The 70,218-nt window shown below is 46.6% G+C and overlaps 4 protein-coding genes and 1 pseudogene across 10 annotated transcripts; 3 read left to right on the forward strand and 2 right to left on the reverse strand.

Annotated features, from left to right (window-relative positions):
• Positions 1–6,807: 6,807 nt before the first annotated feature.
• LOC120692388 lies at positions 6,808–34,689 on the forward strand. Of its 6 annotated transcripts, none has more exons than XM_039975664.1 (9): positions 6,808–7,372; positions 8,742–8,930; positions 9,129–9,221; positions 9,401–9,583; positions 9,654–9,756; positions 9,830–10,015; positions 10,157–11,400; positions 12,750–13,363; positions 14,134–14,738. In XM_039975664.1, exons 1-9 carry the CDS (start codon positions 7,172–7,174, stop codon positions 14,135–14,137), a joined length of 2,817 nt encoding a protein of 938 aa, XP_039831598.1. In that variant the 5' UTR covers positions 6,808–7,171; the 3' UTR covers positions 14,138–14,738. The 6 variants fall into 6 exon arrangements, with proteins under 6 accessions (XP_039831598.1, XP_039831597.1, XP_039831595.1 ...); XM_039975663.1 differs by having other exon boundaries at positions 6,810–7,372; positions 12,747–13,363; XM_039975661.1 differs by lacking the exons at positions 9,654–9,756; positions 9,830–10,015; positions 10,157–11,400; positions 12,750–13,363; positions 14,134–14,738 and adding exons at positions 22,968–23,070; positions 23,144–23,329; positions 23,993–26,391; positions 32,907–33,520; positions 34,274–34,614 and having other exon boundaries at positions 6,815–7,372.
• LOC120692391 lies at positions 34,562–35,861 on the reverse strand. The gene is made up of 4 exons (XM_039975665.1): positions 35,491–35,861; positions 35,298–35,387; positions 35,053–35,149; positions 34,562–34,961 (listed from the first exon to the last, which is right to left on the reverse strand). The coding sequence occupies exons 1-4, from the start codon at positions 35,774–35,776 to the stop codon at positions 34,823–34,825; spliced, it is 612 nt and encodes a 203-aa protein (XP_039831599.1). The 5' UTR covers positions 35,777–35,861; the 3' UTR covers positions 34,562–34,822.
• Positions 35,862–37,451: 1,590 nt separating this feature from the next.
• LOC120687963 lies at positions 37,452–39,075 on the forward strand (annotated as a pseudogene). The gene has a single exon (XR_005680932.1). The product of XR_005680932.1 is annotated as an uncharacterized protein At5g39570-like (transcript).
• Positions 39,076–40,398: 1,323 nt separating this feature from the next.
• On the reverse strand, positions 40,399–43,189 carry LOC120687964 (uncharacterized protein At5g01610-like). Its single transcript, XM_039970078.1, has 3 exons — positions 42,909–43,189; positions 42,366–42,420; positions 40,399–41,098 (listed from the first exon to the last, which is right to left on the reverse strand). Exons 1-3 carry the CDS (start codon positions 42,993–42,995, stop codon positions 40,722–40,724), a joined length of 519 nt encoding a protein of 172 aa, XP_039826012.1. The 5' UTR covers positions 42,996–43,189; the 3' UTR covers positions 40,399–40,721.
• Positions 43,190–50,837: 7,648 nt separating this feature from the next.
• On the forward strand, positions 50,838–59,366 carry LOC120693309 (pre-mRNA-processing factor 39-like). The gene is made up of 14 exons (XM_039976733.1): positions 50,838–51,005; positions 51,104–51,463; positions 51,574–51,680; positions 52,160–52,389; positions 53,050–53,217; positions 53,579–53,921; positions 54,418–54,561; positions 55,488–55,640; positions 55,723–55,839; positions 56,214–56,294; positions 56,385–56,534; positions 57,267–57,527; positions 57,973–58,074; positions 58,842–59,366. Exons 2-14 carry the CDS (start codon positions 51,151–51,153, stop codon positions 58,980–58,982), a joined length of 2,310 nt encoding a protein of 769 aa, XP_039832667.1. The 5' UTR covers positions 50,838–51,005; positions 51,104–51,150; the 3' UTR covers positions 58,983–59,366.
• Positions 59,367–70,218: the final 10,852 nt, after the last annotated feature.

The following is a 70,218-nucleotide window of genomic DNA, read 5'->3' on the forward strand; positions in this document are numbered from 1 at the left end:
GGCTAAGTCCAAAATGTATATCACACACTAAAAAAGTATACATTACAAAAGTCTTTAGAGCAAGACTGCAAGGGAGGGTGGAGACGCTTCCGCACAACATTGCAGCCTTCCTCCAAAGACTATGCCTCGCAAAGAAAACAAAATCCCGACTCCGGGGTAAGTTTGCAAAGAATATGGGGAGCCGCTCTCGAAAGTATTCGCAAACAACCTCCGAAGGACCAATCCTTGGAGAAACAAGAGCTTGGGAGGGGGGAGACGCTTTTTAGAACCGAAAGCTCTCATCCCTCCGAAGGCTCGCGAAGCCACCTTGAAGGATGGAACAAATCAAAAACAAGGCCACCTCGAAGGATGGAACAGGATAAAACCCAAACCATCTCGAAGGATGGGATAAGTTGTTTCAAAGCATCACCAAGTCAGTCAACAACTGGTTAATTTCAAGTTTCGGCTATACGACTGCAAAAATTCTGCAACACTGGCACCAGGATTAGCAAAACTAAACCATTCCCAGTCGAAACCGCTTGCAACAACGCCACCGCCATGAATCCGCAATGGACAAATAACCAAAGCTGGTCCGACAGGCACGATCGCCTAAACAAAGTAGCAAGCAGTTTATCACTTCCAAAAAGCTTTACATACAAATTCTCTTCACCCAGGGACTAAATCTCCACCTGGGTTCCTCCGTCAGCGGGATCCTTCGGCGGGCTGGCGCCAGAGCTCCCACCGACATCCTCAGAACGTGCTCCCTCCTCCACAATACTTTTGGCCGCCTCCCGAGCCCGCTTCACCTACAAAGAAAAAACAAAACATGTGTTAGCATATCCCTTCCATAGGAGATCAGTCCCGCAAAAGGGCAAAAAGAAAAGAGAGAACACCGACCGCCTCTAGCCTCTACTGTGCGGCCTCCCGGACCATCTCGCGACCAGAAACCTTCCAAAACTTGCGAAGAAAAAGCTTCTTCACAGTCTGAACCTTCGCAGTGCCCTCCTTAAGTTCAGAAGGTCCCAGGAAGACGTAGTCCCGGTCCCCAATCCTTTCAAGCTCCGGACAACCTTCGTGGGCAAGAACGGCCATAACACTCTCACAGGCAACGACTGCAGTATTGTCTGACACACTGGACAATATCTAGCTTAAATCTTCGAACTCGTTCAGCAGTCAATCAAGAAGCCCTGATGCACCACCTTCGACGTCCTCCGGGAAAGGCGAAGGCTCTGCACCAAATGATGCCAAAGCCTTGCGGTATTCCTCGCGAATGGCCGCACTCTTGTTTAAGATGTCCTGTGAGGCGGACTCCCACATCGCACGGTCCTCCTCAACCTCCTTCTCAAGCTCCGAGATCATGCCATTTTTTCTTTCGACATCAGCTTTGAGCTGATGAACCTCAGTTTGAAGGTTGACAACCTTCGCAGCATCTTTCTCCACAACACTCCGAAGATTCTCGAGGACACCCTCGTCCAGGTTCATCTTCTCCTGCATCTTCGCGATGGTCTCCTCTTGCTCCGAAACCTTCCTCTTCAGAAGCTCATTCTCAAACTTCAAAGATCCCCGAAGGTTCTCCAAGGCTTCTTTTTCCCTCTTCAGAGCGCTGATCTCCTCCATCAGGCGAGCCTTCTCAGTAGAGCGAGCCAGAAAATCGTGCTCATCTTTCCTTGTGCTGCCTACAACTGCACGGCTAGCAAGCAGAGCCTGAAGCAAAAACTAGGCTCAAGACCAAGATAACAAAATCAAAAACAACTCAACGCCGCACAGCACAAACCTTCACGCACAGCGATGCCGTGATCCGGCCAAGACTCCCGGTCCTGTAGACTCCCAAACTCTTCATGAAACCTATACACACCAAGGCACATGACAAAACCACATACAACAGCAGAAAGAAAAATTGGGACCAGAGCACCTTACCCTCGGCATCAAAACTCTCCACGTCCTCGGGGAGAGTGTAACGAACATGGCACCATTTATGCCATTTCGAGTGATTTTGGTGATCGAATGACAACACAACACTTGGACTAATATGATTGTTAAGATGATCATTCTCAGGCTTTTAGGTTCAAGTGATGACAAAGAGAAAGAGAAAATAGGCGTAGCAAGGCCCGAAGGGCAGCCCCTAAGATGATTGTTAAGATGATCATTCTCAGGCTCTTCGGATCAGGAGCACCGGAAGAACCGACGCCAGGGGCACCGGTGCATCCGACGCTTGTCGGAAGAACCGACGCTACGATGTTTGGTGCAGGAGGAAATCGAAGCCAAGTCAGCCTACAGGCACCGGTTGAACCGACGGTCCAAGAAAGGGCATCGGTGCATTGGCCGTTCTTTGTACCAGAGACGATGTCAAGTGCCCAGGAGAAGTTTCTTCAGCACCGGTTCAACCGACGGGGCATCGGTGCATACCACCGGTGTAATGACATCAGCGTCCAGGAGAAGATTCCTTCAGCACCGGTTGAACTGGTGAGGCATCGGTGCAAAGCATCGGTTCAACCGGTGGTCTCTGCGTCAGCCGACAGGAGTCCAACGGCTACTTCGTGTTATGAGTGACCGGATGAACCGACTGCTACCCCGCCAAGAGGCATCGGTTCTTCCGGTGGTACGCAGATTTTCAGCTAACCGTTGGAGCAACTGGCTACAAGACTTGGTGGCCTATATATACGCCTCACCCTGGCCATTTGAAGCTTGCTGGAGTCCCAAGACACCTCATACACATCTAAGAACATCTCCAAGCCATACAAGAGCTCATAGATCATATCCTTAGCTTATAGCACTAGCTTTGTAAAGTGTGAGTGCTAGATTAGCTCTTAGTGAGTGTGATTGCAAGGCCTTGAGCCTTTGTGCTGTGGTTCTCTAGTGAACCAAAACAAGAGCTTGGTGTGCCGGCACCTTGGAGCGTGAAGCTCGCCGGCAACGTCATCGACCCTCCGACTTGGTGTGGAGCGGCGACGACACTTTGTGCGGGGGACGTGGAGATCCCCATCCTTTGTGGAGAACCTCCTTAGTGGAACCCAGGGCCAAGGTGACCGTGATTGTGTTCACGGAAGAGACTTGGTGGCCGAGTAGCAATACTCTTAGTGAGTGCTACAACAACGTGGATGTAGGTGTGCCTTTGTGGCTAACCGAACCACGGGATAAACACCCGCGTCAAGAGTTTGCTATCTCCTGTCCCTCTCTTTAAGCTTCCGCATTTCATACTAGCAATTTATGTGCCTTTACTTTCATAGAATAGTTTCTTGATAGGAAAGGCTATAGGTTGCTAAACTCTTTTGGGATAGGGGTTTCACACTAGAACAACCTAGTTGCACATCTAGATAGCGTGTTTTAGTTTAAGCTTTGTGCAAACTAGTTGGAGCCATAGGTCTAAGTTTTTATTAGTGCCTAATTCACCCCCTCCCCCTCTTAGGCTAGAGCACCCGATCACTTTCAGAGAGCAGGTTGACTCCTCGACGCGGACTAAGAAACCCCGACCTCCGAAGATTCCAGCCCCAGCAACTCCCCGAGCTCCTTCATCACGTTCGCAACATCTACTTGAAGGGCATACCGAAGATAGGGGGTCAATGCCAGGCCCTTGGAAAGCAAGGCGTCTAGAGATCAAGGGAATACCTAGTTCAGAAAACCTATCTTTTGCGCCAATTAAATGGCTATCCACGGCCCCTGGAGCCGTTTCATCGTCGCCAATCAGCAAAACAGTTGAATCCTTCGGAGCACCCAAAGAGGCGCCCCTCCCACCTGTACCCTCGGTTTCACCTGCAGGAACCCTCTCCCCCCTCCTCCTTTTCATCATCACGCTCCGAAGGTAGTACCTCCTCGAGCTCATCTTGGGGGGGGGGTGCTCCACTTCTTTCACGGGCGAAACCTTCGCCAGCGACAAAGGCGAATCTTCATCACTCTCCTCGTCGAGGAGATCCACAACTCGAAAGGAAGCCTTCGCCCTTCTCTGAACCGCCAATAGAACGGCGCCCGTTGTATCTGGCTTTGCACGAAACGAGCCAAATTGATCAAGATATAAGTGAACCCTTTCACCGGTTCGCGAGCACCAGGGAACGCTACTCTCCGTAGCCCGAAGCTCCTGCATAAAGGCATCGCTACCCAAATCTTCCTTGGCAATACGAAATGAATAACCATAAGGAAAGATACCTTTCCCCCTGGGTTCCTTCACCCCCCCCCCCGACGCAGGCTTGATCGTAGAAATCCGCGGAGCTTTCTCAGCAGCAACTTTCGGAATCTTCGCAGATTGAGCTCCAACGGCTTCAGCCTTTTTGGCCTTCTTGGCGGCCGGACCCTCGGTAACCTTCGCGGAGGGCACAGAAACGCTTGCCCCCTCTTCCTCTCTCGAGGAGCTTCGCGAGGGCCATACACAACTCCCATCTTCAAGAAGATCCGGTTAACCCTGATTTTCTCAAGGCAAACAGCTTCGAAAGAGTCACGCTCCTTCGTCAGATAAGGACTGGCGATAGCAATCGCTTCCTGCTCGATCTCTTCGACGATCATGTCATCAGAAACATCCTCAGGCTTCTTCAAGCCGAAAACAGGGAAGGGAAGCCTATCTTTCAAGCCGGCAACCCGAACCTTCGAAAGGCTACCTGGCAACCAACCTCTTGTCAACGGCTAGACCTTCGCGGCCAGATATTCCTCAATTAAATCGCGACCGCTCACAACACGAGCCGCGGAAGCAAACACAGAGTAGCACTCCTTGTAGCCGGGTGCGGTTCTGCGAAAATCCGCCTTTGTAACATGCTTGGATTCTTCAATCTTCGCAGCAAGAGGATAAGAAACCTCTCCCGAAGATTCAGCACTCGGAAAACCAATCTTAGCATAAAACCAGTACTGCTCCCAATCATCTTCCCACTTGTTTTTCCGACAGTAGGACAGCTCCATCCTTTTGATCCCCTGAGTCTTATTAGTTCTCCTTGGGTGAAACGAGCAGCACCCACTCTGAGCAGAAAAAACTTCCGGATCTTCGTCAAAGGAAACCTTCCGCGTCTGTGGATGCATCTCATAGAGCCTGCAAAAAGTATCCACGTTAACTGGCCCCTCGAAGGTTCTGACCCCCCAAAAAAACTTCGACAGCTGCACAATGGCATTGGGGGTAAGGTGGTGCATCCGAAGTCCGAATCGGGCCAGAATCTTCGGGAAAGCAGGGTCCAACGAAAATCTCAATCCAGCAGCGAAGAAGTCCCAAAACACCACGCACTCACCCTCGCGAGGGTCTGGCGTGATCTCATCCTCAGGGGCACGGCAAACCCCGGGCCCAAAATACCCTCTCTGCTCATAACTCTCAATCAACTCTGGAGTCGCCCGCGACTGACCGAAAATGAGAGTAGGAGGAGGCTTCTCGCGGGAACCCATCAATTCCGAAGGATCTGCCTCCACGTTAGACAAATCCTCCTCCCCCTCAGATAACTGCCTCCTCTCCTCCTCCGAAGGTTCGACGCCTTCGGATCCAACGGGTCTAGCAGTAAGCTTCAACCGGGCCATCCCTAAATAAGCCAAATGATTAGAGTCACAACAAACCATGCGCGAAGAATGGGGCGAAGAAGGGAGAAATAACTTACAAAGACTCAGTAGGGCACTCCTTTCTCAAGCACTCCCTAAGCGCCGCGAAGGGTGAGATGGAACGAGTCGCTTTCACGCCTCGAATGATGGAGCGAATCAAAAGGCGCCGCGTGTCAAATGAGACAAGCGGGCGAAGTTTCGTAAAAAATGGGAACGTGAAAGCGACTCTTCCCCCACCCCCTTTTATAGGGGGGTAATTTCGCACTGTTCACCCAACGGTAAAATCGAGGAGAAGTCAGAACGACGGCGAATCAGGCCGCGACACGTGTAAGCAAAACACCTTCGGTTCGCGCCCACCTCCGACCTTCGGGGGAGACGCTTGTCAACAATTGTCTTGATTGATCTATGTTCTTCGAGGGTTCGGTCGGTCGGAGTCGGACCGCGCCCATGAGGGGCTACTGTTGGGGATCGCCCCCTCGCGAAGGTGGCCGAACCCGAAGGTTCGTCGAAGGTCGTAACCTTCGCTAACCACAAAGGATCATTCCTTCTCTCTTGATTGGTGAGAGTAGGGACGGTAAATCACTCCCGGTTGCCGAAGGTTGGAGGAACTCGTCAAGGTCTTGCACCCGAAGATGACGTCCAGAACCTTCAGGACACAACGGTCGACAAGGACGTGACGAATGACAGGGGCGGAGCATCATGAAGCTCGCCGAAGGTTCCTGCCGAAGGTTGCCGAACATCATGCAACATGCGATTCGAGCAGGAGTGTCCAATTTGGACTGTCCAACCTAGTTAAATTACCAAATACCCCTGATATAATCTCATGATCTTCGTAAGAACCGGAGGGACATTCTTGGAATGTTGTAATAAGGTTGGGGGTATAAATACCCCACCCAACATTGTACGGGGTCGGACATTTGACGAATTATAGTGCAATCTCGATTGTGCAATTTATTCCCAAGCGTTCACTTTACTATCCGAAGCTTACCTTTTCTATTCCCTGTGCGGTGATCGTGCCAAGGATCCCCACAATATGAATTTCAAGTGTTTCCAATTCAAATTATTCTTTACAATAGAAATTTTTCTAAACGTTTCGAATAATAATTGTGTTTCAATATATCGAGTATTCAAGTTGTCATCAGATATGTATGCCCTACTAAATAATTAAGAATTAGGTTTTACATATGAATTCGATCCAATCGCAAAGCAAAACTTCTTATAAAGTCCAAAATCACCATTCAACACGCTCCAGTCTCGACCGCGTAGCACGGCAGCTGCTCCTGCTCGAGGCCTCGAGCTCAAAGCACACTTGCCCACGCGGGCACGCTTCCTCGAAGTCTTCCTCGGCACATCCCCACGAGGCCCAAACCAACACCGCACCGCACCGCACGTCTCCTCCCCTCCCAAATCAAACCCCCGACGAGGCGCTGGCCCCTCCCCTCATCGCCGCCGCCGCCGCCGGCGTTCGGTCTCCCCACGACCGCGCCGATCCATCCCTGGCGCTAGCTTTTCCGCACGCCCGCCTCTCGGGGCTCCACCGACCCGGCTCGATTCGCGCCGGGGACGGCTGCTCCGTCACCGCTGTAGCCGCCCGCTGCTGCGGGGGTGCTCCGCGATCGGCTGCCGCTGGTTTCGGGGTCTAGGGTTTTGGCTCCACCAGGCGGAGGCGGAGGGTGCATTGGTTGGCGCGCGCATGGGGATGGTGCCCAACGGGCTCCTGCCCAATGCATCCGCCGGAGTGACGCGGCGGCTCGACCCCGAGCGATGGGCGGTCGCGGAGCTCCGCACGGCGGAGCTGATCGCGCGCATCCAGCCCAACGCGCACTCCGAAGGACGGAGGCTCGCCGTCTACCACTACGTGCAGCGACTTATCATGAACTGCCTCTCGTGCCAGGTATAGTACCTGGTTGCCTAAGTGGCCCGATTGCTCCCCACAGGTAGTAATAGGGATTAGCGTCTGTCTGAAGTAGAAGGCTCTTGTGTATGGTGGGAAGGACTGATGATGGATAGATGAGACTGTTAAAGTGACTAAAGTAATGTTTGCTCTCAGTGTTTTAAAGGTGACAAGGCGACCCAAGGCGATCTGGGTACTCTTGGACGCCTAGGTGACAAGGCGTGTCTGTTTCCCAGCGCGAGCTGGGTCCGCCTGGACGCCTAGGCGACGCCTTTAGAACTATGGTTGCTCTGCGTAGAGGGCAATAGTCAATACGCTATACTTCTCTTTCTGTTTCTCAAATGTTTGTCTGGAGCTAGAGCTCGTTGGAAATGGTGGCTTTGTTGTTACAGAAGAACAGGAGGGGTGCTGGTCATATGACACCCATGCTTCCACATCTGATATTTGGCAACCTGTTTAGAATCATCAAGTTTCAAACAGTGGGGATGATTAGCAAAAAAAAGTGCATTAGGTGAAGAGTAGGAATAGAGATTCTGGACATTTGTGTAGTCGAACTCTATTTCTTGTTTTCATATGCATTCCTGTGACATGGGTGTTATAAGTATTGCAGACAGCCCACTGGGCCTTGGTTTTGGCTACCGCACAGGCCTGTTACTGTGCATGCACCCGAGGGGTGCTTAGATAGATTGATCTCTAGATTAGGCAAGGATGTCCTAGGGTTATGGAAAATAAACCAATCAACGGAGATCCTTGCCCAATCAATGGCAACAGGCCTGTGCGGCAGCCAAAACCAAGGCCCAGTGGGCTCTCTACAATACTTCTAACAATGGGGCATTGCACACATCCGTACCATTTTACTGATGTTTCGTCAAACCACAGAGCTGGTCTCGCCCAATAGGTATAAAATGAAAAACTTGCATGTCTTAGCATAGCCTATGAATCACCGATACTTCACCAACCCAGCCGTACCTGTATCTTTTACTTGCGTATCCGATATTTCGATACTCCGATACTCTCTCTATACTACCACTACGTCGTTTTCCAAACTCACGTATCTCCGTACTGGTAACGCCGTACCGATATGGTGTATTGGTGATACATAGACCATAACCATATGTGAATGTCTGAAAATCATGGCTTGTCTTTTGGCATGAGCATTTGGTATACAGCCTAGCAGGTGTATTGAGATACCTCCTTTACCTTATTTCATGTTTCTTATTGGATGACTGAAATAGACTTTTCCGTAAGTCTTATGCATGCAAGGGGAATTTTGCCCTAGCATTTTGGAAGATCCTTGTCCTTATCTGCAGTGTTCAATTATCCAGTTGATTAAATGTGCTTGACAGAGAATTGATCTCGTTATCTACAGGTTTTTACCTTTGGTTCAGTCCCTCTCAAGACTTACTTACCTGATGGTGATATTGATGTCATTGCTTTTGGTAATAGTGAAGAATTAAAAGAGATTTGGGCAAAACTTGTCCGGGATGCATTGGAGCGTGAAGAGAAGAGTGAAAATGCTGAATTTCATGTAAAAGAAGTCCAGTATATTCAGGCAGAGGTATTTTTACCTATGACTTCGGAGGATTATGCATTTGAAGACACTTCTTTGTACATAAAAAATCCATCCGATGCCATTTTCTCGCTCGCCTACCCTATCTTATTTTTGGGATAATGTCACTGTTAATGATTTGACACTTGTATTATTTTGTTTTTCATTCATTTATGTTTTTTCATCTGTTTCATGTATCTTGCACAGGTCAAGATTATTAAGTGTATTGTGGAAAACATTGTTGTCGACATCTCATTTAATCAAGTTGGTGGACTATGTACACTTTGTTTTCTTGAAGAGGTGTGTTCTTATTTTCAAAATCTAGCAGACAAGTTGCTCAAAATTTACCATTTATATGCTAGTAATACTGTAAGAAATTTATATTGAGTTGAATAACTGTGCTTGTTGTGTCTAGTACCTTGTTCCAATATGCTTGATTTTCTTAACGTACCTCTTCTAATGTTTCTGCACTTCAATAGGTCGACAACTTGATCAGCCGAAATCATCTATTCAAGCGGAGTATCATATTGATAAAGGCATGGTGTTTCTACGAGAGTCGTATTCTGGGAGCTCACCATGGCCTTATATCTACTTATGCATTGGAGATGCTGGTTCTGTACATATTTCATGTATTCAACAATTCATTTACTGGACCTCTTGAGGTGACTTACTCTCGTCTTTCGGATATCCTGACATGAAGCCAATGCTTATTTTCTGTTTATGCATGTGCAGGTTTTGTACCGTTTCTTAGAATTTTTCAGCAACTTTGATTGGGAGAGGTTTTGTTTGAGCTTGTGGGGCCCTGTTCCTATAAGTTCACTTCCAGATATGACTGGTAATCTATACCTGGCACTTTGTTTTGGTAGATCAGTGATTGAGTTTTTGATCATTAATCTTATGTCATGCAGCCGAACCTCCGCGGATGGATAGTGGTGAATTGTTGCTGAACAAGTCCTTCCTGGATACCTGTAGTGCTGCATATGGAGTTGTGCCTCGCACCCAGGAGAATAAGGGTCAACCATTTGTTTCCAAACACTTCAATATTATTGATCCTTTACGCACAAACAATAATCTTGGAAGAAGTGTCAGCAAAGGTACCTTATAAACCTACTTTAAGATCAATTTATTACTGAATTAAACACAATAATCTTTGTTTTCATTATGTTCTATGGGATGTTTATCTGTACGAGGACAACAAAGAAAATCACCTGTTGAGTTGACATTTTGTTCTGCAGGCAATTTGTTTAGAATACGCAGTGCTTTTGCATATGGGGCGAAAAGGCTTGGAAAGTTACTTGAATGTCCAAAAGAAAATTTAGTTATTGAATTGAATCAGTTCTTCACAAATACATGGATAAGATATGGGAGTGGAAGTCGTCCTGATGTGCCTACCCAAAGTCTGGTTGATGTGCAGCCTCTGAAAGTTGTTCCTTCTGTAGTGTCAAACAGTCACAAAAGTGTAACAGCATTCAAGAAAAAAGTTGAAAGTCCTAAGCTTCTTGCTAATCAGAACAATCTTCATGCAGATCAAGATAATCTTACTGGAGTTTGTCACAGTTATCCTGATCCTTCTTCTCAGTCAATTCAGAAAAGTGACCTACATTGTCATGCTCTGCCAACAACAGTTAATCCTTCTATTTCTCATGCTCAGCACCAAAAAGTTTACGCGGCACAAGGAAATGCCAAGGTCTCTGAACAGCTTGAAAGAAAACTCACTGAAGCTGATGATGGCCCCAGAAATATGACGTTGGTACCAATCAGTAATGAAGCTTCTGAGATATTAGCAGGGCCCGATTCTTTTCCAACACAATCACGAACTAGTCAAGTAGAAAATGGTGTTGATCCAACTCAAACCGGCATATCTAATCCTGTGTTTGCACCTTTTCTTATTGGTTCCCCACAGCAGAGGCAAGCTGATAGCTCTGGACTGACTGTTCCAACAGGTCCACCAGTTCCTTTTGTTGTGCTCCCTTATGCTTCACGGAATAGCGATGGTTGTGGTCCCCAGTTTGAGATAAACGAAGGAATTGATCAGCTTTCTGCCAATATTGCGGGTCAAAATTTTAGTTTGCTCAATGATGTTGACCAACCAGATTCCTATGCTACCTCAACAGCATCATGCAGTACTATGGCTGAGCCATCCAGGGAACACAAGCCTGACATCTTGAGCAGTGATTTCATTAGCCATTGGAACAATTTACAGTATGGGCGATTCTGCCAGAATGCCCGTCCCGTAGGTCCTGTGCTATACCCTTTTCCGGTCCCACAAATGTATTTGCAGGGCCATGCTGCATGGGATGGGCCTGCAAGACGTCCTGCAACAAATGTTAACTGGACACAGATGGTACCCCCTGGTCAACGTTTATTTCCTGTGATACCTCTGCAACAATCAACGCAAAGAGGTACTGGTGTTCTCCATAACTATGGGGAAGATGCCCCAAGATACCGTGGAGGCACAGGAACCTACTTTCCAAATCCTGTAAGAATACAAAATATCTTTCAGCGTTATCTCATTCTTAGACAACTTTTTAGTGATAGTAAAATGGAAACTTTACAAGCTTGATCATTTATAGTATTATTATATTTGATATGTGGGTAAGGCGGTAAGCAACACCAATGTAACTGTACTTGTCAATAGTTTGTACTGATTTAAACATTTGATGTGTGGGCGGTTTTCCAACTGAGTTACTACAAATTATCCGATGTAGCCAAATCCTTCTTTTTCACGGAGCACTTCTTTAGATGATTCAATTGCTAAATTGAAGATCGTAATTATTCATAGTTGGATTCTGCTAGACCACTTTGGTAAATTCGAAGTTTTAACTTGCTAATGAGATTTTAACTCTACCTGTTAGATTCACGGGAAGATTCCCTTTACGTCATAATGAATATCATAGAGCTTGGGCTCCAGAGTCTGAACACAAGCAGCAGACTGTTTTCTGTCATGTTGCTATCTTTGAGTTGCTCATTGGTGAAATAGGTCTGTGCTACCTTGTTTTAATTATTAAGTCGGTGTAGTTCATTCTGAAGCTTGTATGCTAGAAATAGTTTTGTCGGATCCAGCTGTGTAATTATCCTGAAGCTTGTGCTAGAAACAATTTTGGTGCTTTGAGCTCTATAAGGAGGATGCACTCCAGAAGTCCAGATAAGCTTGCCTAGAGTTCTTGAAAAAGGGGGGGCGTACCCAGTGCTGTAGGCTTCCCACACTGTGCGGGGTCTGGGGAAGGATTGTTTTTAAGCCCCAAGCCTTACCCACACAAATGTGCAGAGGCTGGGGCTCGAACCCGGAACCTTCCGGTTACAGACGGTAGGCTCTACCGCTGCACCAGGCCCGCCCTTCGAAACAGACTGAAATCATAGCATCATAACTTGGCATTCAGGGCGGAGCTTCTTTTAAGGCCGACCTAGGCCGCACCCCCTCTTTGTAACAACTTCCTAAAACAAACAGTAATATTTCAACCAGTTCATTAATAAGCTTCAAAATTTTGATGGTAAGATTGTCTAGACCCTAGCCACATTGATAATGATTGATAGCCCCATAAGGTTGTGCATTGAGGTCCTAAACTGAATGCAATGTTTAGAGTGTTTAATCATGACAATGAATCATCAGTGTGGGATATGAAAAAATAATGAGTTATTTTCATAATCGAATTAAGATATATTTGGAATATGGGCGCTGTAGGTTTTCTTTATGTAGTTCTACCTTCTGTTCCTCTAGGCACAGTGATTCTTTGTTTAAAAGAGAGATTTATTAAGCAATGATTTATGAAATTGATAGTGTCGACTGCGAAATACTAAGCCGTCAATTCTGTGGCTTCTGTTCAGAAGGTTCCGTATAGGGATCGGCATTCAAATTCAAGAAACTACAGAGGAGGTTATAATGGTGACAGGAGTGATTATAGTGACAAGGAAGGAGGCTGGATAAACTCAAAACAACGAAACCCAAACCGCAGCAATGGGCGTAGCCAGTCGGAGAGGTCTGGCATGCGGTCTGATAGACAGGCCAATGATGAGAGTCAGCCTGATAGGCTACGGCAAACTTATAGAAATGACTCGTACAGGCATGAGGCAAGCTCTCAATATCTTGTGCAGGGCCAATCTTTTGGATCCACAAGCTCTATGCACAAACAAGGGAACATAGCACATGAAGTTTATGCACCACAATCTACAACTTCAAATGGTACCAGTGCTTTATCTGGCCCTCCAGGACCACCATTTTTTATGGTGTACTCATATGAACCAGGCACAAATCATGTTGCATCCTCATCTGAGCCAATTGAATTTGGTTCTCTTGGGCCACTTCCCGCAGCAGATGGTGATGACATACCACGGTCGACACATCAAATGGTGCCTAATGGTTTTTATGGGCAAAGGCATGGTCCATATAGGGGCGGTTCCTCTCATTCCTCTCCTGATCAACCGTCCTCACCTCAGCCTCGCAGGTTGTACTTGTTACTATATTCTTTGTTCATCACTGTTTCTATTTTCAATGTTTTAAGTATGAGCAGTCTGAAAATTCCAAATCATAAATGTACATGGATCTTTATCTTATCTAAAAAAAACATGTCGTGTTTTGGTATATATAAGCAGAGTAAATGCACGATAGCAGTTGCCACTAGTAAGTTAGGAACTATAGCTACAATTCGCAGACAACGAATTTACATGCTCATGTGTCGAAGAATGTGGATCGAAGCGATAGTCAGCTTCATATTTCATGTGATTGAGGAAAAAATAAAATAGTATATGCGAGTCACAGAAATAAAGTTCGGGATTGTTTAATTTAATTTTTGTTTTTCAGTGGACCTTTCATAGTTTGTACTCATAATAGATAATTCTGCCATGATTCCTCAGTCAATTATTGTTATGGTGATAACGACCAGTAACCTCAGTTGCATATATTATTAATGTGTACTCATTTTCTCTCGCCTGTGGTCTTCATGAAGTCTAAAGTATTTAATAGCGTAAGTTTGTTGAACTGACGCCCATAGAGTCAGTAGTAATTAGTTAAATTGTTCTTGGCAACCAGTTTCAAATGAAGAAATTAGCGCATAACACGTTAAACTAGTACTTGCATCTGGGAATATGTTTGCAATGCGTAATTATGCCATCAGCTGTGCGATTTGATTCCATGAATTGATCAACTTATTTACTTAGTATTTAGTAGTAGCATTTGCTGTCACCAAGCTGAAATTTGTTTCTGTTCACTTTGAAGGTAGTTGAATGATGGCATGGTGACTTGGTTCTGGCATTGAAGCCCTGCGATAGCAACATTTTGCTCCACTACTCATGATCATGTCCTGCATGGGTTCAGATGGTTGGGCCATCAGCAGCCAACAACAGAAACAAGAATGTGCTCTAGCTGGTTTTCATGGTGCTTTCTGATTTCTCACAAGCACTAAATAGTGAATACCATCAAAAGAGTTTACCAGTCCCAGTAATTATGAAGCTTTCTGGAATCGAAGCGACAATCTTCAGAACAAAGCATGGAACTGTGACGCCCAGGAATTATGAGTCTTCTCAAGAATACGGTATTAGGTTGAATGGAACAGAAACGTTTCTGCATCAAAATCAATTATGATCTTGAAGCTCACTGGGTTTTAACTACCATGATCGGGGCATTATCTGGTCATTTGTAACTGAAAGCTAATAACAAGTTCTCGTTTCTAGATAGGATCAAGATCATGTAACACATACAACAAACTTTTCGCTTAGGTGTACTAGAGTTAGGTGAATCCTAGGTGACAAATTTTCGTGGTGTTTTAGCTGGAGGGACAAAACTGTCACGCGTAAAAGATGATCGTTTTTTCTTCTCTGTTCCATATGTGCGTTCAGTGTGTTATCCACATTGTCGCTGCCTGGGCGCCTTCCAATGCGTCAATTGGCTTGTCGCCGCCTGGGCACATTCCGATGCATCAATTGCTTTTAGGGTATCTTGTGAAATGTTGACAACCAATTTGAATGGGTTTCAGAACAGAAACCACCATTCTGTCCTGTGACCGTAAAACCTTGGGATATTAGGTCAGTCTCAATGGGAGTTTTATGGAGGGTTTTATGATATTAAGTATCATCAATTTTGCTAACATGGCAAGGAGAAAGAAGACTGGAATTTCATGAGATGTGAGGACAGTTTCATCACCATGAAACTCATCTAGCACAGTTACCTTAGTTTCCAGTCTAGGTAACTGTATCCATGAAACTCCTATTGAGACTGGTCTTATACATTAGTGGCAAGGACGGGCTCAAGATTTGAGATTTGGGTATTCGAAATTTTCAAAGAGCGAAATTTTTTTGGCAGTCTAAAGTATATATACATATCACATAATTATGTATCAAAATCATGACATTTATCATAGCATAACTTGAAATTGTTCGACAAACATGTAAAATAAATAAAGGATATATTGGGGTTTTTTTTTTGAGAAACGGCTGGGAGTGGGAGGGGGACCGGGGAGGAGTTTGGGCCGGCCTACAAGGGTTGGACAGTGGGCCGATTGAGCCCAAAAAGCCTATTTTAGATTGTATTTTTGCATATTATGATACATATATATACTATATATAGTTGTACAACATTTTTTGCCGAAAATTTTGGGTATTCAACTGAATACCCATGAATACACATGGGGCCCGCCCCTGATTAGTGGTGGACACCATGGAGGAAGGTACGAAGAAGATGACTAGAAGAAGTGGCCTAGTGGGCATTCTGAAAAAATCTGACTTGATCAAGTGATGGGTGGATACAGGTCGAAATATTTGATTCGGAACTCAAAAAAACCTTGATCCAACTTGGAAATTACACACAAAAAATGCAGGCAACCCGACACAACCCAAACATGATCCAACCATGTCGTGGGTTGGACGCGAGCCAATACTTTTTTACCCGAAACCCGACTCGACGGATGATCAGGTCTAAAGAAGACTAGTAGCCATAGTGGAGGGAAGTATGGCAAGGAGGAAGATGACAAGAAGAAGAAACATGGTGATGATGAGACTGAGTGTGGTGGTGTTGGGGAAGGGGAGAGTGAGGCTGTGAGGGTGTCATGGGTGATTACTTAAGCTTGCGGTGATAATCTTTTTCCATGTCATGGTTCGGGAAGGACTTGTCTGTGTTTGGTTAGTCCCTTGTTCTATTTATTTTTTGCAAGTTGTGAAATTTTCAACAGTTCCAGTTTATGATGTAATAGAGTGTATGTGCCCCATATCATCTGTATTGTAACGTGAATGCTTAATGGGCTTCTTACGATACTAGAAAATTAAAAAGGTTTGATGCTTTGGTGTGCATGCTATATATTAGTTTTGACTTAAATATTATATTGTTGCAACTCATAATGAATGAAACTATTGAATACATATTGATCCATTAGATTGTGTTGTTAACAGCATTTTCTTTTGACTAGTTTATGTTATGTGAAATTGGTGTGTATATGTACTCCCTCCATCCCAAATTATTTGTCGTTTTGATTGTTCTAGAAGTATAGATTTTGCTATAAACCTAGACATAATATATATCTAGATTCATTATATATCTAGAAAAGCCAAACAACTAAATTTGGGACTGATGGAGTATTAGTGCTTGATCTTATCATACTAAATAGTAAAGCATTCCTGTGCATCTATTCCTGAGTTGGATTCCATTTTGGGTAGGCTAAATCCGAGAGTAAGATAAAACATAAATGCTATATTACAGGCGTCTGACGCCTAAAAATATCGAAAGGACGCCAAGACTCACGCAACCCCACCCCACCTAGCGAGGACGTGGGGGAAGGTGCCTCTCCCCATCCCATTCCCCTCCCATTCTTCTCCGATGAGGTCGGCGGTGTGCTCTGGCCCGGCGGCAGGAGATTGGGGGCAATGAGGCCCCAATAGCGTTGTAGTAGAATTTTTTAATGTTGCAGTAGTTTATGTGAGATGTTGAGGTCGAGATTTATGTTGCTATTGGGGTGTCCTCCTTAAGGGTTGATTTCGTGGAGACAACTTTTTTTCCATGTTGCACCTGCATGAATTTGATGTTGTAGGACTCTTGTTTTCGATGTTGCATGAATTTGAATAGATGTTGCATGAAACAGAGCTATGATGTTGTGGCGGAAATTTTGATCTTTGCATCCAGATGTTGTTATGTGTTTCAATACATGTTTTTTTATGTTGCAAAAATTAATTTTTTGTGTTGCAAGCATGTATTTTTATGTTGCAGCGTCCACTAAAAAAATTTATTGGACCTCCGAACACTAGTAAGGCCGAAGATAAAAGAAAGCCAATCAGCCATATATGTTTCAACTTTCAACTTAATTGGTGCATCAGTGCTGGTTCTAGGCTTATCGCCTTACAAAATAGCTTCTACAGTGAATATATAGAATTACAATTCTTATATGCATTTAACTTATACTTTGCTGCTTCGACTCTTATTTTCTTGAAGTAGTTGCCGTTTCTTCCCTCACTTATGAGTACTACCTGCTAGGCTGCTAATTTATGTCAAACGTTGATGGTTTTGGCTATTTGTGTACTGTTAAATGGTAGAGCATTTGGCATTAGTAATTTAGTACCTAAGTTAGAAGTACAAGTCAAAACAATTAGACAAAAGACAAAGTGGATTACTGAAATTATATTTAGCTGATGTTATGCCATTGGGTTAATCAGTGTCACAATTATAGAGTTATGACTTTCCCCAATTCCATGGCATGGAGATGAGGCAAAGCTGCACTACTCAAATAGGAAGGACCTTTACAAGCACGAAAAGCACCTTCCTTCTTCCACTATAGCGGAATATTTCCACAAAGGGCATCTCTTTTTTTGGCCACTTGTATGATATCTCGATAGTTTTCTTTTTTTTGTTTTACGGTCACGGGGAGTATCGCCATCTGAATTTCATTGATAAAGCTTTTGGGAAGCCAAAATATACCTTACATTTTCAGCATCATTGGGGGAAAAACCAGGAGAGGTGTAAGAGCATCTCTAGAAGTTCCCCACTAATCATTTCTCAATAACTGGTATTGAGAGATGTCCCAATACCTGTTTTATATTACTTGGGGAATTTATTTTGCGGTCTCCCAATAATCTTCTCAATACAACTAACATATTGGGAGAGCACAAACCATCCTTTTATTTGAGTTGGGGGTGAAATATTGGGACAACTCAATAGTTATTGGGAAAATTAAGATGTATTGAGAAACTGCTGGAGCACATTCTTTTCTCAATAGTAGGAGTTTATTGGGGAATAGAGGACTGCTGGAGATGCTATGAAGAGTTTACATATTAGGAAATGAAAGGCACCAGGCATCACATTTGTTTATTTAATATCCCCTAAAACATCAAGTGGTTGAACAACTATGAACCTGTTGTGTCCTTTTTCCCCCCCCAATGATTTTTGATCTCCGATTACTCAGACTTGTACAAAAGTATCCTTCTATACGGTCAATCTTTCCTGACTGGTTTGACCCAACAAATTTCAACAATAGAGGCAATAATAATAGCTATATTAACCGCACCTATTGCATTCCTTTGCTCGATAACGATTTTTTTTCTGAAAAGGAAAATTTAAGAAATTTCAAGTAGTGTTATATTGAGATAGTTAGGTACTTAGGTGGCCTCAGTAGCAATTCTCAGATCCCGAGTTCGACTCTTGAAAGGAGCAAATTTCAAGCTAAGGTTAAAAATATCTCTTCGCCTGCATACATGCCAAAGTACATGGAAATAGGTCCCGGCCCACCCTAGCCTGCTCTCACACAGGTTACAGTATGAGTTATGGCGCCCCGGGGGTAAGGGTGAGATAGGAGTTCGGGAATTTTCTCAACATGCGTGAGAGTTATTCTTCTTATATTAATGCTCGGGGGCAGCTTGTCCCTTGCAGACCGTGTTTTAAGATGATACAATAATGGTTGAAAAATTCTCGACCTCTGCCATGAATCATACTCATAAAAGAAAAGGATAAGTCATATATTATAATGATATTGATCCGTAGAGCGACAACTACCTATGGGCCCGGGTAAAAAAGAGCCTTAAGCATATGTGCCAATCGTTAAGATGGTGCTGCAACTAATTCCTGTGTTGTAGATTTTATGGATGATAAATCATGTAGTAGGTGCAGATGGTACTAGAGATTGCTATGTATAAGATGCCAGTAAACCACCATTAACATCCCTAGATCTGCCCATATTAGAAGCACCATGGACCCATGGTCTATGAAGCCGGTCTAGGAGTGTTAATTGATGACTTTTAGATGCACCTCCATCTCTTTTTAGTTCAAAATTTTTTATTACTTCGTCAAAATAAAATCTTATTTTGAAAAAGTATTACAAAACTTTTAACTAAAAAGAGTTGGAGGTTGATCTTATTTTGGATAAAATAAAATTTTGAACTAAAAAGGATTTCGGATGTCCACCTAAAAGTCACCAATTAACATCTCTAGGGCAAATAACTTCATCAGGATGAGAATTTTAGAACGAGGTAATTCAAAGAAGGTGCAGAAGGTCCATCATCCACAAAATTCGTAGGTTAGAATATGGCCCGGTAGGATTGAACTCGATGGATCTAGATCCAATCGAAAGTTCAGATGATTTGAATAGGAGATTGTTAATTTAAGAGAGGTACAATCTTCTGGCAAATCAAGCGAAGATCTCTCTGGCAAGTCAGTTCAAGTTGGGATAAGCAAAGATCTCTCTAACAAGCCAATTGAAGCTGGGATAAACGAAGTAGAGCATCAAAAGTGGTGGCAGCGCAAACAAAAATGTCACAGGACCAGAACAGCGGCACTTGCAGGGACATCCGTAAGGCATCAGAAAGATTATCACAATTCACAAGTGGAAACTTGGCTGACAGCTGCATGAAGCACGCCATGTAATTTTAGAGAGATGCACTGATCGATGTTGTTAGTGTGGAAAATTGCGGATGATGTTTGCATCTCTGACAGAAGTGCTCTCTGCTCGGACAACAAAGCATTTCTTTGGCGGTGATGGCTAGAACTTCGGCTAGCATTTGAATGCCATGAGGAACGTTGCTCGTTGAGTCATTCAGTCTGTTTGTTTGGCTTGTCAGCCAATCAGCCAGTAGTATTTTTCACTTACATCAAATCAGCATCATCCACCATCCACCAGCCAACCAGCATTACTTTTCTCTCAACAATTAACATCAGTCATAGCCACAGCCAAGCGAACCTTGCCGATCTGTTATCGTTCATGCTCTCACCATCCAGAGCGGAAAGTAGTTCTCACATGGGAACCTGAGGCATGAAATGAACATCGGCAGCTAGACAGGAAGGGACGGAAGTTTGCCAACAAACTAGTGAAGACCAACAATTCAGTTTTCTTGCACATTAAGTGGCCACAATAGGGAACAATCTTCACAAGATTGAAGGATTCACAGAGTATTGGTCTATTGGATAATCAAGGCCTTCCTCTCTTCTTCTACCTACACTAGGATTTACGCATGAACTTCCCAAAATCCAAAATCCAAAATCCTCGTTCCACGGGCATCCAGTTCCGACTGTGCCTCGACCCAAAGCACACAACCGGCTGCCTACGCGGCCACGGACGCCTGCCTCATCGAAGTGTCTGAGACGCTCCTCAGCACATCCCCACGAGGCCCAAACCAAACACCGACCCGCACCGCACGTCTCCTCCCGCACCTTTCCAAATCAACCCCCCCTCCTCCACGCCGACCACTCCCCTCGCCGCCGCCGCCGCCGCCGCCGCGCACTCTTCCCACGACCGCATCGATCCATCCATCGCGCTAGTTTTTCCGCCTGCCCGCTGCCTGGGGCTCCACCGGCCGGCTCGGTCCGCGCCAGGGGCGGCTGCTCCGTGCTCTGAGCCATATCGTCGCTGTAGCCCGCTGCTGCGGGGGTGCTCCGCGGTCGGCTGCCGCTGGTATCGTGGTCTAGGGTTTTGGCTCCGCCAGGCGGAGGCGGAGGGTGAATTGGTTGGCGCGCGCGTGGGGATGGTGCCCAACGGGCTCCTGCCCAATGCGTCCGCCCGGGTGACACGGCGACTCGACCCCGAGCGCTGGGCGGTCGCGGAGGACCGCACGGCGGAGCTGATCACGCGCATCCAGCCCAACGCGCACTCCGAAGGCCGGAGGCTGGCCGTCTACCACTACGTGCAGCGGCTTATCATGAACTGCCTCTCGTGCCAGGTACAGTACCTGGTTACCAACTGGTCCGACTGCTCCCCGCAGGTAGTAATAGGAAATAGCGTCTGTCTGAAGTAGAAGGCTCTTGTATATGGCGGTGAGGACTGATGTATGGATGGATAGATGAGACTGCTATTGTAGAACTGACTAGAGTAATGGTTGCTTTACTGAGAGGGCAATAGTCAATAGGTGATGCTTCGCTTTCTGTTTCTCAAATGTTTGTCTGGCCTACTGAAGTTGATTCTGGAGCGAGAGCTCGCTGGAAATGGTGGCCAGTGGTTACAGAAGAACAGGAGGGATGCTAGTGACCGACACCCATGCTTCCACATCTGATATTTGACAACCTGTGTAGAAGCATCAAAGTTCAAAGAGTGGGGATGATTGTCAAAAAAAGTGCATTGGGGGGAGAGTAGGAATAGAGATCCTGGACACTTATGTAGTCGAACTGTATTTCCCTTTTTATACACATTCCTGTATCATGGGGTGTTGCACACATCCAGTACCATGTTACTGAAGTTTCGTGGAACCACAGAGCTGGTCTCTGCCAATAATACGATATGAGAAACTTGCCTGTCTTAGCCAGAAGAGTTCTAGTAATTCTAGTAATAAATCAATAGCCAAATGTCTGAAAATTCTGGCTTGCCTGATGGCATGAGTATTTGCGATACCGCCTAGCAGGTGCATTGAGATACCACTTTTACCTTATTTCATGTTTCTTGGATGATTGAAATAGACTCTTCCGTAAGTCTTTTGCATGCCAAGGGGAATTTTGCACTAGTATTTTTTAAGTTCTTTGCCCTTATCCTCAGTGTTCAATTGTCCAGTTGATTAGATGTGCTTCACGGAGAATTGATCTCTTTATCTCTACAGGTTTTTACCTTTGGTTCAGTACCTCTCAAGACTTACTTACCTGATGGTGACATTGATGTCACTGCTTTTAGTAATAGTGAAGAATTAAAGGAGATTTGGGCAAGCCTTGTCCGGGATGCATTGGAGCGTGAAGAGAAGAGTGAAAATGCTGAATTTCATGTAAAAGAAGTCCAGTATATTCAGGCAGAGGTAATTTTCCATGTGATAATTCCACTGTGTTATTTTTTTTATAATTTTGCTGCTTTATAGGCACCTGAATTACCTCCGAATGGAGTTACTCCTCTGCTAAGTGCTAACTATGTACATATGGTAGAGTTTTATTTAGCATCGTTCCTGCATTTACAACTTTACTGTTGAAGTTATTACCAGAAGTTGCCAATAGTACTTTGTGCTATATGAATGGAGGCAGAACAGAAACTAACACAATCTTCTTTTGCGGATTGTGTCACCTTTGATTATTTGGCACTTGTATTACTTTTCTTTTCACTCATTTTAGTCGTTCTCATATGTATCATGTACAGGTCAAGATTATTAAATGTCTTGTGGAAAACATTGTTGTCGACATCTCATTTAATCAAGTCGGTGGACTATGTACACTTTGTTTTCTTGAAGAGGTGTGTTCTTATTTTCAAATCTTGAATAATTTGTATATACAAACAAGTTGCTCAAAATTTTACCATTTATGTGTTAATACTGTGAAATTTATATTTACTTCAATAACTGTGCTTGTTGCATCTAGTACCTGGTTCAAATATGCTTGATTTTTCTGTCTGGACTTTTTCTAATGATTCTGCATTTTAATAGATCGACAACTTGATCAGCCGAAACCATTTATTCAAGCGGAGTATCATATTGATAAAGGCATGGTGTTTCTACGAGAGTCGTATTCTTGGAGCTCACCATGGTCTTATATCTACTTATGCATTGGAGACGCTGGTTCTGTACATATTTCATATATTCAACAATTCTTTTACTGGACCTCTTGAGGTGACTTACTCTCTTGTCTTTTGGATATCCTGACATGATGCCAATGCTTATTTTCTGTTTGTGCATGTGCAGGTTTTGTACCGTTTCTTAGAGTTTTTCAGCAACTTTGATTGGGAGAAATTTTGTTTGAGCTTGTGGGGCCCAGTTCCTATAAGTTCACTTCCAGATATGACTGGTAATATATATGTGCCACTTTGTTTTGCGAGATCAGTGATTTAGTTTTTGATCATTCATGTTATGTCATGCAGCGGAACCTCCGCGGAAGGATAGTGGTGAATGTTTGCTGAACAAGTCCTTCCTAGATACCTGTAGTTCTGCATATGGAGTTATGCCTCACACCCAGGATAATCAGGGTCAACCATTTGTTTCCAAACACTTCAATGTTATTGATCCTTTACGTACAAACAACAATCTTGGAAGAAGTGTCAACAAAGGTAACTGTGAGCCTACTTCTATATCATCTTATGGGTGAATTGAACATAGTAAATGTTCTTTGTTTCACCTATTTCCATGAAATTGATGGTACACTGGATTTAATTTATTGATTTTTTTGAAATGGATTCAATGATATCTGTAATTCATCCACTGTGCATGTGTTAATTGATTGCTAGGTTGCCTCCTCGTGTAATTTCAGCGTTCTACTGATATATGCATAAGTGGCCAGTACATCGAACCAGGGAAGAGAAGAAACATCATTCTTTGCAACCTTTAATAGGACCTCCTTGAGCAGTGTTGCGATAGCTGTATCTGTCAATACTTTTGTTCATTCTTATATATGTTGAGTTCGTAGTATGTGGTAATTAATAGCAGAAATCTATCTTACTTCGACTGTCTAGCAGTTAACTATTAAAATTTTCCGTGTTGTGTTTGCATACTCTGAAAAGTATGTTTGAGAAAAAAAAATACTCTGAAAAGTACTCCTGTCGATATTTTGTCTTATCGGCCATTTGATACTAATGATAGATTCAGTCTCTTAAGAAGATGCAAGTATATGAATTGGATGACTACCACTGTTTTTGTTTGTTAAATGAGAAGTTTAATCTCTACAAGGACAACAAAAATCTCTCAAACTGTTGAGTTGACATTTGGTTCTGCAGGCAATTACTTTAGAATACGCAGTGCTTTTGCCTATGGGGCGAAAAGTCTTGGAAAGTTACTTGAATGTCCAAAAGAAGATTTGATTGCTGAATTGGATCAGTTCTTTACAAATACATGGATAAGACATGGGAGTGGAAGTCGCCCTGATGTGCCTATTCCAAGTCTGGTCGATGTGCAGCCTCTGAAAGTTGTTCCTTCTGTATTGTCAAACAGTCACAGAAGTGTAACAGCATTTAAGAAAAAAGTTGAAAGCCCTAAGCTTCTTGGTAATCAGGATAATCTTCGTGCGAATCAAGCTAATCTTACTGAAGTTGGTCATGGTTATCCTGGTCCTTCTTCTCAGACAATTCAGAAAAGTGACCTACATTGTCGTAATCTGCCAAGAACAGTTAACCCTTCTGTTTCTCATTCTCAGCACCAAAAGGTGAATGTAGCACAAGGAAATGTCAAGGTCTCTGAACAGCTTGAAAGAAATCACTCAGCTGGATTGATGCAAGCTGAAAGGGATAAGAGAGTGCCAAATGGTCTCTTTGTCAATGACAGCAATGGGCAAAACATGTCTAGATTTGCAAGAACCCGATCTAGCCCTGAACTGACAGATTCTTCTGGTGAAGGATTTCGTGGTAGGGGGGCAAGTGTGGTTGGTATGGAAAAACCTTTGAAGGTTGATTATGGAAGCAGAAGAAATATCATGGTTCCAGAAGTGTCTAGCAACCACAGCACGAAGTCTTCACAGGATGAATCAATGTCTTCCTTGAACTCATCTCACCCTAGTGCAAAGGCAGTCTCTGACTCAAATAATGTTTCCAGCAGCTATCGTGAAGATAATGGTTTTGCGATGAATGAAGAACTTCCTACTGTCTCTGAATCATCGGATATGCGCCATGATGAACAAGTTCTGGTTCATTTAATGGAATCCATGAAGTTGCATGGATTCAATGGACAGATTCAATTGCCAATGCAAATACCTTCTCATCTGTCACACTCCCATTTACTGGCTCCAACTGGTTTTTCACAAAAGCATCTGGCTGCGGTTCCACCAGCTAACTTAATTGGGGCACCATGGTTACCCAATATCCAGTTCCTCCGTGGATTTGTTCCACCACCAGCCCAGTACATACACAATCCAACTTTTGCAACAAATGTTGGAGATGGTAGTGAGAGTGAGAAGCCTATTGCATCAGATGCAAGTCATGATACTGGCAAAAGTTGGCATGAGTATGGTGTTGGATATTCTAGACAATTTGGTTCTGAAGAGAGAGATCCTTGCATCTATGATATGGATGGTAAGGAACGCTCCTCTTTGCCTAATGGTGTGATCGTTGCCCCCTTGGAAAGGCAGGCGGAATTCGCTCTTGAGAATAATGGCGTAGATGATGAAACCTATACCAGCATGTTCCAACATCAAACAAGTAGAGAAGCGAATGGAGTTTACTCTAAGAGTAGTGGTTATGTGAATGTACCTTCTTCACATGCCATTTCATCCAGAGGCAAAGCTCTGGATGCAAGTTCGTGGGACGATGGGACTGTAAATACAACTAGATCATCTGGAGACAATTGGGGAAAAAGACCTGCCTTTGCAGCACCAGCCACAACCACGCATAGCAAGACCAGTTGGCAGATGGGAAATGTCACTGAGCATTTCCCATCTGAAATTGATGATGTCCCCAGGAATATGACAGTTGTACCAATCATTAATGAAGCTTCTGAGATAGTAGCAGGGTCCGATTGTTTTTCAACGCAATCAAGAACTAGTCAAGCAGCAAATGATGTTGATCCATCACAAATCGGCATGCCTAATCCATTGTTTGCACCTTTTCTTATTGGTTCCCCACAGCCGAGACAAGCTGATAGCTCTGGACTGACTTTTGTTCCAACAGGTCCACTAGTTCCTTTTGTTGTGCTCCCATATGTTCCAGGGAATAGCGATGGGTCTGGTCCCCAGTTTGACAGAAGTGAGGCAATTGATCAGCTTCCAGCCAATATTGCGGGTCGAAATTTTACCTCAACAGATTCCAGTGCTACCTCAACAACATCATGCAGTACTATGACTGAGCCATCTGGAGAACACAAACCTGACATCTTGAACAGTGATTTTGTTAGCCATTGGCACAATTTACAGTATGGGCGACTCTGCCAGAATGCTCATCCCCTAGGTCCTGTTCTATACCCTTTTCCGGTTCCACAAATGTATTTGCAGGGCCATGCTGCATGGGAAGGGCCTGGAAGGCCACCTGCAGCAAATGTTAACTGGACACAGATGGCCCCCCCTGGTCAACGAGTATTTCCTGTGATGCCTCTGCAACCTGCTACGGAAAGAGGTACTGGCGTTCTCCATAACTATGGAGAAGATGCACCAAGACACCGTATCGGAACTGGAACCTACTTGCCAAATCCTGTAAGTGTCTAAAAATATCTTTCAGCGTCTTATGCATAGACAATTTGTTAGTACTACTGTATTAGAAAAATGGAAACTTAGCAAGCTTGACCCTTTATTGTATTACTGCATTACGCTTTTGGTATGTGGTTAACAGACTCCAACGTAACTGTACTTATCAAAAGTTTGTACTGATTTCAACTCTTGATGCGTGGGAGGTTTTCCTACCGAGTTACTAGGACTTATCCAACCTAGCCAAATTCTTCTGTTCCACCCAGTGCCTCAATTGATGATCACAACTATGCATTGTTGGATACTGCTAGGCCACTTTGGTAAATTTCGAAGTTTAAACTGGCTAATTAGATTTTTTAACTCTTACCTGTCAGATTCATGTGTCATAATGAATATCATAGCGCTTGGGCTCCAGAATCTGGACACAAACAGCAAACTGTTTTCTATCTGGTTGCTACCTTTGAGTTGCTTATTGGTGAAAACGGGTCTGTGCTAGCTTGTTTTATTTATTATAAGTCAGTGTACATCATTCTGAAGTTCGTATGCTAGAAACAGTTTCTTTGGAACCAGCTGTATAATTGTCCTGAAGCTTGTATGCTAGAAACAATTTTGGCGCTTTTCAGTTCTATATGAAGGATACTGTTGGTCTGTATAGTTTAGGCCCATCTAGAGGCCCATGTAATGGCTACCATATTACCCACCCTATCTAGGGTTTGGAGGAATACAAGGAAATTAAACCCAAAACATGGTATCTAGCCTCTTCCCTCTCCTCCCACCCACCCTCTATCCCGCCGCCACCGGCCATCCCGCCGCCGCCCCTCTCCTCCTTCCCTCCTCTCCCCTCTCCTCTGCTCCCGGCGACGCGACCTCCTCTGCTCTGGGCCTCTGGCCGCCGGCGCCGTGGCCCGCCGCCCCCTGGGCTCCTGCCGCCGCCGCCACAGCCCTCGCCGCCCTGACGGAGCACGTCGCCGACCCGCCCCACCCACCGCCGGGCGCCGACGCGGCGGATCCCGCCGCCCTGGAGCTACTCTGGCCGATGCTGCTCTCGCCGCTGCCCTCCTCGCCGCCAAGTCCGAAGCCGCGGCGGCTCAGGAGCGGGTCCGCGCGGCTGCCTTCGCTTGGGAGCGCGAGCACTCCGCGGTCGATGCTCTCGCTCGCCGGGTCGCTGAGGCGGAGCACTACATCCTCCGCACCGGCCAGCGACCCGCCGTCCCCTTCGTCGAGCACACCGCATCTTCTTCTCACCAGCCTCCGCCCTCGGGTTCTGGACCCCGGCTCGACCCGACCGATCCCATGGTCGCCCAGCTCCACCTTCAGGCCGCCGGTGTCCAGAACATCAAGGCCCTGGTCTCCGACCTCCTCGACCCTACGTCCTCCTACGAGCGCTGGGGGGACCAGGTCCTCCTCGCCCTCCGCCGTTACGCCCTTGACGACCACGTCCTCCTCAACACGCCGGTCGAGGCGCGTGATGTGGTGTGGCTGCGCCTCGACAGCGTCGCCCTGTCCTGGATCTTTGGGACCATCTCCCTAGATCTGCAGGACATCGTCCGGACTCACGGCGGCACCGCGCGCCAGGCCTGGCTGGCGCTCGAGGGACAGTTCCTCGGCAACGCCGAGTTCCGCGCTCTCCAGCTTGACGCCACCTTCCGCACCTTCGAGCAGGGGGACCTCTCCATTGGGGAGTTCTGCAGAAGGATGAAGGGCATGGCCGATGCTCTTCACGACCTCGGGTGCCCGGTGCCCGACCGGGTCTTGGTGCTCAATGTCGTGCGGGGTCTCAGTCTTACCTACGACCACCTGCGGACATGGATCACCCGCCAGAGGCCCTTCCCCTCCTTCCTGTAGGTCCGGGACGACCTGGTCCTCGAGGAGATCACCCGGGGTCTCGTGACCGGCTCGTCCTCCTCCTCCACCGCGCTCGTGGTTGCTCCACCGGCCTCCTCCGCCGCTCCTGCCACCTCCCTCCTTGGTGCTGTTCCCGCCGGGCATACCGGAGGTTGGGAGGGGGGGTGGACATCGTGGGGGGGGGGGGACGGGGTGGTGGTGGCCCTGCTTCTGGGGGTACCGGTGGGGGTCGTCGGGGCGCGCCGACTCCGGCTCCTGCCCCTGGAGGTACGTCCTGACCATCCTTAGCAACCCATGGTCAGGGCGCATCTTGATGTGGCCCTTCCAGGGTCCGGCGGGGGGGAGGGGGCTCGTCCTCGGCTCCAGCCGGCGGCCATGTTCACCGGTGCTGCTCCCCTCTTCGCGCCGTCCTAGACCCCGCTCGCTCAGCCCAGCCAGCAGCCGACCTGGCCTGGGGGGTGGGACCAGGTCGCTCTGGCGCAGTCCTTCAGCACCGAGTGGATCGCCGACTTGGGTGCCTCCTTCCACACCACCCCAGATGCCGGTATCCTCTCTTCTGTCCGACCCCCACACCCCTCTTGTCCTTCCATCATGGTTGGTGATGGGTTTTGTCTTCCTGTCACCGCCGTGGGTTCTGCTCCTGGCTCTTTTCGTCTTCCCAATATCCTTGTTGCTCCTCAGATGGTTCACAATCTTCTTTCCATTCGCCAGTTTACTGCTGACAATTCTTGTTTCATTGAATTTGACTCTTTTGGTCTTACTGTGAAGGATTCGGCTTCCCGGCGTCCACTCCTCCGATGTGACAGCTCGAGGCCCCTTTACACCCTTCGTCTTCCTGTTTCCGCTGCTCTGCCTTCGACTTCTTCTTTGTCTGCTGCTTTTGCCGTGACGCCGTCTTCCACCACCTGGCACCGCCGGCTTGGTCATCCCGGCCGCGACGTTTTGGCTCAGCTCGGTTGTAGTTCCGATGTTCCATGTACTAGGACTCCTGCTGAGCACCTTTGTCATGCGTGCCAGTTAGGTCGTCATGTCAGATTTTCTTTTTCTTCTTCTTCGCATGCTGCGCATGCCTTTGATATTGTTCACTTTGATTTTTGGACATCTCCTATACTCAGCATGTCTGGTTATAAATATTATCTGGTGGTGGTTGATGATTTTTGACTTTTCCTTTGCGCGCCAAGTCTGAGACCTTCCCCACCCTCCTCCACTTCTTTGCCTGGATGTCCACTCAGTTCGGCCTCACCATTAAGGCCGTCCAGTGTGACAACGGACATGAGTTCGATAACTCCACCTTCCGTTCCTTCTTTCTCTCTCGGGGTGTTTAGCTGCGTATGTCTTGTCCGTATACCTCTCAGAATGGCAAGGCTGAGCGGATGATTCGCACGACGAACGACGTCGTGCGCACCCTTCTGATCCAGGCCTCTCTGTCCCCGCGCTTCTGGGCTGAGAGCCTCCACACCGCCACCTACTTGCTTAACCGCCTTCCGTCCACTGCTCCTTTTGCTCTCACTCCACACCACGCTCTTTTCGGTACCCCTTCTCGCTACAACCACCTTTGGGTCTTCGGGTGTGCATGTTACCCTAACATCTCCGCCACTGCTTCTCACAAGCTGGCGCCCCGCTCGACTCGTGTGTTTTTTGGTTACTCCCCTGACCATAAGGGGTACCGATGCTTTGACCTTACCTCGCCGCGTCTTGATCTCCTGACACGTCGTGTTTGACGTGTCGGATTTCCCCTACTCCACCTCCTTCACACCTTCTCCTGACCCCGAGCTGGAGTCGCTGTTTTCGACTGACCCGGTGGTTCAGCCACCTTTACCTATCTGTCCTTTCCCTGCAGGTGTTCTCGGTGCACCGGCAGCACTTCCGGTGATCCCTGCTGCGCCCAGCGTGGCCCCGGTGCCCCGGTGTACCGGCGTCGTTCGGCGCCGCCTTCGGCTCCGGAGGCTCCTGCGACGCCTACACCGGAGCCGTCACCGCCTCCGCCGCCTCACTCTCGAGTCGAGCCGGCGGTGTACCACCCGCCAGTCATCCATCGGGATCCTCGACATATCCATCCCATGGTGACTCGACGGATGGCGTCTTAGGCCGCGACTCTCTCCGCCACCGAGGGGGAGCCGCGGGTCTCTCCGGTACCCTCCTCTGTCCGTGACGCCTTGGCGGATTCTTACTGGCGTCACGCGATGGAAGAGGAGTACGCGGCTCTTCTTGCTAACCAGACGTGGGACCTCGTGCCGCGTCCGTTTGGTTGCAATGTGGTCACAGGCAAGTGGATCTGGATGCATAAGCGTCAGGCTGACGGCACACTGGAGCGCTACAAGGCTCGCTGGGTTCTCCGGGGTTTCACTCAGCGGCCTGGCGTGGACTATGATGAGACCTTCAGTCCAGTGGTGAAGCCTGCTACTGTGCGCACGGTCCTCTCGCTTGCGCTCTCTCGCTCTTGGCCTGTGCACCAGCTAGATGTGAAGAATGTGTTTCTTCATGGCACTCTGTCAGAGACAGTCTACTGCTCTCAGCCAGCGGGATTTGTGGATTCCAGTCGTCCGGACATGGTCTGCCGGCTCAACAAGTCTCTCTATGGTCTGAAGCAGGCTCTTCGGGTTTGGTATTCTCGGTTCGCCACGTTCTTGCTGACATTGGGGTTCACCGGGGCCAAGTCTGACACGTCTCTCTTCATCTACCGCCGTGGGGATGAGACTGCCTATCTGCTGCTCTATGTCGATGACATTGTGCTCACAGCCTCCAGTCAGCAGTTGCTTCAGCGCGTCATCTCCTCTCTGCAGCAGGAATTTGCTATGAAGGATCTTGGTCAGCTCCCCCACTTCTTGGGCGTCACTGTTGAGCCTCGCCCGTCTGGCCTCCTCCTTCACCAGCGGCAGTATGCCCTCGATATTCTGGAGCGGGCTGGGATGACTGATTGCAAGCCCCGCTCCACCCCTGTCGACACTCAGGCGAAGCAGTCTGCTGATCTCGGTGATCCTGTGGCTGATCCTACTGCCTACCCAAGTCTGGCCGGTGCCTTGCAGTACCTCACCTTCACCAGGCCGGATCTCACCCACGCTATTCAGCAGGTCTGTCTCCATATGCATGATCCCCGCGAGTCACACCTTGTTGCGCTGAAGCGTCTCCTCCGCTACGTCCGTGGCACTATGGACCTCGGCCTGGTCCTTCACCGCTCGTCCTCTGCTGAGCTGGTTGTCTACACCGACGCTGACTGGGCTGGCTGTCTGGACAGTCGCCGCTCCACTTCCGGCTACGCCGTCTTCTTGGGCGGCAACCTGGTTTCCTGGTCGTCCAAGCGGCAGCCGGTTGTCTCCCGCTCCAGTGCCGAGGCGGAGTACCGGGCTGTCGCTAACGGCGTGGCGGAGGCGTCCTGGCTACGACAGCTCTTGGCGGAGCTCCACAGCCCGCTCGCCAAGAGCATGCTCGTCTACTGCGACAACGTCAGCGCCGTGTATCTCTCAACCAACCCCGTTCAGCATCAGCGGACGAAGCATGTGGAGATCGACTTGCATTTCGTGCGCGACAGGGTCGCCATCGGCGATGTTCGGGTACTCCATGTCCCGACCACCTCCCAGTTTGCCGACATCTTCACCAAGGGACTACCCTCCTCGACCTTCTCGGAGTTTCGCATCTTCACCAAGGGACTACCCTCCTCGACCTTCTCGGAGTTTCGCTCCAGCCTCAACGTAGCAGGTGGCTAGTTGTGGCTGCGGGCGTGTATTTGCCCTGTGTGTACTTTCTCGTTGTCCAGTCTTGAACACCGCTGCGCCGGTTATTCAGACTGCGGGGTGGTGTTGGCTTTCTTATTCTCCAGTCTTGAACTCCGCTGCGCCGGTAGTTCAGACTGTGCGGGGGGGGGGGGGGGGGGGGTGTTGGTGTGTATAGTTTAGGCCCATCTAGAGGCTCATGTAATGGCTACCATATTACCCACCCTATCTAGGGTTTGGAGGAATACAAGGAATTTGAACCCAAAACAGATACACCCAATATAAACTTGACTAGAATCATAGTCTTGAAAGTATTCTGAGGTTCAACAGAAACTTCCTTTTCTGACAACCAGGCATTTTTTTTCTTTGTAATGGTGTTTAGTCAACTTGAAGCTCATGTGTTACCCCACCAAAAGACTGAAATCATAGCATGGTAAGCTGGCATTCAGGACGGACCTTCTTCAAGGGCAACCTAGACCGTGTCCCCCCCCCCCCCCCCCCCCGATACACCCTCATTGTAAACGTCCTAAAACGATGTGGATGATATTGTGTAGACCCTATCTTCAGTGGTATACTCCACTGGTGACATTGATAATGTTTGGTGGCACCATAAGGATGTCCAAAGGAATGAATGATTTATACTCCATTTTTAAACAAATGACATTGAGGTCCTAAACGTCATACATTGTTGAGAGTGTTTACTCACCAATAATGAATCATCAGTTAAGTGTATTATGTCTAGTTGTGGGACACGAAGAAAACTAATTAGTTCGTTTCATGACTGAATTAAAAAATTTGGGATATGGTTGCTGTAGGTTTTCTTTATGATAGTTCTACCTTCTGTACCTCTAGGCACAGTGATTTCTTTGTTCCGAAAGAGATAGATTTATTAGTAAGCAATCATTTATGAAATTGATAGTCTGGACTGTGAGATACTAAACGGTCAATTCTTTGGCTTCTTTTCAGAAGGTACCCTTTAGGGAAAGGCACTCAAATTCAAGAAACTACAGAGGCGGTTATAATGGTGACAGGAGTGACTATAGTGACAAGGAAGCAAGCTGGATAAACTCAAAACAACGAAATCCAAACCACAGCTATGGACGTAGCCAGTCAGAGAGGTCTGGCATGCGGTCTGATAGACAGGCCAATGATGAGAGTCAGCCTGATAGGCCACGGCGAACTTATAGAAATGACTCATACAGGCATGAGGCAAGCTCTCAATATTTTGTGCAGGGCCAATCTTTTGGATCCACAAACTCTATGCGCAGACAAGGGAACACAGTGCATGGGGGTTATACACCACAATCTACAGCTTCAAATGGTCCCAGTCCTTTATCTGGCCCTCCAGGACCACCGTTTTTTATGGTGTACTCATATGAACCGGGCACAAATCATGGTGCATCCTCATCTGAACCAATTGAATTTGGTTCTCTTGGGCCACTCCCCGCAGCAGATGGTGATGACATACCACGGTCGGCACGCCAAGTTATGCATAATGGTTTTTATGGGCAAAGGCGTGGTCCATATAGGAGTGGTTCCTCTCATTCCTCTCCTGATCAACCATCCTCACCTCAGCCTCGCAGGTAGTCCGTAGTACTTGTTTCTATATTCTTTGTTCATCACTGTTTCTATTTTCAACGTTTTAAGTAAAAACGTGTTGTGCTTTCATATATATTAGCTCAGTAAATACACGATTGCAGTTGTCGCCTAGTAGGTTTTAACCTATAGCTAAAATTGACAGAAAATGAAGGATTGCTGAAGTTTAAATTTGCTACGTGCTCATTTGTTGAAGAATATGGTTCGAAGAGATAGTTGGCTTCATATTTCATGTTTTTGAGGACAATATACAATTATAAAATAGTATATGCAAGCCACAGATCGTGGTACTGAATCGTTTAGTTTAATTTTCGTCCCTCAGTGGATCTTTCATGGTTTTTACTGAGAAGAGATCATCCTGCCATGGTTACATTGTCACATTATTGTTACAGTGTTAATGACCAGTAACCTCAACTGCATATATTAGCAATGTTTGCTTATTTTCTGTCGCCTGTGGCCTTCATGCGTCCAAACTATTTACAGAGTGTATGTTTGTTGAACTGATGCCCATAGCAGTCGCTAGTAAATAGTTAATTGGTACCTGGTATCCAGTTCCAATGGTAGCAATTAGCACGAAGCCACATTAAACTAATACCACATCTGGGAATATGTTTGCCATGGGTAATTATGCCATCAGCTATGCAATTTTTTTTCCCATGAATTTATTTATGTATTTACTTTTAAGTATTTAGTAGCATTTGCTGGCACCAAGCTGAAATTTGTTTCTGTCCATTTTCAAGGTAGTTGAATGATGGCAAGGTCACTTGATTTGGCATTGAAGCCCTGCCATAGCATCCATCGAAGCCCTGCCATAGCAAGGTCCATATGTGTGGTCTTTGTTGGAATACCGGCAATGTCTCCACCTGGGCGCATTCCACTGCTGTATCAACTGCTTTTAGGGTAGGGTATCTAGTGAAATGTTGGCGGGTGATTTCAGAACTGAGGCCACCATTCAGTCCTGTAACAGTAAAACCTTGGAAAATTCTACTTCAGTAACACACTTCGGTTTCCCCATGGACTAGGGACAATTTCAAGAACTTGCGATATTGTGGCAATAGTGATTTGCTTCTGCAGATGCGCATTCCGCTTGGTGCATGTACATTGTAATAAATTTTGAGGTCGCGTGATGGTCGTGTACATTCTCTTGATACTCCTAGTGCTCTCTGAAAGAACATTTCGTCGGCCTTCCTAGAACTCCCATGGTAATAAAAAAGGCAATTCCCCAAACATTGCAGCGGCGACCGGCGAAGTGCTCCTCCTCGTTTATCAGCTAGAGATGAGTCAGCTCGCTATTCCGCTCCAGTTTTCTTCTTGAGCTCCGAGATGAAATCCTCCCGCTCCTGTTCTGACATGCCCTCCGTGGAGCAGTCCCCGACGCCCCACTCGGCGCCCCTCAGGCAGTACTTGTCCTGGATCAACCTCTCGTTCCTGCAAAACCGGCCATGCGCAACACATCCATCCCATTAGCATCGGCACAACACAAAGATGCATGTCAGGGAGCATGAACAAGCAGGTTTACTTCTCCTTGTTCTTCTTAGACTTCTCGAGCAGGTCCTTCAGCACCTGGGAGTTCTTGAACCTGTTGTCGAACTCGGCGTACTTCTTCTGGTTCTCGGCTTGAGAGCGCAACAAGGAAGATAAGGTTTTCCGTCAGTCAAGAGGGCCACAGCATGAGAAGTTTGCAGCGAGGACATGTTCATGAGCCATGGCGTTTACATGAACTGTATAACAAGGTAAACAAGGTAACGGAGCTGAGCAGCTGACCATTCCATTTCTCCAGGAACTCGAGCCGGGGCAGGTCCGGGCCTGGCGTCGACTCCAACCCCGAGAAACCTGACAGGATGCCGGCGCTCGCTGCAGTTCGCGGACAAAATGTCCCCGGCATCAGTGTGGGAGTGGGTGGCTACTATAGTTGGCTACTGGAAGCGTGGTTGGTGGTAGTGTGCAAGTTCTGTACCTGGACTGGTCCAGATGACCAGCGAGAGCGCGGCGGCCGCGGGGACGGCCAAGGAAACCCGGCCGGCCTTCTCCGGCGGCGCGGCGGCGCTGCACCGCCCCCTCGGTGGTGCTGCGGCGGCAGGTGCGGGCGCGGCGACGAGGCCGCGGAGGCCGAGCATGGTAGCTTCGTCACTCCCTGGTCGGCTTGGCAACGCACGACGGCACGAGAGGATAGATGGGTGGATGGAGCACTGCAGATTGGCCCGGGGGAAGTTGCCGATGACTGGAAAGATATGTGCCGACATGTCCTCTTGTGAGCCACTAACGATGACACGATCTGGGGATTACTCCTGAGATCTTTTTTCAGCAGCTAAGGATTAAGTCTTCTAGATGTTCATTTTCTTCTCAGCAACTGTCATGTTCGTCTTACTGCATAGAAGAATAAAGACCCTCAAAGTTCTGTGTAGGTGTATGTCTAAGGGCATGTACAACGGTCATTATGATGTCGTCTGTATAGTGTAAGTTTTGCAAAAATCACCCTGTGAACCCATATAGACAGCATCCCCGTCGCCTCCCGAGAGGACGACTTGGGCTCGTGCTCCCACACGAGAAGACAGCTTCCACGCCCCGTTGTACGATTGCTCTTGGCGCCACCGGATCCGCTACGAAAAATCAGAAATCTACTCCACCAGATCCCGCGTTTGAGCCGCTAGCCCAAGCTAGCCACCGGCCATGGCAGCATGGCGCCACTCTCAAGCTTCTCGTTGGCGCTGTCCTCCGTCCGCTCGCGCCGAGCCGGCCGGCCGCCAGCTCTGTCCGCGGCGCCGCCGCCTGTATCGAGCCGCCGCCCGCCCTCACGCCAGCATCGGCCGCGGCGTCACCGCCCACGCAGGCCGCTGAGCCTCAGTTCTTTGCTACACTCGCGGCCATGAGAGATGAAGAGAGGATAGAGAAACAGGAGAGTTCACGGGAGAGTGGACAGGACATACACTGCGTTCGGCAGGTCCTCTCCACTCCAGCTCTCACACCGCTCCAGCCACCAGCTCCAGCCAGCCCAACAGTATTTTTCTCTCATCCCATTCCAGCTCTAGCCTGCCGAACACGGATAAAAGACAGGGAGAGATGGACATGACACAGGAGATAGAGATAAGGTTGAGGGGTTTCTTTATTCATATTTCTCACAACTTTCAGATTGTGGTCCTGTTAGTTCCCAAACTATAATCCGGTAAACACAAAAAAAAACGTCAAATCGAATATTTCGACACATGCATAGAGTACTAAATAAAGTCTATTTACAAATTTTTTTGCATAGATGGGCTGTAAATCGCGAGACGATTCTAATGAACTACTTAATCCATGTTGCAACAGTGATGCTACAGTACCATTCGCTAATTATTAATTAATTATGGATTAATTAGCATCATTAGATTCGTCTCGCGATTTACAACCATCTGTGAAAAAAGTTTTGTAAATAGACTTCATTTAGTACTTCAAATTTGCAAGATTCCATCGCAATTTTTTTTTGCAAAACATCTAAACAGGGCCTATGTACAGTTGTTTGCATATTTTGAATCCAAAATGCTTTTTTAACACATGTAACAAAAATATACAAAGATCATGGTATATTTAATCATTGTTTTTTAGTGTATTCATACATACATTAAATAGCTTGTAGGCAGACTAACAGACACATCATTGTATGAGTTGTCTATTTTATTATTTTTGTACGATATTTTTGACACTTATAGACAACAACCGTCTAATTATTGTACATGCTCTAAACATATTCCAAAATACCATGCCCGTTCCGTTCGTGAGTTCCCGATGTGTTACGCGCGTCATGCCGGGTTGTCGTGTGCCCGTGTCCGGTCTCCCCAACTCCCCCAGTTCATCGCAGCCGTGTCGGCCGTTTCGGACGCGTCTCCCACGCTTTCCCGAGACGGAAGCTCCGTGTCAAAGCCGCAGTGGTGCCCTCCGAGGACGGGCAATATACCCGTGTTGCCCAGCCGACGAGCTGAGCGCACCTGCCACCGCGACGACACGGGCATCGCACCCAAAGCAAAAACCCCGTTGGCTTTTGCCCCGTTCTAGACTAGATCCACCTCCCTAGGGAATGGCCTCCTACGACGGCGACGAGAGCACCGGCCGCCGCGGCCCGTCCCAGCACCGTCCGTCCGGCGGGGGCAGCGGGGACCTCGCCTCGAGCGCCAAGCTCGTGGCGGAGGCGGCCAAGCTGGCGCTCCAGGACCACAGCCTTGAGAAGGTGGACAAGGACCGGGTCGCCGGGGCGGCGGCCGACCTGCTCCACGCCGCCTCCCAGTACGGAAAGCTCGAGGGGAAGCCCGTCGGGGGGGTACCTCGAGAAGGCCGAGGAGTACCTCCACCAGTACGGCCGCAAGGAGGGGGGCGGCGGCGGCGGCGGCGGCGGCAAGCATCACGGGGAGGAGGAAGGCAAGTACGGGAAGAAGCCTGGCCACGGAGGGGGGAGGTATGAGGATGAGGAAGAAGGGTACAAGAAAAAGCCTGGCGGTGGGAGGTATGAGGAGGATGAGTACAAGAAGAAGCCTGGTGGTGGGAGTGGCTATGGAGGTGGAAGGTATGAGGAAGAGGATGATCACAGGAAGAAGCCAGGCAGTGGTGGCTATGGAGGGGGGAGGTACGAGGATGAAGATGGTTACAATAAGAAGCCCATTAGTGGCGGCTATGGTGGGGGGAGATATGAGCAAGAAGATGAATACAAGAGGCCTCCAAGTGGTGGCGGCTATGGTGGAGGAAGGTATGAAGAAGATGAGTATAAAAAGAAGCCAAGTGGCGGTGACTATGGAGGGGGAAGGTATGAGGAGGAATATGATTATAGGAAGAAGCCTAGTGCTGGTGGATATGGGGGTGGAGGAAGGTATGAAGATGAGTACAACAAGAAGCCAAGTGGCGGTTATGGTGGAGGGAGGTATGAAGAAGATGATGGGTACAAGAAGCCTAGTGGTGGTGGATATGGCTATGGGGCTTCCAGTGGGGGAGGCCATGGAGGAAGGTACGAAGAAGATGACTACAAGAAGAAGCCTAGTGGGCATTCAGGGGGAAGATATGAAGAAGAGGAGGGGTACAAGAAGACCAGTGGCCATAGTGGAGGGAAGTATGGTAAGGATGAAGATGACAAGAAGAAGAAGAAACATGGTGATGATGAGTCAGAGGGCGGTGGTATTGGGGATTACCTGAAGCTGGCACAGGGTTTCATGAACAAAAAGGATGGTGAAGGGGAGAGTGGGGGTGGTATGGGTGACTACTTAAAGCTTGCAGAAGGGTTCTTGAAGAAGCGGTGATTAATCCTTGCCATGTCATGGTTCAGGAAGGACTTGCTTGTGTTTGGTTAGTCCCTTGTCCTGTTCAATGTTTACAAGTTGTGAAAATTTCAACAGTTTCCATCCTAGGGTGTAATAAGAGTGGAATTGGCTATGTTGTCTGTGTTGCCTAATGGGCTTTTTATGATTCTGGGAGAATAAAAGGTTGGGTGCTTTGGTGTTCATATTGTGTATTGTTTCTGACTTAAAACTAATATATTGTTGCAACTTATAATGAATGGAACTGTTGAATACATATTGATCCATTAGCTGCTGTTGTTAAAAGAGTTTCCTTTTGACTGGTTGCTATTTTGTGAAATTGGTTTACAGATATATTGGCACTTGATCTTATCATGCTATATAGTAAAGCAATCCGTGCATCTGTTCCTGAATCAGATTTCATTTTTGCTGTCAACTTGTTTGGTGCTTCAGTGCTGGTTCTAGGCTTATCGCCTTATGAAATAGCTTCTGCAATGGATAGATTGAACAGCAGTTCTTATGTGCATTTAACTTCTATGCAGCTGCGTTGGCTCTTATCTCATAGAAGTAGTTGCCATTCCTTTCCTCACTTAGCCATTGTGATTTGTGCCTGCTAGGCTGCTAATTTATGTCAATGTTGATGTTTTGGCTATTCGTGTACTGTTAAATGGTTGAGCATTTGGCATTAGTAATGTTAGTACCTAAGTTAGAAGTACAAGTCAATCAATTAGACAAAAAGGCAAAGAGGAGTGCTGAATTAGATTCACAGCTGATGTTATGCCATCAGCTTTAAGACCTTTACAAGCACAAACAGCATCTCCCTTCTTCCACTATGGTGGAACATTCCCACAAAGGGCATCTTCTTTTAGCCACTTGTCCAAGTCCCTCATTAGTTTTCTTTCAAAAAAAAAAGTCCCTCATTAGTTGAGCAACTATGAACGTTATGTGTCCTTTCAGCCCAATGGTTTCTGATTTCCTATTACTCATTCAAAGTAGCCCAACAGTATCCTTCTGCAGGGTCAATCTTTCTTGACTGGTTTGACCTAACAGATTTAAAAAATAGAGACAATAAGAGTAATATAAAAAGAAGTCAGACATTCCAGGAGTAGTCCGTATTTAAAGAGAAGTTGGTTCATTGTATTTTACTGTTCCTGATGATGCTACCTGATTTGATTGTCATTCTTGCGTTTCACTTAATATATGTCTAGAATGTTGTCTTTGTTCATGGACTATGCTATCATGCCAGTGCATTTTGCAGTCAAATTTTACCGCCACTGTTGATTATGAAAATGCACAGCTCCTGGTTACATATTGCTGCACAAAAACTATCATACTAGGGACCAGTCTCTGCGTAGTTCTTCTCAGTGACGGATGCAGTCTTGGGTGTTAGGGGGGCTCTTATCTTCCTCCTCTACATGCATCTCTTTTTCCTCTCTTCCTTTCTTCTCCTCCTCCAACACCTCATGCTTCAATGGAGGCTTCCCAGCCCCCAGGCTAGATCCACCCCTGGTTCTTCTGTCATATGTTGTCAATCAAGTATAGAACAGTGCCAATGCGTATGATCAGGGGGAAACAATCTCATGACTGAATGCTTGCTGAAACAAATTGTGTAATTCAGTCACCAACCAACCACATGCAGTACCATGCAAAACAAAACAGGAACAGATACACCCTAGAAGAAAGCAAAGCAGAACCAACACATGCTGAATGTTCACATTACGGGGACATCACTCACGTGGAGGACTCATCAGATAACATTGCACGGGTTGTCTTTTGCTAGCCATAACAAATCCTCCATGTTTGCACTATACAAATCTACCGAATCACAGGACATCAATCACCAATCTGTCCTTGAGAATCACATAACAGGGACCCAAAAAATGATACGAATGAATGATACGACAGGTAAGCCCAAGTGCCCAACCAATCGAGCTCAGAACTCCTCGACGGAGACGGCTTCGCGGGGGACCTCGTAAGCATCCTTCTGCCTCAGCTTCTTCACGCCGGCAATGAAGCACACCTTGTCGGACTTGTAGCTCTCGAGGCTCACGCTGGCCACCTTCACCCACACCACTACTTTGGTCTTCATGCCTTCAATCCCAGAAAGCTTGCCTCGGGACAGAGTCGCCTTGACGCGAGGAGCATACCGTATAATGGAGGAATCCTTGAAGCTCACCTCGCAAGGCTTGGACAGGTGCACCACAAGCTTCGAGTTTGATTCATCATACTCATAGCAGATGATGTTCCGAGGGAAGAGGCCTGGAGGGAGGTTGTGCTCACGCAGGAGATCAGAAAGTGACTTCTTGTGTCCTGGATAGGATAGGAGAATCCGAGGTCAGTAAATATTTTTGAAATATCAAAGTCACAGTTTGCACCTTCTACTTTGTATGCAGAGGGTCTAGCTGAGAGTGCTAGGGGATGAGCATATGAAGTTAATGAAGTGATAAACAAATAGAATTCAGAAGCAGAAAATGTTGAGCCTTGTAGGAACTCAACTTTGACATGGAATTTCAAAAGAAATACAAGTGAAATCTATGACTTCCAAGAGACTAAGATTTCTATGACATTTTAATTGTTCATCACATAGTCTGAGTCTCCACTTGCTTGGGACAAAAAGGCTTTGTTGATGTTGCTGCTGCTGCTGTTGTTCATCACATAAATTGGAATCCGACAAACAGAAATAATTATGACAATAATTATAGAGCAATGAATAGCCTTAACAAATCAGGAGAAAAAAAATTAAACACGAATGCTATAATTGTGTGTACAAACACGTTACTGATGAGACCTGCAAAAGAAAGGAAAAAAGAGGAACGGGAGAAGTATCCAGATTGCAACCAGTCTATTCAGAACAGAGTTATTTTGTACTCCAATGCTTTGATATGAGAATTGAGAGGTTAAGTTGTCAAGGTACATTATTAATTGATATTGTTCATGCAATTGTGCGAATACAGCCACAATAAATTAGACGTCACTTGGAAGCAAGTACGATGACAAACAATAGACACTACAGCTGGCAAATCAACTGGCTGTGGTTGGTGTTTCCTACGACCATGACATATACTGCACAGCCTTGCTAATACCGCCAAAGATTTCAGGAGGAACAATGCAAAGATTGCAAGTAAAACAAAGCTGTTAGGTGAGCAAGCCCCCTATCCATTGCTCCATGGACTTCAGAATAGTGGCATCAACAAACACTGGGCCAGAAGCCAACTATTGCAGGGCAGCAGAATGTAGCACAAGACAATTCAGTTTGGCCCCCATGTGCACTATACTTTGCAGATCAAAAGGGTACAGGAAATCCAAGAAAAGCTAGATCCAAATCAGAGAAAAGGCTAGGAATCAGGCAGCTGGTGCATACAATCATATATTTAAGAAAGCTCTTTTTTTTAGTTGCTTTGGTTTTACGCATGATGCAAGAAAAGCTAACAGCCATGGACACTTGTACTAATGATGTTGCCAAAACAACTTGAACATCCACCCAGAAGGTTCTAATTCATCATATAACTTCTCTTCAGATTCACTGCTATTTTCACAGCCACGAAACCAACCATGGAATGGAACAGAACAACTGTACCTTTGAGCTTCTCGAACACCCATTTTGCCTTCTCCTCCACGGTGCTGGAGAAACGCTGCGGATCAGATCAAAGGCTGTCAGACTTATCTTGTAAATGCTGCTGAATTGAACGACTTTTATCTACAGAAGAGATTGCTCGCCCCCAAAAATGGTGCCAGTTCGATCAGAGGGTATTTTCTTTTTCCTTCATCGCTCCAGTAGGACATTGTTGCACAAAATAGATTCAAGCAAAAAAGTATTATTGCTACGAGTAAAGGTGCAAGAAAACGAATCTGATCCAGCCTCAAATAAGCCAAGAAAAGAAATGCACATGAGAAGGATGCGCGAACAATGCCCCCAAGAAGTCTGAGTTGAGTAGTCAGCCCTGTCAAGAACCCGGAGAAGTAGACATCGCATTACCACACCCATACAGCAGTTCATCACCTCACCTCCCCAGGGCAGGGTCGAGATCAAAGGCAACGGATCCAACGCAATGGCCGCGAGCAACTGATTGCGCAGAAAGGGGAGAGAGAAAAGAGAAATGGCGGCGAGGCGAGCACTCACGGAGATGTCATCGCCGATGGCGGAGAGCTCCTTCTTGGCCTTGCGGGAGATGGTGAAGCTGCCGAGCTTGGTGAGAGCCTTCTCCATCCCCTCCGTCCGCGCGGCCGCTGGGCTCGACTCACAAGTCACAACTGCCGACTGCCCTGTCGTGGCGCAGGCGCGCCGCGCTTGTGTGAACGCGTAGACGAGCGCGTGGGCGAAGGCGGCCGGGCTGGCTCTGCGCCGCGGGTGGGGTGCCGCAGGATGGGCGACACGAGAACCAGGTTCAAAGCTGCGGCGCTCGGGCCGGGCGGACCCCCGATAAATAACAACGGCTCGCGAATCGAGAGGGCCGCGGTGCTGCGGCGCCGGATCCTTTGCGATAGTGAGGATTGCTTCTTGTTTGCTGTCGTGACTTTCGTCCTCTTTCTCTCTTTTCTGGAGAAAAAAAGTACCGGCCGCATGTATTATTCAAATTTAGAACGTTGGTTAATCCAAAATCTAAATTTGGGCAATTTGCCCAACGAAAATACATCCGCGCGCTCGAATGGGTAGCGTGTTGGCTATTTCACCGCGCAGCGGCAGGAGCGGGGGCCCTTGGTGCCAGCCCGCATGACTGTGACGTGACCGGTTCACGGGCCCGGCTGTGTTTAGATCCGTAAAATGGTGGTAAAAATAGTTACATCGGACACTGTAGTACACTGTAACATTTTTCGTTTATTTATGATAATTGTTGTCCTACCATGACTTAACTAGGCTCAAAAGATTCGTCTCGTCGTGTACATCAAAACTATGTAATTAGTATTTTTATTTACCTACATTTAATGCTTTATGTATGAGGCAAAAAATTTGATGTGATAGATGAATAATAAAGTTTAGAGAGAGAAATTTTGGAACTAAACACAGCTGCTGGGAGGCCCCAGTACGCTGGGAGGGCGCCGCGCCGAGCTCTCTTCCTTCGGTTCCAAGCGCCCGTTTCGTCTCGTCCAACGGCCGGCGAGCGCGCCGCGCCATCCCATGAGCGCGAGCGCCAAACGGGAAACGCACAAGACAGAGGAGGCAGCGCTGGCTGGCGGAGACGCGGGCGGCCGCGCGGCGGCGCCCACCGCGATCCGTGTGATGCTGGGAGCGCATCGTGAATTCGTGATGGATCGGCAACGCAAGGCCAGATAGCCACACAGGACACGCTATCCAAACGGTTTCTTTTGGCTGGCTCTGGCTACCTGGTGTCATGGTTGGACAGCGAAGGCATCAAGTATAGATTACGTATCTTCTTTACAGTGTTAGGCATCAGGGCTGATCGGTGGGTCCAGCTACCGGTGTAACCCCGTGAGGGAAATATATGTGGTGGAGTGTGGATTGAAAACACCATTGCTTATCTGAAAACAAAATAGAACTCTGTTCTCCGGGTGCCAGGGTTCATCGCCCAGCCCCGATCCCTATCGAATTTGCTCTGTGCTTGTGATTCTCACGCTGCTGGATCCTCAGTAGCAACGGGTGTGACAAGTGGTATCAGAGTCAGCGATTCTCGGTGCGCTACCGCTCCTTTCATCGCCAACAATCCCGTGTCGGTCGAATTCGCATCCACAGCGATTTTGATTTGCTCTGCCGGTATCCTTCCAGATTCCGGCGTCCACGCCCCGTCCGCGGCTTCCAGTCGCCGGCGGCCACCGCATATCGACGGTTAGCCGCTCCGGCGCCATCGACCGCATCCTCTTTCCGCGCCGCTTAGGTCTAGATGGGGATCAGGTTCCTCGGCATCCAGAGCCTTGGCGACGACTGTGAGAGGTAGCAGGATCTACGTTACGGGCGCTTTGTCGAGCGATTCGGCACGAGTTCGTCGGCTCCGTAGTGGGACTACTGCAATCCGTCGGTCTGGGGACGCCTCTCGAGCCTGTGAAGGTAACATCAAATCGAGTCACAGTCTCCTTACTTCCAGTGTAGTCAACACGGCGCCGCCTAAGCCCTCTGTGCAAACTCAAATTCTCCTCAACCATATGGAGGAGCGTGACCGAGTAGATGAAGCACATTGGGATAGTGTTATGGAGAGTCTAGATATCTTATTTGCCAAAGTTGGATCTGTCGAAAGTCGTCAAGAGAAACTAGAAACTCAGTTTGATGTATCCACCAAAGTTCTGGAACAGATGTTGCTCGATCAACAGACATTGGCTAAACAAATGGAGACCACTGGCAATGCAGTTGCACAACTGACGCTTAATCAGATGAGATCTCACCAGGACCGACCACCCAGTCCACAATCCAGTGACAGTAATGAGGAGATGGGATTTCATCATAGAAGGCAGCAAGCTCCGGGAGGTGCAGGCCCAGTGCGTGGTGGCTTTCCTCCACATCGAGCTCCTTACAGAGATAGAGGAGGACCCTTGGAGCACGGCCATTCTAGGAGTTTCACACCAAAGATGCAATTTCCTAGTTTTGAGGGTGTCAATCTTGGTATTTGGAAGGATAAGTGTGAGGATTATTTCAAGATTTTCAATCTTCCTGAAGCTATGTGGTCCACATATGCTGATCTGCACATGGAGGACAAAGCAGCCAAATGGCTCAAGATTTACAAGCTCAAGAATGGTTTAGGTGTTTGGTCAACTTTCATTGTTGCAGTGGAGTAAAAGTTTGGTAGTAATGACTACAGGGAGGCATTAACTCAACTCCTGGAGTTGCAGCAAGTGTCAACATTGTATCAGTATATTTCCACCTTTGAAGATCTCCAGTATCAAGTGACTATGCATAACAGTGAGCTAGGAGAATTGTTCTTTACTACACAGTTTGTCATGGGCCTGAAACCAGAATTGGGAAATGTGGTCCAAGCCCAAATCCCAGAAACACTAGAAAGAGCTATGTTACTGGCAAAAATACAGCAACAAGTGGTTGATAAAGGTGTGTCCACTAACCCGACTAAGATTGAGGCCATGATGGCCTGGCCAGTGCCTGCCTCAGTAACAACATTGAGGGGATTTTTGGGGCTGACTAGATACTATAGGAAGTTTGTTCCTCATTATGGCTTAATAGCTCAACCTCTCACACAACTCCTGAGAAAGAAATAGTTCCAATGGTCAGCCGCAGCACAACAAGCTTTTGACAATCTCAAACAGGCCATGGTCACTGCACCTGTTCTGGCCCTTCCTGATTTCAGTGAGCAGTTTGTGGTGGAGACAGATGCTTCAGACATTGGTATTGGGGCAGTCCTTATGCAAAAGGGACAACCAATAGCTTATCTTAGCAAAGCTTTAGCTCAACACCATAAGCACCTTTCAATCTATGAGAAGGAATTCTTAGCATTGATTATGGCAGTGGATTAAGTGGAGACAATATCTGCAGCACCAGGAGTTTATCATTAGAACAGACCACAAAAGTCTTACTTATCTCACTGAACAAAATTTGCATTCTGACATGCAAAGAAGAGCTATGAACAGATTGATGGGCTTATAGTTTAAGGTGGTATACAGGAAAGGCAAGGAGAATGCAGCAGCTGATGCTTTGTCTAGAGCTGGTCATCTTTTGGCTCTGCAAGCAGTGTCTTCCTCTCAACCAGTGTGGGTCCAGGAGCTAGTGAATTCCAACACCACTGACCCTAGAGCACAACAGTTGTTAGCCCAATTAGCTGTGCATACTCCAAATGAACAGGGTTACATTCTGGACAAAGGTCTCATCAAATTCAAGGACAAAATCTGGGTAGCACAAAATTCTGCTCTGCAAACAAAACTTATTGATGCTTTCCATTCCAGTGCCAAGCACATGAATACTCACCCTGCTGGACTTTTGCAACCACTTCGTATTCTGAAGGAGCATGGCAAGATATATCTATGGACTTCATAGAAGGGTTACCTAGCTCTGAGGGCTATGAAGTCATTCTGGTCATAGTTGATAGATTCACCAAATATACTCATTTTATACCCATTAAACATCCTTTCACAACACACACCATAGCCAGAGCAGTCTTTGACAATGTAGTGAAGCTGCACGGCCTACCCAAGACCATTATTTCTGATAGAGACAAGATTTTCACTAGTGCATTTTGGAAGGATCTCTTTGATATGTTGGGGACACACCTCGTTTTCAGCTCCGCTTACCACCCTCAAACGGATGGACGGACCGAGAGAGAGTCAACCAATGCCTAGAGATGTACCTGAGATTTGTGGTATATGACACACCAAAAAAATGGAAGTCCATGTTGGCTCAAGCAGAGTTCTGGTACAATTCTTCTTTTCTTTCTTCCTTAGGGTGTTCTTCCTTTCATGCACTATATGGCTATGATCCCAGCTTTGGAGCTATACCAGCCATGACAGCTGCACCTTCCACCATAGCTGCAACAGTTCAGGAATTGAAGAACCAGAACTTATGGTTAAAAGAACATTTGGCCAAAGCTCAGAACAAGATGAAACTAGCTGCTGATCGTACTAGAAAGGACCAGGAATTCCAAGTGGGAGAACAAGTTCTACTGAAACTCCAACCTTATGCTCAGTCTTCCCTCGTAAACATACCCTGTCCCAAGTTGGCATTCAAGTATTTTGGCCCATTCACAGTGACTGAGCGCATTGGACGTGCTGCTTATCGCCTAGATCTGCCAGACCACAGTCAGATTAATCCAGTGTTTCATGTCTCCCAATTGAAACTTTTTTTGCCTAATTACACTCCTGTATTTTCTGAATTGCCAAAGGTTACAGAGCTTGACACCCATCATCTCCAACCCGAAGTGGTGTTGGATCGCCGGCTCATCAAGGAGGGAGGGAAAGCCATTCCTCAGGCGCTAATCAAGTGGAGTACGTTACCGTCCAGTATGGCAACCTAAGAAGACTGGTACGTGATGCAGGCCCGGTTCCCGGGCACTCTTGCTAGAGGACCAGCAAGTTCTACAGGCGGGGGAGATGTCATGGCTGGACAATGAAGGCGTCAAGTATAGATTACGTATCTTCTTTACAGTGTTAGGCATCAGGCTGACCGGTGGGTCCAACTACTAGTGTAACCCCGTGAGGGAAATATATGTGGTGGAGTGTGGATTGAAAACACCATTGCTTATCTGAAAACGAAATAGAACTCTGTTCTACGGGGGCCAGGGTTCGTCGCCCAACCCCGATCCCTATCGAATTTGCTCTGTGCTTGTGATTCTCACACTGCTGGATCCTCAGTAGCAACGGGCGTGACACCTGGTTGGCTAGCAACTAGCCAACCACGTCTTTGCGTCGCGGCTGCGGTCTACAAGCTCGGACGTCATCATGTACTGCGCCGCCGGCGAGCACTTCAGGAAGGCCAGAAATGAAGGTTCGGTCCCAACACCCGCCCCGGGAAGAGGAGGTCCGGCTAGTATTGGACAAGCTTTCTCGGTAAGGCAGCGGCCGCGAGCAAGTTCTCCAGGGAAGAGGGCCAGTCGGCCGAAGCAAGCTCTTCCGGGAGCTCATACTCTTACTTCTATCCGCCGTGGGGAGCATCCAAGTGCTACCAGAGCGACACGTGTGCTTTGGGGGGGGGGAGGAAAAGCTGAGACTAGCCTTGGAGAGAGATGTCCGACACAGACCATGGATTTGCCGCCTGTCCGCTGTGATCTCTCTCTCACTCTGCTCTGCTTTCTTCTCTCTCCACTCAGCTGCCCTCCAGCACGCCGCGCCTCCCTGCCAACCTCGCTGCCCCGACGCTCGTTTCACCGGCTGTCGAGATCTCTCCCACAGTGCCTCCATGCCGGCCCCAAGCCCCCCAAGGCGCACCTTGCCGGCCGCCGCGCCCTCCCCGCGCTCCTCCCGAACTCAGCAAGCACGTGACTCCTCGGCCGCCACGCGCCTTGACATTTGCCGCACCCTCTCGCAGCGGCCGTCGCATGCCTCAGTACGCTCCTCCCCGCCTATGTCGCCGCACCGCCGGGCCGTCTGTGTCGCCACACCGCCGGGCCAAGTCCCCAGCGGCACCACCCGGATCTCCGCCTCACAGAAGATATGCCGGGCCGATGGAAGGGAACCGAAACCCGGCATCGCTGGCGCTCTTTCCACCTCTGAGCTCGCATTGCTGCTCCTCCGCGGCACCAGCCCCACGCCGTCGGAATCACTCAAGGTCTGAACCGATGAGGAGACGGACGAGCTCGACGACGAGCACGAAGAGGAAGCCGCGTACAATGGTGGCAGCATGGGGTCAGGCTCAACGCGGCAGTTCCGACTGGCGGCGTCGACGCGGCGGGTTCGGTCGGTGGAGGAGCATCCCACGGCATGGGGGACGAGGTGTGGAGGCACGGCGGAGGAGCCACTGGACCGCGGTCCGGCCGTACGGGGGAGGGACGGCGGTGGCGCCGGGGTGAGGAGGTGGACAGCGGCGGAGGGATAGCTGCGACGACGCATCTTGGGGAGACGGGGAGCGGGACTTTGGGGTGGCGGCGGCAGAGTGCGTGGAGAGGGAGTGGGCGCCGCGGATAACGGAGGGGGAGAGAGAGAGAGAGAGAGTTTTTTACTATTTTGTACTGTGGGCGCGGCGTAGCACGCGATTTATCTAGTAGATACCAACGCGGAGCTCCTGGGCTGGGCCTAGGAGGAGGGTTCAACATCCAGGTGGGACCGAGCTTGGCGAGGCTCGAGTTGCTCAGCATCAGCAAGGTGGTGTGCGCGGTGCGCCATGGCCAAGAGGGTGATGAAGAGATGGGACCTGCTGCTGGACAAGCTCATCGACGACCATGCAACCAGGTCGGGCAGCTGCAACGTGGTTTTCTGGTGTGTGTGTACGCCTGCCACATATTATTCGGACTGTCTATTTCGAACCCTATCGCATCGCACGCACCCGTCTTTTTGAGGTTGATGATTTTTATTGATCAATATGTATGTCACCAGGGCTATACCTTATCCGTACGTTACATCCTTCTGCGTCATCCACCTATCTACGCCCCCCCTCTCTCTCTCACTCTCTCACTCTACTTGCTTCTTCTCTTTAGTCTTGGTCCTACGTCGCCACCCCTCGTGTTGCAAGAAAATTGTGTGCTCCCCGGGCGCACGACAACGCTGGTGCGCCCCCGGTCTAGATGACCACTACCTACCCCCTCCCCCCGCCCCGCCCGCAACTGACGACCTTGTGCCCGCACGGCCAGCTTGGCTTCAATTCGGCAGGTCCAGCACCCACTCAGCTCTCGGCTCCACTCCAATCAGCTGATCTGCGGGATTGTGGGAGAATGACCGTCCGATTAGGAGGTGCACACGATTCAACGAGGGTGCACCAGCGCTGCCGTGCGTCCGGGGCGCACCCCACTTTTCATCCGGCACCTAGTGGCGCTCCTCGTGCTCTTCCTCCCGCTACTTTGTACCTCTCTCTGTGTGCGCAGCTTCCTTCTCTACCTCCGACTGCTGCTTCTCCTCCTACATTGCCGCCGCGCGTCGCTCCTAATCCTCGCCCTCTCTCTCCTATCCTTTTTCTCCCCTCTGCTGGTTGCTGCTCTTGCTCCTCCGCTCCTCGTCATCTGGATCTACTCTTCTTTTTTCTCCCCCAGGTGCACAACCTCCTCCTTCGTCGCATCAATTATTTTCTTGCTGCTGCTGCTCCTACATCCATAGTGCATCAATAGATGTACTTTGTAAAAAAAATTGGGATGCAAGCTGAAACTAGATAAATTTAAATGAAAATAAAAAATTTCATATGCATGTGCACTAGATGAAAAAAATACTCAAAACTTGTATCCTAGCGCACATGCACTTGAAAAATATCTTTTTTAATGAATTTCTACATAATGCTTTTGTATCCTAACTTCCACAAAGTACATCCTATAGATTACTAGAATGTGAATCATTTTATTTTTTTAATACTTGCATTCAATATTTTTCCAGTAATAAAAGTGCGAGCTCTGAATTTTAAAGAAAAAGAAGGCATGACGCGTAATATGGGCCAAACGTTCAACGGGCCGGCCAATTCAGCGCGCAAGCCCGCCGGCGTCTACCCCTGTCCGGCCCACCTATCCGCGCCTCTTCTTCCTCCAACCGCGACGTCCCCCGAGGCGGCGAGGCCTCGATCCAACCCTAACCCCTCGCTCTCCGCTCTCCACATCGCCACTTCGGACGCAGGCGCCGAACCCCTCTCCTCCTCGCCGGCGCCCTCAACACCAACACTCCCCGGCTCCCGACTCCACTCATCGGCTGCTCTCCGGTGCGTGCCCCTCACCCTCCCCTTCACTTTTACACGCTCGTTCCACTTCTCGGGCGGTAATTTAACCTTCCATGCGCTCTCCCTCTCTCTCTGCTTAGGTCTTCGCTTTGGTTGATTGGGGTACGACTCCTGCGATTCGCGCGCAATGGAGCAAGATCAGAGCGTTGCTGCCGGTGTCGATTCTGGTAGCGCGGAGCCTGGTGCCATGGCTTTCGATTTGACGACTGCCAATCCTGATGCGAACGCGTACGGTCATAATCCACCGGCTGTCACCGCCGGGAGCGCCGTGGACCATGACGGTGGAGCCCAGGCACCTGATGTCTCTGCCTACCCGGCTGAGCACGCGGCGTTGAATGGGACGGCTGGTGAGATGGCTAATGACCAAGGAGATGCGGAGAACGGCGGCGCAGCTATCAACGAGATGGGCGAGCCTGTTCCAGAGCCATCCTATGAAGAAGGTAAATGTTGGGCTTGCAAGCTCCCCTAATTTTGTGTGCTGGGGTTACACGCTCCCCTAAATCTGTATCCTACCTGCAGTTTGCTCTTAACGTGTTGCTTTCCTTTGCAGCTGTGCTTTCAGCGGAAGAGGCTAGGCTGTGGAGTGTTGTTACTGCGAATTCCTTAGATTTCAATTCTTGGATTGCACTTATTGAAGAAACAGAGAAAAATGCTGAGGTAATAGCTTGGCCATAAACTATTCTTGAGATTTTGGCTGAGCTTGCAGTATGTGTAGAGGAGCGAATTTGTAATTTTTACAACAGCTTATGATATATGCTATTTCTCAATATGTAGAACTTGAGTTCCTTGTGGCTTTGATATGGGATATATTTGTGTTTTTATGCATTATTATATGTAGAACACAGTTGCTTCCTTTATTTTGTACAATGAATTTGCAATTTGAGTAATTGCTTCATCCCTCTATCCTGATTGTAGATTTCGTGATCCTTGTGTTTCCTCCACCTAGCTTGAACTTTGAACTATATGATGTCCCTCATACTTTTAACGCATCAGTCTTGTGTGTCTTTGTTGTTTAAATAAAGTGCACTTGATGTAATCTATCTGAGTAGTCAATCTTAATAAAAAATGGAACTCTTTACTCTTGATATGATGAAAATCTTTATGCTAATGTGTGTTTTTGTATATTTTCGCCCCAGAGCAATATTTTGAAGATACGGAAAGTGTACGATGCATTTCTTGCGGAGTTCCCTCTTTGCTTTGGTTATTGGAAGAAATATGCAGATCATGAAGGTAGACTTGATGGCGTCAGCAAAGTTATAGAGGTTTATGAACGAGCAATTCTTGCAGTTACTTATTCAGTGGAAATTTGGTATAACTACTGTCAGTTTGCAATTTCAACATATGAGGACCCAGATATCATCCGAAGGTACCAATCGTACACAATATTCCTATTCTGATGAAGTTTATGTGCCTACCATCTGTCTCCTGACTTAATTTTCAATGGCTGGGCATTTGAATTTTATAGTATGTAGGAATTCCTGATTAAGCTCTTTAGAATATGTTAGAGCTCTACTTGTCTTCCATGTGGCAGCAATTTCCATCCGAAAATCTAGTACAGTTAAATTTCATGTATGATATCAGAGTGATTTGCCTGTCTCTGATTTCTGATGGGTCAATGGTCAATGACCCAGTACCAGTAGTCTACCTGCCTCTAGTTATTAAATATAAACTATTTATTGCACCTCCTGTGGACTTAAAACCCTATGCAGACATTTCTTTTGAGAAAAATGTTACTTCAGACTTCATACATTAGTTAAGTAGTTATACTTCACATAATAGCATGCTTGTTTTTTATATATAAAATAAAAGAAAAAACTTTAGATCCAAACGGCATATAGTCATACTAGGTATTTCGAGCTTTTTTTTTGTCAAGAACAATGGTCCTTCCTAGATGTATACTAGCATTTGCATATTCCAGTTGAACTGTGTTTTGATGTAGTTCTTTTTGTCTCTTGTTCCATTTTTTAATTAGTAACTTTTCTGTTTCCTCACCTTTTCAGTACCTTTGCATCTTATGTTTTTGCAGACTGTTTGAAAGAGGTTTGGCATACGTTGGAACAGACTATCGATCTAATGTTTTGTGGGATGAGTATATTAAGTACGAAGAATCACTGCAGGCATGGAGTCATCTAGCTGTGATATATACAAGATTATTAGAGCATCCCATACAACAGCTTGATCGGTACTTTAATTGGTAAGTCACTTGTATTACTTCTGTTATGAATATGGAAGTTTGGAAGTGAAGCTTTCTTTTGTGCATGTTATTTGCCGGCATCATACTAAATGTTAGCTTCATTGGCTGATAAGTGGATCAAGGCGACATATTACTGACAACACTTTGTGCCATGTGTGAATAGAAACAAACATCTGCTCCTTCATACCATTTCATCATTTCCTTTTCTTGCTTTTAATTGTGCTTGATATTTCAAACACTTGAGTTGGGGTCATGATATATAATCTCATTACACTTGAGTTGGGGTCATGATATATAATCTCATTTATGAAAATACAACTAATGTAAACATATAGTTCTACTAACTGTCATTTTTGCACAGCCTCAAGGAGTTGGCTTCAACACGGGCTCTTTCAGATATACTGACTGCGGAGGAAGCTTCTGTGTATGGTGTTGCTTCTGAGAACAGTAATCAAGCTCTTGATGGTGAGGCACATCCTGATGATCCTGATAAATCTAGCAAACCTGAAGCAGAGAACCTTGCAAAGTATATATCCATGAGAGAAGAGATGTACAAGAAGGCTAAAGAGTATGAATCTAAGATTATTGGTTTTGAGCTAGCTATTAGAAGACCATATTTTCATGTCAAGCCTCTTGACAATCCAGAGCTTGAAAATTGGCATAACTACCTCGACTTTATCGAGAAGGAAGAAGACATCAATAAGGTATGGTTTTGCACTTCTAGCAACATTTTGTCTCTTTTATTTAGTAGATTTTATAGAATGTTTGAAAAACTTACAATCCAGTCTTATTGGCTCCATTATATGCTTTAACGGCTAGTATTTGGAGAAGCTTCCTTTATAATGGGATATTGAACTGAGGATAGAGCGTGGACATAATATTTGGTTTCGATGAGGCTAAGTACTCCAAACTTTCATTTGGCAGTGGTCGTTCTGGGTTAATGATATATGGTACCAAATACCAGTTGTTTGAATTTTTAATCTCATATATGCAGGTATTTGCTTAATGCTCACCTTCTTAACCATCTATCTATCAAGCAAGGATGGTCCCTCCTTTCTTATGGAGGGGCCTCCGTAATCAGCTAATGGAGTAATCTGTGTGAACTTCTCTTTTTTTGTCAATAACAAATTCATATTCCCTTTAGATATCCCCTTCCCCCCTCATGCTTATGTTCTCTGATGGCGCCTTATACTTTTTCAGGTTATCAAATTGTACGAAAGATGTGTTATTGCGTGTGCTAATTATTCAGAATTCTGGATCCGCTACGTGCAATGTATGGAGGATAAAGGTAGTCTAGAACTAGCAAACAATGCCCTGGCGCGTGCCACTCATGTTTTTGTGAAGGTATGATTTTATAGCATGTAGAACAATACTCCCTCCATACTTGAAAAGAATGTTGTTTTGGACAGCGACACGGTCTCCAAAGCTTAACTTTGACTTCTTATTTTTAGAAAAATATTTATCGCAAAGTTATATATTTATACTTTTATGAAAGTATTTTTCAAGACAAATCTATTCATATGGTTTTTGTATCTATTTTGAAACTCAACAACTTGAAAGTTATTCATGATTTATATTCCTAATGTTTGACCCAAATCTTGTCCAAAACGACATTCTTTTCGAGTATGGAGGGAGTATACTTGATAGTTGATACCATTTTATTTTTTCTGTTTTTTATTCATTATCTCTTCTTTATCTGTTGTTCTTTTTGTGAATTTACCATCAACAAGGTTTGAAAGTGGACCTAACCAAATTCTATGTAAACATTATTGATTGTATCTTTTGTACTAAGATGAGTGTTCCTTTTAGTCCAAATCCCTTATTGGCATGAACAAATGCAAATAAAGAGAACAAAATGGGAAGTCAATTAAACAGCTGCATTAGTTAGGTTGTAGGATCTTCAAATGTTTACTTACTCTTTACAGATGAAATTGCTGGTGGTATTCTGATTTTGGAAGATTGGCTTTCTGAAATCTCATTTGAATGCAGATGCTATGATAAGCATAAAAATATTATACTGTCATGGTCAATTTTGGTTTCTTGAGCACGCAATTGATCTGCGTATCTTTGTATTAAAGGCAAAGAGGGAACAATCAGTCTCTTACAAAATCAACCACATCACCTCCAGCAGGTTGCAGAAACAACACGGATCTAATTGAGAAGAAAAACATAGACAGCAATGATTGGTTTTGTGCAGTGCAGCATTATGTATGCTAAGTGGTCTTAGATTTGCTGATAGCTGTATCTTGTTTCTCTTTGATTTTTAACAGAAGCAGCCAGAAATCCATCTTTTTAGTGCCCGCTTTAAGGAGCTTAATGGAGATGTTTCTGGAGCACGTGCAGAATATCAGCATCTTTACTCAGTACTATGTCCTGGCTTTCTAGAGGCCATCGTGAAGCATTCTAATATGGAGCACCGACTGGTACATCTTTGAACAAATAACCTTTTCTTTTTTTCCTTTTTTAAAGCCTTGTAGAGTTTGTTTATTCTGTCTCTGTTTGCAGGGTGATAAAGAATCAGCTTGTTCAGTTTATGAGAAGGCCATTGCTGCTGAAAGGGAAAAGGAGCAAAGCCAGCTCTTGCCAACATTGCTTATTCAGTACTCACGCTTCTTATTTTTGGTAGGTTTTCATAACAATTTCTATATTATCAAAATGTGAAAAAAGCATGGTTAAGCCTTTTATGCTGTATATCTGAATATCTGACTGTTTTGATTGAACATATGTGGTTAGCCATTAAAAAAAGTAGTGTGAAAAACTGCACCTGATCAGGATTCATATAGTAACAAATATGTTATCTAGCATACATCTCGCAATTTGCATTTTTAGGCACTCCAGTTTTGTCAGTTTGAGCTAGGAGATGTTCTTCTCTTTGTTTCTTTTTCATTTACTGTTTATTGACTAATTGATTGGATGGAACTTCCAGCATTATTCTATTTCTACCTGCTATCCACAATTTCAGTTGGTGGAAGTGATGTATTCCTTGAAATGTGTAGGCCATCCGAGACTTGGAAAAGGCAAGGGAGACCTTAACTGAATTGCATGAGCAATTGAACATAACGAAACCGGTTCTTGAGGTTACGACTTTCAAGATTTTTCCGAATTCTTCTGATTTTCCTCTGCATCCTTGTCCTTAATTTGTCTAATATTACCTCTTTATTTTACAGGCTGTCATTCATCTAGAGTCAATCCTTCCATGTGAAAAGCGTATTGACCTTTTAGATTCACTTGTGGAGAAGTTTGTTACACATGAGTCATCTCACGGAGAGGGGTCAAGTCTAGTCGACAAAGAAGAAATATCTTCCATATTTTTGGAGGTAATAATCAAAAGCTGCGCCCTTCTATATCGTAGTTCCTTCTTGTTTGGCTGGATTACATGAATTTCATAGCTGAAGTGAAATTAGAAGTGCGAAGTAAGATCGTTCCCTAATGAAAGCCATATATGATAATGCTTTCCTGAAAATGGTGTATTTAGTGCTGATTATATATAGTGCAAGATGAAAGATTACCAGGACTATATGCCATTAATGCTCTTGAGTCTTGACTAATATTTAAGGACCATCATATAACTTGTCGGTAGCATTATTTGAGTGCTCATCTTTTTGGAACATGAAGTATTTTGTGATAATTTTTTTGCAAGTGATGGCTAGACCGCTAGAGCCTCCAGTTGAGAGGCTGCTGGCACAAACCTATGTGCTCGTAGGTTGTGAGTAGCTTCTTAAAAGGGTTAGGTACTCGCCTCTAAGACAAACCAAGGGGACATCACCTCCTGTGGTCGAGTCTTTTTGAGTCCTCATCATTGGGAACATGAAGTATTTTGTGAAAATATTTGGACTTTTGGTTCAATGAAGCTGTAGTGTTTTGCAACTTTTGTTTATGTAACGAATCGAAAGTTATATGCAAGCAGAACTCTTTTTAAAGTCAAGTCCTATTCTTGAATCACAATGATCTCTGTTGTACTATGTAAATGATCTAAGTTTCTTTTATTTTGTATTTGGGCTTTTCCAGTTTGATACTTTATATTAATGACACTTACAAATTGCCTACAGTTTTTGGATCTCTTTGGGGATGCGAAGTCAATCAAGAAATCTTTAACTCGGCACACAACTCTCTTTTCATGCAAGAGAAGCATTCTGCCATCAAAGAAACGGAAAGCAGATGATGCTATTGTGTCAGACAGGGACAAGTTGGCTAAAACTGGTGGCACTCGGCCAGTCACGGGGACTGACCCCAATGCTTCCAATCCTCCAGTTTGGCCTGCGACTTCTGAAGCATCAGGGCAACCATGGGGAGCTGCATATGCACCTCAGGTCACATATTCATATAAATTTGCGAGATTCAGCTTTTTTTGGGTGCACTAATCGAGATAAGGATGGACTTTCGAAAAAAAAAGAATAGAAGAGGGATATTGTTTGATCGTCTCTTTAAATCTTCCCAAGCACAATAGATATAAATTGTTAAATATCTTAATGCCTCCCATTATGCCTACCTGAATTTGCAGCTATCATCCACGTTTCCTAAGCTGATACCTCACTGTAAATTGTTTCATCTGATTTGGCGTGCTCTTTGCTAGATCTAGAAGTTCATTCTGTTATTCCTTTCACAACTGTGTTTGAATAACTTAGAACCCAGGGCCAGGGGATTTAGATGTTTTTTCTTTTAAAATTAACAATTAGCCACCTTTTCTATTTGTTTGGCTATAATGATGATGTTATCATTTTGTTGTTTTTGACTTCAACATCTTTTGCATTGAAGGCTACATATCCTGCATACGGAACTTATGATTACAGCCATCAAATGCCTCAGCCTGCTGCACAAGCTGCTTATGGTGCATACCCTCCAACATACCCTGCTCAGGTATTGAATTTCATTTCTGCTTTTATTTTGGAAATGCTATGTTCAAAAGTAAAAATAATATGCTTAGTATCTTCCAAAAATCGTTGCAAGGAATGACCATGCTAGAATCACTCTTCCCACCATCTAGATTTCCTACATGTATCCAGATCCCCAATAAAGAAAATTACATTCAAATTTCAATAGAGTCATGGCAGAGTATAAGCTGTAATCAATTGTGTTTTAGGGTTGTTATTGTCGTTCTTTCGATCGTTCTCATTAGTCCATATATTTATTTCTGATGGATTCTTAGGCAGTCTTATCCAAACATGGCATTATTTACTGGCAGTCAATTTTACTGATGGTAATTGCAAATAGTTGCTTCTGATCTGTCAAACAATTGATGTACAGCAGACCTAGCGGCTGTAACCTATGTTTTGTTTAGTTGAATCATGTTTATCGTTATGTGTGTACAATCAGTATTGCCGTTAGAAGATATGAACCAGCAGTAGTTTATGCTCATCTAGATTAAATCTGGTAGAAGTCAGCAGTAGTTCATGCTCATCTAGATTAAACCTGGTAGAAGTCTTAGTCATGTTTAACTCGAGCTGTTTCTCAACTTTGTGCTTACACTTGCCTCTTGTGCCTGATATACCTCAATTGTCCAATGAGGGTTTCCCCCATATGTTCACAACTACACTAACTTCTATTGTGTTGTTTATAAAAAAAAAATCTCCCTTCTATTGTGTTGAAGGATGTCATCTGATTCAAATTTTGAAAACCTATTGTAGGGCTACACGCAACAAAGCTACGCACAACCTGCAGCAATGGCCGCAGCACCAGTGCCTGCAGCGGCACCGGCACCGACAGCAGCTTACCCTCAACAACCTGCAGCAGCTCCTCAACCCTACTATGGCACAACCTACTACTGATCTGTAGAGTGATCTGGATGGTGATTCATTGAGCCAGTGAACCTGCCTTGCGCATGTGTTCTGCAGTCTAATTGGCAGGTTTGCTTGTGCCCCAGGTCAAAGGTATCGCAAGGCCCTTTGTACGGCTAGTTTTCCTGGAAGACGGTGTGAATGTGGAAGTGTAACTCGCCTTTTATCTGGATGCTATTTGCAGTAGTGTACCGTGGATGACCACTTGAGCCCATCTGAGATTTGTATAGGCAGAACATTATGTTGTCTAGGAATTTTCATTTAGCTTAATGCTAACTGTAGAGGTGATTGGTAAAGCCGTGTTCGCAATGCGTATGAATTGCCATTTTATTCATAATCAACATTATTCCTGGTCGTGGCCAATTTAGTTGTGAATTTTCCCGTCTATCGTTGTAAACTATATTTCCCCGACTATCGTGGTCGTGCGCGACTCGACGCGGCTGCTGCTCCCCCACCTAACACTTCTCTACTGCAATCAGGACATGCCACGAGTATATGCTGATGTATATCTGCCATTTGTGGACCAAACATTGATGCTTCAATGCTGTGGCAAGAGAAGGGAAACCCCGGAACAAAAAGGTTCTTGCAAGGGTGGAAACAGTTTGTTCGTGACAACAAGTTGCAGATGGGAGATCTCTGCCTCTTTGAGCTACTTGAAAACATGAAGCACACGATGAAAGTGTATGTCATTCGCTCAAAATGAATTTTGGCAAGCAGTTAATGCTGTTGGTGCCAGCTTAGCTTTTGCAATATGGTGGTAGGTGATTTTAGATTAGAGCGACTAGCTTGCCCTGCTGATATCCGTGGCTTGTTTGTCCATTCCCTGTTCGGGCAATTGATCAACTCATGTTCTGCCTAAATCCAGACTGTTTCCCTTGTAATCCATCTATGTTTATGTTGCTGCTGTGATGCAATTAGCTACTGCAACATCAAGCCATGACTTTGTGCAAGATATGAGATTTACCAAACCACTAAAAGAACTTGGGCGCATCAATTCTGGTCCTACAATCTTTTCTATGCTAACACGAGATTTGCAGCTTCAAATTATGTTCTGCAGAAAGATTGAATGTGCACAGATATTGAGCCATTTTTATGAGAAAGGGCTCATATGATGCAAACCTTACACACACTGATGCGAATGTCTTGAATGATTTTTATCCAAAAAAAATATTACTACATGGTCATTCTACTGAGCTACACCAGTGCTTTAGTACACTGCAACTTTACAAGAAATATCTTCCCCAAAGAAAAAAGGTAACAAAAGAAAGGAGAGAGATTGTTTTATGATGGTAACTGCCAGCTTTCATTGGAATTTTGCTCTAATGTAATCCCCAAACAAGAGCTTATAGGCAAACTTTAGAAAGACTACTCAAACTAGCAAATTAGTTTCAACTACATCGTAGTATTCATCACAAATGACAACATAGATCTTCACAAAGATGCATGAGTGAAAAATAAAGCTGACACGCTACAAGAAACCATGAGAATCACTTGTCTTCTGTGAGATGCTGAGCTCTCCGCAGGAACGAACTGCTTCTTGACCATGTGCGCAGGCTTCCAGAGTCCATTTGAACTATTGAAGAAATCGGCATCGTACTACTACTAGAACACGGGTAAGAATAGAACTCAGTGCAAAACAAAGCTGCTGTTGGCATGCATAAGACAGTTATGCTCGCCCGACCAGGACGAGACTTCTCATATTTATAAAAAAAAGGAAAATCTTTTCATAAAAAAAAGGAAAAGGAAAAACAGAAAACGGTTTTGCATCTCTCTCACATGTGCCGCCCTTGTTCAGGATCGGTTATCTAGGATTCATTCCAGGTCAGGAATACAAGAGACCTATGATAAATACAATAATAAACCGAAATTTATTCCAGGTCAGAAACTAATCGTAACAAAATATACTTATAGTAGGCACACCAAGACACCCAAATTTATTCCCATCTGTTGACTCATTGATTGAATCTTGGTCTCTTGTTGGACCAATCATGAGTCTATTTTGCTGCAATTAGCTTTCGATCCGGAATAAATCTTGATCTTTTATTGTATCTACTATAAATTTCATGTTATATAATGTTGTTCCCGGCCTGGATTCATTCCAGCAAAACCGAACAAGGCCTTAACGAACTGTCAGCGACACGAGCCCGGCGGCATTGGCTACACCTGCGACGGACTCGGCCCCTACCTCGTCCGCGGCTCGGCCCATCAGGAACAGAATGCCCAGCGTTCGCGTCCATGGCCCAATGTGGGTTCACTAATGTATCAGCAATATATACACTAAGAGGAGGGGAGAAAAGGACATGAACCATTTTGTAACAAGGCAAAATTGGCTCCTGGACACTCCACGAAGATGGCTTTTGCCATTTTGCCATAGGACACTAAAAAAAATGTCTTTGTCAAGACACACTCTTCAATCATTGTAATTTGCCACAAGACACTATAACTCATATAATATTATTTTTAGTCTAAAGAGGCCATGAAACATAATTTTTGGACAATTTGCCCTTCTCGCATAAGAGAATAGAATAGACCACCATAACGATGATGTTGAGGAGGCAGAGCGCGTACGCCAACCACGTCAGGACCGGCGGCGTGTCGGCGGTGTCCTCATGCTCCTGCTGTTGCTGCCGCGTTGATGACGACGGCAGGTCATCGCCACCGCTGCCGCCCGAGCCCGAGCCCGCGCGCGCCGCAGACAGCGTAACGGTACCAGCGCGCGAAGCAGTAGAAGAGGAAGATCTGGATGGAGAAGCCGCCGGTGAAGGCGGCGGCGACCACACCGTAGCTCCTGCGCCCCGGCCACCGCCCAACCCCTGGACCGCGACGCCTGGGCCACGATGCCGCTGCCCCGCCTTGGGATCCGGGCTGCAAGCGCCCAGCCCCTGCGCGTCGGCAAGCTGCCGGCACGCGAGCGCCCCGCCCGTGCGCTCCTCTGCGGGAAGCTGCTGCCCCGCCCATTCCCTTCGCGCTGCTGCCAGAAGCCGGTGCCGCCCCCCGCTCCTCTGCCGGTGCCGCGCCCCGTGCTTGTGCTAAGGCTGGACGAAAAACTCGTAACTCGGTAGCTCGCTTGTTAGTAGTTTGGCTCGAGCTCGACTCGTTTTATAATGTGCCAGCTCGTTTTATAACAAGTCAGCTCGCTTTATAATGAGACAGCTCGAGCTGACTCGCGAGCTGCTCGCGAGCTATAACGAGCCAAGATAAATAACAAATATTGTATGAATTAGTGGAAACGATCAACGAATAATGATTGATTATGGTCATGGATGATAACGTACTTATATTTTTCATTGTAAAATTCACATTATTTTATTTATTTCGCTTTAAATATGCATGTGATGTATTTTTTTTATAGATTTATGATTATCATCTCTATGTAAATATTTTTATACTCTGGCTCACAAGCCAAACGAGCTAGCTCGAGCCACTAATGAGCCGAGCCGAGCTAGCTTTCTGGCTCGTTTGTATAACGAGCTATAACAAGTCGAGTCATAACGAGCCGAGTTATAACGAGCCGAGCCACTAACGAGTCGAGCTGGCTTGATATCTAGCCCTACTTGCGCCCAAGCGATAGGAGCTGCTCGAGTCGTGACTGCTAGTCTGCTATCCTATCTGGTGTTGTCCGGTTAGAAGTGACGATTAAGGGCATTTTAGTCATTTAGCCTGGCCTTCAATTAAAATGAAATGTAATAATAGGGGTAGTGTGTGCGAGCAAATAGCTATAAAATTTTAGTGTGTTTAAGCAAAGACCAATTTTTTTAATGTCCCACAGCAAAAGGCACATTTGAACAATGTCCTAGAGCTAATCTTGCCATTCGCGGAGGGGACTAAGTGGGTCCCCCTGCCAGTGAGGCAGCACCGTTTCCGTGGCCACGGCAAAGATATGATCAAGATCGGTATGCATGGTGTTGAAGCCATGGCTCTGTTTGGGGTAGCTAGAGCTTTTCCAAAAGATAAAATAGCCATTGTCATTCCTAAACTATTGGCCGAGGCTCGGTTTGGTCCCTCAACTTCTAAATCGTCCACTTTAGTCCTCAAATTTTCGATTTCAGTCTCAATCTCATCCATCCCCCTTGATTAGCCACCACGTAAACACAGGCTGCCGCATAATTCCATTCGTGCCCCTCGCTCCTCGTTAAACTAGCCGCGGACTCACGGCGCCATTTTCTTCCGTTTCTGCTTGTTCCCTCCTGTTCGTCTCCCCTCTCCCGTCTGCTTCACTCCAACGTGGAGCCCGCCGCCACCGCTCTTGTTCCCCCATGGTGAATGGATTTAGCGCGGGAGGGAGAGGGAGGAGGTTGATGCCACGTAGAGGATTAGTGTCGGCTCCCACGGCATCCAGTTCTCGCGCACATGAAGCCGCGCGCGCGGTGGAGGTGAGTACAGAGCAGTTTGGGCTAGGGTTGATTTGAACAGGGATTAATTTGGATTTTTAATGAAAAGTTATCGATTTGGTGCAGCTTGAAACATTGCTTGAAGAGCATTCAAACGGGATGCTGTTGAGGACTGGGATAACCTGCCGGCATGGATGCTCTCCAATGTTGTCTTGCTGCTGGTCCGAACCTGACGCAGGAAGAAGGTTCCTGCCGTGCTCTATAGTTGAGCAGCCTTGCGATTTTTAGTATTGGATAGATGAACAGTTAATGAGGGAGCGAGGGGCACGAATGGAATTACGCAGCAGCTTGCTTGTGTCCACGTGGCTAATCAAGGGGGATGGATGAGATTGAGACTGAAATTGAAAGTTTGAGGACTAAAATAGACGATTTAGAAGTTGAGGGACCAAATTGAGCCTTAGCCAATAGTTTAGGGATGACAATGGCTATTTCGCCTTTCCAAAAGCTGGTATTTGGAAAAGTTCCACCTGCTAGTCCAAAAAGCTATTTTTGAGAGAAGCTTGTGTGCCTGTTTGGCATCCAGCTTTTGGCCGTCGGCTTCTGTCCACCATTGAGGAGGAAGGGAGGCTTGGGGGTGGTGGCTGCCGTCTTCCCGCAGCTCCCGCAGCCTTCTAACAGAGCAGCTCGCCGACGGACAGCCCAACCTCCGCTCCCTCGCCTGGACCAGCCGCCTCCTCGACGCCTTCCTCCTCTGCCTTGAGGAGTTCTGCGCCGTCCTCTGCAATGCCGTTCGTGACGGCCTTGACCTCGTCCGCCAGTGGCGCAAGCACCTCGCCATCGCCGCCGCCGTCCTCGCCTCCGCGTCACTCGGGGAGGCCCAGATCCGCCGCGCCCGCAAGGCGCTCACTGACCTCACCATCCTCATGCTCGACGACAGGGATGGGCGGCGCGGAGGGGATTGGGCGGCGGGGTCCGCACGGAGGGGAGTAGCGGCGGGGACGGGCCGTGCGGAGGGGGGCGGCGGGGGCCGTGCAGCACGGAGGGGAGGAGTGGCGTGGACTGGCGGAGGGGATTGGGCGGCGGGGACGGGTCGCGCGGAGAGGGGGAGCGGAGGGGACGGGCCGCGCAGAGAGGCGTGGAAGGTTGAAGGAAGAAGCTCGGGAAGCTTCCCCGATGGAGCTTCTCTGCTTGTAGTGTAAAGGAGAGCTTTTTCAGCTTTTGGCTGCTTGAAGAAGCTACCCTGTTTGGGGAAGATTGTAGCTTTTGGAGCTTCCTGGAGAAGCAAAAGCTCCAGGGAGCTCCCCAAATAGGGCCCATGTGTGTTTGTGTTCAAGCCCTATGCATGTATGATACTATGATGTATGTATGGGTATGGGTTCCTCCATCCCCATGCATCCGATCCCTCTCGCACCCAGTTTTGGCGGTTTGCACATAGACAGTCAACTGCCCTCTCACGCCCAGTGTTTTTACTTTTACCCACGACAGGACAACGCCTTGACCCTGACTACTCCCTGAGGTTGGAATGGAACCCCGGTCCAATTACTACTCGAATCGCTGGACAAGAGATTTTCAAAGTGAAGTCTAGAATTTATCTCGCTATAAAGTTTCGGTGTTTAGATCTTTAACCTCGCTCTTTCTGTAAAATTTTCACGGAAATTATACTGCTGGACCGTACCTGAAGTGCTCATTCTTTGGAAAAGTAACGAAATGAAGTGGTTAAAAACTTAAAATGTGAAAGCAGGGCCCTGTTTAGTTCAACAGTCCCCAGGTTTGAAATGGTAGTAGAAGAAAAGTTAGTTTACCTTTTTCTCTTGCTTTTGCGGGAGTTGCCACAGGTCTTCAAAAAGAAGAAAGACAATTGCATGAGCGCTAGGGCTAGGGAAGAGACGGATGGCTCATGGCTGTGATACCCATGGGCAGTTTGGTCGCTCAACCACGCCAAAAAAACAGACAAAAATAGACGCCTGCTGCATGCAAAGACTCTAGCTGCCTGCGTGCCTGATGCCTGCCGCAAGGGAAGAGAAGAGGGAGCAGAGCCAATGATGGCTTTCCCTGCCCTCACCTTTTCCCATCCGCACCCTCTCCCTCTCTCAAGTCTGGAGCGAGGAGTCCATCTCTTTCCCCCGTTCCCTTTCCTCCCATATATACGAGGAGTGGCGGTGTCTAGTATCCCAACTAGAACACCCCCTCAACCAAACTAGCACAGAGAGCAAGGGCTGAGTGGAGATGGCGACGGAGAAGGTGCTGGAGGAGGCGCCGGCAGAGGAGGAGGTGCACGACGTCGACGCGGAGCTGGTGGAGGACAAGGAGACGCCGCCGGCGGAGGAGGACAAGGAGGCGCGGCCGACGGAGAACGTGTTCTCCCTCTTCCCCGACGACATCGTCTCCATGATAGTTGCCGCGCTGCCGTCAAGGGAGGCGTACCGCACGAGCGTCCTCTCCAAGGCAAACGAGAGGATGCTCAGAGAGCCGCTGTTCCTCATGTCCCACCTCGCGCCGCGCCCCCTCCTCATCGGCGACGAACCCATCTTCATCCAGCCTAGTGTTTAAAATAGCTGGCTAAGACATTTAGCGGTTGGTGTTTGTAGAGGCTAAGAAAGACTATAATGGGCTATAGCCTACCTAACTCATTTAGCGGTTCTGTAAATACCATGTGTTGAGAAATCGGCACCCCTACCACCTTCACCTAGACACTAATTGTTGGGTATTTTAGCGTCACGAATAAATCCGTAAGCGCACGGATACCGTTGTAGCTTTCACCTTAGAGTATTCCGAGGGTTATCGAATCCACAGAGAACGTGTGTGCACTATCTTCTATTCTAATCGGTCCATGGACACACCAAGATAGGTAGAAGGGTAGAGAGGATTCCTATGATAGTGCTACTGTTGAGTTAAAGGTCGATCTCTCGGGCACAATACTCGCTTCGGGCACCGGCTTACAACTGGTCTGCCAGCCGACTCCGGCCAACAGCTCTACGCTATATCCGAACATGGAGGATTACGAAGGACCAATAGGGCTGTCACCACCTACGACCTACCTCTACTAAACCGTGGGATATAAGGCAAACGAAGGATAACCCTTAGCCTAGACACCACGTCTACGCTATTGATTACTACTGCAGTCTAACTATGTATCTCGAGCCGTAGCAAACTACAGCACTCTGTACGAATACAGAGCGACGAACCCGCGAGTAAGATAACTGATCTCACTCAACTACAAGCACTACTAGCATCTACTATACCATGTAAAATACTAGAGATAGGAACCACGAATACTTACTAAATTCCGAAGAATGTAGCAGCATCCGTAGAGGTACAAGCTGGGAGCAGAGAGCTGACACCCCGGCACTTCTCCCGAACTAATCTCTCACTCTCGTAGAGGTACAAAATGGAGAAGAGCGCCGATTACCGGCGCCCCTCCTGAGTACCTGTAAAACCCTAGGTGTCTGCACAGTAATTAAAAAGGTGTTTGCACAGTAGTTCTGTATGTTTGCTATGTATCATGTGCTTGAATTACTTAAAAAGGATCTTTTTGTAATTATGAAAGGTTATATGTGTAATTATGATTTTATGCTAGGTCCTTTATATAGTTATTTCTGAATATAGCTTTTGTGGAAGGTGTTTTTGTAAAATTTCAGTGCATTTAATGCATGGTAGCCAAATTTTGCTTGTAAGTCTACATTTGAAGAGAAATTGCTTTGAAAAAGACAAATTTCCTAGAGTTCAAATTCCTTTCTATGTTTTTAAATTTAGCTCTTGAATCTTTGGTCAAATAAATTTTTGCACAACATCAAAGTTGTAGGTCTTGAAAAGTTGAACAACTTTCATGTTGGGCACTTTTTCATTTGAGCTTTGGTTTAAAAGTTATTGCTGGTTTACAGTTTAGTCCCTGGAATTTTTGGTAATTGCAAAATCGCCCTTATTTCCATCTCCCACCTCCCTGCTCTATTCTCGCCGCCGCCCACCGACAGCGCCACCGCCGGCGCCGGGGAAAGCTTTCCCGGCCATTACTCCGCCTCGCGCTGGCACCCACGCGTCGCACCGCTCCTCCACCCCCTCCTGTTGCCTCGCGCTGGAGCTCCTCGGCCGTGCCACGCACCCCCGCCGCTTCCAGAACCACCCCGACGGCCGCCACCGCGACGCCGCCGTGGACAGCCCCGGGCAGAGCCCGCCGCCCTCTCCTCACGCGCGCCCGAGCGATAAAGGAACCCCAGAAACCCATTCCCCCCTCTCTCTTGCCCTTTCCTCGCTCCCACGCCTCGGAACGCCGCCGCCGCACCACCCGAACCCCGGCGAGCTCACCTCCGCCGCGGAGCCGCCTCACCGCCGCTCCTCCGCCCGCTCTGACCCCCTAGCGAGCTCCGCCGTGAGCCCGCGCAACTCCCATGCCACTTCCCCTCGCCCAATCCTCACCGGAGCACCCTCGCCGTCGCTTGCATCCGCCGCCGAGCCGCCCTGCTCCGTCGAGCCGCCGCCTCCGAGCCCCTTTCCGCACCCCAAGACCACCAAGTGGTGCGTCTTGAACCTGTGAAGCTCCCACACCCCTCTAACCTCGCCGCCGGTGAGCCCCTCACCGGGAAACCGCCGGTCAAACCCCGCCTCCCCTCTCTGACCCGGCCAGGGACGTCGGTGTTTGAATTTGAAAAACCCTAGGGGGTTATCTGCGTAGACAGTGACTCATAGGAATAGTGCCCGCAGGGACTTGTTTGTAATAGTTTGCTGTGATCTTTGAAATTCAATATCAATTCGTAGAAAATTCGTAAAATATCAAATCTGGATGTTTTGGAAACCTCTTGAAGAGATCTATGCAGTAGAACCATAATATGTTAGTCTTTAGTTGCAAGTTTTTGCTGTAGAATTTGATTTGTGTTGCTAGTGCATAAATATTAGTTGTTTTCATCATTTTCTTAACTACTGCATAAAGCCATGTCTTGTAGTGAAACTTTTATGGTAGTTTAATTATGTAACACTAGCTTTGTTATAAAAATTTCATGATTAGTTCTCTTGTGTATCTATTTATTTGATTTAATCCTTGTTTAATAGACTTTATTTATGATAAATAGTTTCTGTTCTTGATAAATCCTGATTTTATTCCTGAGTGTTCATCTGGAGTATGTTAGATTGTCTAGGAAGTTTGAGCTTCAGTTCATGGCTATATCAGGGGATAAAAATAAATCTTGCTAATTTGTTGTCTGTTTTGTTTATCTTCTCATATTTATTTATTTATAGATAAAATCATGAAAAATTCACAGTTGCTAGTTATTTTCTGTTTCAACCTCCTTTTAAATTTTGAGCTTCTATTTTGCTCTAGTTTGACCTGTATAATTCAAGCTTGTGCTAGGTGTTGCCTGCATGAATGATTTATTGTGATTAAATGGCTACATGTATTGGCATGATTTTTGCAGGGTAGCTGAGTCTGTTCATGTTCTGTTTAGGGTAATTTTTGCTAAATTTATTGCTATTTGTGATCTGAGTTGTGTATTTAATTAGCAAATCTTGAGTTAAATGCTATAGGAATCAACCACCACTCATTTTATGAAGTTAGTATAACTTGCTTGTGCTGTTGATCATGATGCCTTGTGTAGTTAAATTTGTTATTTAACTACTCTATAAACGATTGCCCATGTGTGTATTTATAATGTTGTTCTTGCATTACATATAGACACGACTGCCTTATCGGACGGGACGTACGAGCTGATCCCGGAATCTGACGGAGGTGATCTCGAAGCTCAAGTAAACACTGCTGAACTAACTGAAGCCCCGGACCAAAGTTCGGAAGCGCCTAGAGCTGAAATAGTTAGCAACTACCGAGAAGGCAAGCCCCGGACATAACCTATATTTCAAATTATTATCATTTACTGTTATTATTTACTTGTGCATCTACAGTTCTTAGGATTTGAATTGAAAACCTAGATGCATGATCCTAGGAACCTATGTACTGAACACTAGACTTGAGTTCGACTACTTGCTAAGCTTATAGGACCGGTAAAAGTCGAGTGATTGCCGGTCACTCGCGAGCTTTATAGGAATTGCTTGTTTACTTTCTGTTATCAATATAAGGACGACGGACGGGGTTGTGTTCGATATCATGACCTTATGTGAGACCCCGTCTGTGTTGATGAACTTGCTAAGGTCGCGGTGTGTGGTAGCGCTGGTTAAGTTTTTGAACGTACTAGCCACATGCCGTAAATATGGTACGCGGTAAGCCTAGTAACCGATTGGACCGGGGAGTGGATATACCTGACACTCTCTCTTAGAGATAGGTTTTATTTTATGTTGCGCAACACTACGACTTCTAGGGACAAGGGTGGACCGGGCACGAGTGGACCTTGGAGCCCTGTAGTCGGGGAGAGTGTTCCTATCCACGAGCCGGAAAGAAAGGCAAACGGTTGTTTGGAAACGACCCGACGGTGTTCCAAACGTGTGTGTTAGGTTTTCCTTGCAAGGTTGAATTTCGATTCAGAATCGTCCGCCTCTCACGATGAAATGAGACTGCTTAATCTCTTTGCCACACAGAGTAAGAAGAGCAACAATACTTTAATCAATCTTGATGTTTGCTTAGATTTCTACCATAATTGGATAGTAGTTGCTTACATAGAATGGTTAATCAACTAGAATCTTGAAAGCTAAAACTTGAAAGTAAGGACATACTCTTTATTGCTTTTCAGCAAAAGAAAACCAGAGCCTCACAAAGCCTTGCATAGTCTAGCTAAGGTGGACTACTTATACCCGTTGGCGGTTAAGTCTTGCTGAGTATTAGAATACTCAGCCTTGCTGTTGAAACCCTTTTTCAGGTATGAGTTTTGAGGATCAGATCGCTAGCTTGACCTATCCTTGCTCGTTGCCTCCTGGCTGGTCCATAGAGTGGGATACGTCTTCGGCCGGCAATGACTATG

Source organism: Panicum virgatum, chromosome 9N (genome assembly GCF_016808335.1).
Source record: "Panicum virgatum strain AP13 chromosome 9N, P.virgatum_v5, whole genome shotgun sequence".
Classification (NCBI taxonomy): domain Eukaryota; kingdom Viridiplantae; phylum Streptophyta; class Magnoliopsida; order Poales; family Poaceae; genus Panicum; species Panicum virgatum.

Coding starts and splice junctions, on each gene's coding strand:
- LOC120692388 (XM_039975660.1), top strand. CDS start 7,172: ATGGGGATGGTGCCCAACGGGCTCCTGCCCAATGCATCCGCCGGAGTG. Junction 8,931..9,128: donor TCCAGTATATTCAGGCAGAG/GTATTTTTACCT, acceptor TATCTTGCACAG/GTCAAGATTATTAAGTGTAT. Junction 23,071..23,143: donor TTCACTTCCAGATATGACTG/GTAATATATATG, acceptor TATGTCATGCAG/CGGAACCTCCGCGGAAGGAT.
- LOC120692391 (XM_039975665.1), bottom strand. CDS start 35,776: ATGTCGGCACATATCTTTCCAGTCATCGGCAACTTCCCCCGGGCCAAT. Junction 35,150..35,297: donor GTTCCTGGAGAAATGGAATG/GTCAGCTGCTCA, acceptor TGCGCTCTCAAG/CCGAGAACCAGAAGAAGTAC. Junction 34,962..35,052: donor TCTAAGAAGAACAAGGAGAA/GTAAACCTGCTT, acceptor CCGGTTTTGCAG/GAACGAGAGGTTGATCCAGG.
- LOC120687964 (XM_039970078.1), bottom strand. CDS start 42,995: ATGGAGAAGGCTCTCACCAAGCTCGGCAGCTTCACCATCTCCCGCAAG. Junction 42,421..42,908: donor CCATCGGCGATGACATCTCC/GTGAGTGCTCGC, acceptor TCTGATCCGCAG/CGTTTCTCCAGCACCGTGGA. Junction 41,099..42,365: donor GGTGTTCGAGAAGCTCAAAG/GTACAGTTGTTC, acceptor TATCCTATCCAG/GACACAAGAAGTCACTTTCT.
- LOC120693309 (XM_039976733.1), top strand. CDS start 51,151: ATGGAGCAAGATCAGAGCGTTGCTGCCGGTGTCGATTCTGGTAGCGCG. Junction 55,840..56,213: donor ACTCACGCTTCTTATTTTTG/GTAGGTTTTCAT, acceptor TGAAATGTGTAG/GCCATCCGAGACTTGGAAAA. Junction 56,535..57,266: donor TATCTTCCATATTTTTGGAG/GTAATAATCAAA, acceptor AATTGCCTACAG/TTTTTGGATCTCTTTGGGGA.